Raw genomic sequence first — 72,089 nt, 5'->3', positions numbered from 1 at the left:
AAGTTCGGTGGAATTCAAAACAAGGACCCGAATATACTTGGGAACGAAAGGACGAATTCCAAAAGAAATACCCACACCTGTTCCCTAAAAAGAAAACCGATGACACATTAAATTTCAAGGATGAAATTTCTTAATGGGGGGAGAATGTGACATTCGTGACAAAACGAGGTATATTATATTAACTATGTAGCAAGTAAACGATAAATTGGTTAATTCGTAGTGCTTAAACGAGTAACCGACCGATACTAATTATGACCCGTATACATACTGAGGGGTCATATACGAGTTATAGATATATTATAGAGGCTAACATATTGATATTTAGGCCCCAGTACGTTTAAATCTATTTAAACGAAAAAGGTTTCGTTTATCGATACGCTATAAGCTTAAAAGCAATCGTTAATATCAAAACGAGCATTGTAGCATCCGTTAAGCCGAAAGAGATTTATAAAACACTTACATGACATGTTCTAAGCAATCCGTGAAAATATTTTGGAATTTTACAACGAGTCAGTAAGTTTTTCTTATTTTACAAAAAGAAGCTGAAAAACACTCGTTTTCGAGCTGGTTTTCGCACTCGAACTAGTTTTCTTGCATAAAACCAAACCCGAATTAAATTTTGGACCGAAGTTTACGTATGGCACGAATACCGAGGCACCATTAGGCCAAAATGGAGGCCCAATGGGCCTTATACATTGGCGGCCACAAAGGGGGCAGCCCACCCCCCTTCTAGTATTTTCTATATAACAAAAAATTTAGAGATATTTTGGACCAACTTTTACATAAAATACTTACCCTTTCTGTTCTTCTTCATCCTCCAGCCCAAACCCTAAGGTAAATATTGATTTTTACATTGATTTTAACCATGATTAACATAGTTTAACCATGAAAAATTAATCCTTGATTAGTTTTAAACATGTTTAACCATCCAAAAAGCATAAAAATCAAGTAAAATCATATTTTGATGTTAAACATGTTTAAAAACCAGGAACATATACTTTTTTTTATCAAAAACGCGGATTCGAACATGAATACAACGTTTTTACTGTTTGAAATTTCGGTTTGAACCCAAAACCGAAACCCTAATTATCAAGGCTGTTACTTGGATGATTTATGCTTGGTTTAATGTTATATGATATTTAGATACACTGAGTTTACAACCCGAGACCCGGAAAGTCGTTTAAGCTAGCAAAACTCATCGAAAACCGACAAGGTAAACCCGTAACACCCGTTTAAGGGCTGTTTAGTATTAGGTTGTGACTAGCTTTTTTTTAGCTTGTGAAAATTTTCAGGGACCTTAGGGAGCATATAAATGAGACCCTGTTCAAATTTGGTCATTTTTCGATAAACGGAGAATATTTGGTGAATTTAATTCCGTTTATGAGCGTTTATTTGGGAAAAATAGCTAAACATATTGAAAAATTATGAAATTTGGTTTTGGAGATTAATATGTAATGGTAAAATCACTAGTAAAGTTTTTTGGATCATTGGAAATGTCTAAGTATGGTTTGTGCAATTATGATTTAACCGAATTTTAATAGCCGAAAAACGCTCAAAAAGGCATTTTGTCAAAAGAGTTAGGTTCTGGAGATTTTTCAGGGGCTATTTAATAACATTGAGGCCATTTGTAAAAATTATCGGATTTTTCGGAGGTCGTTTGATATAAACGGGCCATTTATTACACGACTATAACCTATTAAATGAATTTTTATAAATAAATAATTAATCATAAAGTTTCTGAAAATATTTTTATAAAATTCTACATATTTTAATGTATTTTTACAAAAATTTACATAATTTACATATAAGTACATATTTAGTTATGATTAATCAATGATTTAAATTATTATTGTTTTAACGAAACCGGCAGTTTGATGTTTAACGGACTGACTGGTACGTCAAAATATCAAAAGTGGTCAAATATTGTATTTTTGGATGAAATTGATAAAAACGAACTTTTTACGAGAATTCCGGACAATTCGGGTGGATTGTACGCGTCTTGTATAATCAAACCCGTGTGAAAACGGAAACGAACCCTGCGATCAATCCAGATACCGAAACCTTAATATTCTGTTATAAATTAAATCATTTTATCAATCAATATGTTTACTTAAGTTTTTATGATCTTACCTATTCCCGAAAGGCGTAAACGATCAACTTGGCTAGGCACGGAAAACGGTGAAACTGAGCCAAATCTGAATTTAAGTATTTCACAGTATACAACGTTACAATCTAAAACTGTGGTCATGTTTTGGGCCTAACAGCTATAACCAAACTAGTTATACAGCCCGATTTGTTTAAACATTGTACTAGTATTAACAGTACGATACCGATTATAGGATACAAGCTATAATCGAGGCATAACACTTATTGACGTATTTTACCTGCTCGAACTACAATAAGGTGAGTTTCACGACCCCACTTTCTAAACTTTTTGATGAAATTTTGGGCTGGAAAGCATATTTACATATAAATATACACTTGAAAACGTGTGATGATGTGAATTATCTAAGTACTAACACTTGACAAATCCCCACAAACACAAGTGATTAACTTCGTGCCGGTGACGTGTGGATAGTACTATCGGTTTGACAAACCCAACTGACAGAGCCGGTGGGGTATGCCGGAACATGTTAACCCAGTTGCACATTGTCATTTAAACTTATTACATACTGCCATGTGGTGTTAGACATAGTACATACTTGGGGCAAAGTGGCTGTTAAATGCCAATGGGAGTGCATGGGCAAGGGTGGCCATGTGTTTTAGCTCGTTTAGGTTTCACTTGTGGCTTAGTATAATACATCATACACATACATGTATACATACACACTGTAAACTTTACGAACTCGTATACTGATTTCGTTGATAGTCGTGAAACTTGAAACTCACCAACTAGACGTAGTTGACCCGTTTTAACATGCTTTTCAGGTAAAGCAAAGGTGGAATGATTTGCTTACGTTCTTGGTGTTAGGAATGAAGTTGAATAGCTGTGAATAGACGCAGATATATAATATTGAATAAGAAGCTCGTAAACCGGTTATGTGATTCTCATCTAGTTTGTAAACATAGTACCAACCCATGTAATATGATGTAAATTAGTTTGTGAATTTCTTTATAAACAATGTTGTTGATACCAGTATTATCTGTTACATTCCCATTTTATGCTTCCGCAACTACCTAGTCGGGGTGTGACGAGATCCAACTGAAATCAAAGGACCAGACACAAGGATTACCCACAATTGGCATTACACATCTACTGCAGAATCCAGACACATACAGAAGAATCAAAAATCTGGGTGTTGCAAATAGATTTGACTCAAAAGTTCCATTTGAGATTTTACCATGGTTGTTGGACCATGACTTGGATGTGATGCCAGTGCCTGGTTGAGCTCAGAGGAGGATGGAGTGGAAGATGATGATGATGATGATGATGAGTTAGATGACGAAGATGATAATATTGATGATGGAGATGAAGGAGGGGCTGGAGGAGCCATGATTGTTGATGCACTTGATCAGGGGGAGCAACCTGAGGAACCAGGACAACCCATTATTCCAACATCACCACAATCACCATTACCCATTGACCAACCCATTATACCATCACCACCACAAACTCCACCACATCAAACCACTCAATCCCTACCCCAAACCTTAACAATTAGCCAACCTGAAACATCCACTCATATATCCCCAACACCACAAATACCACCAAACACTAGCCCAATTCATTCTAATCCATTTATTCCAATCCCACCTCATACACTATCAACAACCACCTGAATATGAACCATTCACTACATCACCACCTACAACACCACACATTCACACTGACTTATTCCAAAGAAATTTACACTTACTAAAAGAGAATGATGATTTGAGAAAGAGGAATGAGGAGGTCACCATGGATAATGTTATGTTGATAGACAAGTTGGCCAGAGCTGAAATAAGAATTCAAGCCCTGGAGCAGGAGGTCGAGAAGACCTCAGCTGCCCCAAAACAGGGGGAGATTGAAAAGATGCCAACTAATTCTGTGGTAAATGTTGAAAATGTAGATGGTTTGAAATTAATTTTGAATGCATATGATGATGGAGAGGAGGATAGTGAGGAGAGGAGAGTTGAGGATGATGAGTATGAAGGTGATAAATCAGATATAGGAGAACAGGATTATGATTATAATGATGAAATAATGAATGTTGAATGGAGTGAAGAGAATGTTGAGACAAAGGATGGAGTTGAAAAGACAAATGTTGAAGAGAATGTAGCTACCACTGATGTGGCTACTGATGTCTTGACTGATGTAGCTACTGATAATTTGACTGACATTCAAACTGATGTATTGAATGAAGAAGATGCTGCTACTGAGGAGTTGATACTCACTGAATCAGAAGCTGAACAAACAAAAACCACCAAGACTGTTGAGTATGATGAAGAAATGGAAAAACTGGATAGAGATATTAATGAAGTTGAGCTTGGAACTGAAAAAGAGATCCATAGAAGATTGAGTAAAGGAAAGGCTAAAGTAACTGAAAAAGAACCTGTTAAGGCATATCCATAGAAAGATGTCTTGTTTAAAGATGATGCTATAGCTGCTGCTGCTGCCTTGAAAGAACATGAAAACATAATGAGAGAAACAAGGGAAAGGGAGATACTGACCCAAACCTTGACTCCAGGGGAACTGGCAGAGCAGGAAGCCTTGATCAACCAAGCCAATTTTGCCAAAGTAATTAATGAAGAAGTGGCTGATCAAGATGTAATTGAGGCTTTGATTAAGTTGAAAAGAGTTGAGGAATTAGAAAACTCTTTGGCTATGGTGGTTAGCATGTTTCAACCACAAAGTCAACCTGAAAAAGAATCCCAACAGGAACCTGAAAAGAATCCTGAAAAAGAAAATGAAGAATCAATTGAAGAAATGTAAGCTAAAGCCTCAAGAATACATGAAAATGTGGAAAGATTTGAAAAGACATATTTCAGAAAGAGGAAGATATTGATCAAGGTGTGAGAGAGGATCAGAAAAAAAAGATAGGGAAATGGGATGAAAAGAATAAATGCCATGTAGAGACTCCTGATGATGATACTGATGCAAGTCCAATCAGGGAAATTCCATTGCAAACATTGCAACCAGGAGAAAGCTGCATGGTGTTCCTGATGTGCCTCTTAGAAGTGAATCAAATCCAGATCATCCACCTTCTGATGAACCCAAAATAGATGTTGTAAATGATTCAACTGAGCAGGAGGATGAGTCGGATGAATATGATGATGATGACAATGATGATCTAGGTAAAAAACTGAAACTGCTAATGCTGAATCCCCACATGTGACAATGACTGATGAGCAAAGGGATAACATTGAGCAGAGTTTGTTGAATGCAAAAATGAGAAATCCATTGATTATGAAGCTGAAGGCACTTGGTGTGAAATTTGAAAGTGTTGCTCATATGAATGATAATGAGTTGAATAAGAGACTTGAAGAAGAAAATGAAAAGATCAAAAGGGCCATGCAACAAAAGAACAGAGATGATTAGAAATATAGAGAATATCTTAGAAGACATGGTTATTCAGAAAAGGATCTCACACACTTCAAATTTGATAAACTCCAAGACCTTTATAACAGTGAAAGAGCAAAAGTGATAGAAAAGTGTGTCAAGGAGAATGAGAACAATGAAAAGATGGAAACTTTGAAAAATAAGTTTGGAGGTATGTGTGGATACTTGATGTTGAAAGGGGTGAAACCTAAGAAAGTTGAGAACTTATCAAGAGAATTAGTGTTAGACCAATACAATAAACTTAAAAGAAAAGAAAAGCTGAAGAGGTTACAAACTGAGAGTTCCTCAAAGCAGTCTGAACCAACTGATGAACCTCAAACAAATAAAAGATGAATTCAAACCTTGAGGGAGAAATTGAAAGAACAAGTCAGACCGGTTGAAACCCCTACCTCACAAGAAGTCAAACCTGAACCTGAAGATGAACCAATTGTTCCCTGGGAGAATGAAGAGATGATCAATATACTGAGGGGCATAATGATTAATCAAAGAGGAACGGATGAAGCCTCTTTCAATGCCTTAGAAAAGGAAGACTTGAAAGAACTTTTCTTTATTCAAAAGGCTGATTGGGAGAAAGCTCTAAGGGATGGTGATAACCCTATAAGCTTTGTTGATGGAAAATTTATACCTGCAGGACTTTCAAACAGTCCTAGGTTGGCAAAGATGATGAAAAATCATAATGAACAAGCAAGATACAATCTCATGGATCTTGCCAACCTTCCACCTGAGATAGTAGAGGCTATCTACATCAACACCTTCAACTTGAAGCCTGGAAAACTTAAGAAGTCCATTCAATTCAGGCCTCCAAATTCAAGAACACTCGCAAGGTGGTAGAGGTGAATCTAGTACATATGAAGCACAAAGAACAATAAGACCGCAATCAGATGTGGATCTTCTAAGAGAACTCTACTATGATTCTGTATCTAAATGCTTGAGAGTGATTATGGAAAGCAGAAAATTGAGAGACATAGTTGTGAGAGGTGACTTTTATGAGTACATTCAAGAACAACTGGAAAGAATGGCCACACTCAACCTGTATGATTATAGAAACAGAAACAAGATTGCAGGAAGACAAATGAGTGATCTATCAAAGTTTTTGAAGGATGAAACTGACAAGGGATTCCAGTTCTTAAAAGAAAAGAGGAGTTAGAGAATGATTCAACTTCACAGGTCAAGAAGGACAGAAAAGCTGAAGAGAATGGATAGTGATGAAAGGTACTACAAAATGAATGTCAGAGATAGGAATCCATTGTCAAACATGAACACATGCGTAAGTCTTGAAAGAATAATGACACGCCCCAACTACACAGTTCAAAGAAATGGCATTGTAACTGAAGTTGAATACAAAGAAGATGTTGGCCATTACTTGCTGAGAAACTCTGATGGAAAAATACTGGGGATAATCAAGAAGGATGAAGACTTGACTTACTTGCATGATGAAGATCTGATGGCTATAAGGGATTTGGTCATACCAGAAAGTCATACTCACTACCAAATCTTTGAAATCTTTAAGCTGAGGGCTGCATCAGTGATAGTTAACAGAAGACAAGCCGCCCATAATGCAAGAAAGAGACAAGATTCATAGAATTAGGCTTTGTTATGTAATGTCTTCGGACAGAAATTTGATTATGTAACTTGTTTATGTTATGAATATGTATTTTGATTTTGATTTGATGTGTATTTTGACTAAGTGTAAGTAACCATAGAATATTTTGGGTCAGCTGAGGTGTTCCAATATAGGGGGAGATTGTTGAGTCAAAGGGAGATTGTTGAGTCACAGATTTGTTCTAAGAGATATATGGAAGATTGGAATCTTCTCAACCTCCTCAAAATTCGCTAAGTATGGATCCAGCAACACCTTAGACCTCCGAGCAAGCTTTTACTTAGCCGGGTACGATATTTTGTCTATCGAGGAAGGTTATCTTCAAGAAGTCTTCTTTAGTGGATATCCGAGCAGGGTTTGCAAATTAATGTATTACTGGGCAAGGTTCACTAGTTTATGCAGATCCGGGCAAGGTTCACTTTATCAAGCAAATATGTTCTTCAGATCCAAGTAAAGTTCACTCTCGAGTAAGCTTTTGGCTAACCAAGCTCATGAAGCCAAGTTATTGGAAGACCGGGCAAGGTATTCATTAATAATTGTGGTCCAAGTAGGCTTGTTGTTTTAAAGGAATATTTCTAAGTAACATCGGGCAAGGTTCAACTCAAAGCAAGGAACAGTGTTGTCGAGCACACTTTGCTAATAAGTTATTTTCTACCAAAGAGTTGAATGGACCATTGAAGAACAAGGTTGCTCGTAAGGGTTTGTCGGGCAAAGTCTGGCAAAGTCAAGAAGATTGAAGTCTACCCGGTGAGTATTTTACTTGGTAAAATACTCTTCAAGTAAAGTCTACCCGGAAACTGATCCCGAGCACACTTCTATGTTACCAAGTACTGAAGGATGGCAGAGCACACCGCCTACTCGGAAAATGAATATTGTTCCAAAGCCTACCCGGAAGACTTGTTTTACACTTAGAATAATTTTGAATATGTAATTTGAATATGTTTTAGCATTTAGGGTTTCTAGAAGGAATGGCAGCTGTAAAGGAGGTGTCAGACCTATAAAAGAAATAATTTAGGGCACGCCTCCTAAGGCTGACAGACTCATTAATTTAGAGAGAATATTATTGAGTGTGACAGCTGTCTTAGAAATGTACGGACATAACTTTCCTTCAAGTTACCCTAAATCGATTACACTTTGTATGATGAACATTATATAAATGGAAATCTTTTGAGTGAATCTTGTGTGTGTTAGTTACCTTTGATTACTATTTAGCAACCACATCGTTTGTTATTGATTCCGCATTTAACAAACGGTAATCTTTCTAAATATAGAAACCCGTCATTAACTCCCTTGTCGGCACATCTATTTGTGTGAGTTATGGCATGATTTGAGTGAGATCCAGCTGAAATCGGGGACCTGACAGAAAATTTGATTTTTACTCTATTTCTGTTTTCACACAACCAAAATGTGTGGTCTTGAAGGACAAGAAGTGTCCACTAACAAAATACCTAGACTTTATGGGCAGGAAAACTTCACCAAATGGAAGGTACTATTTGAAGCAGTTGTATGCTACAATGATGTAGATATGTGGAGTTCTATCAAAAATGGGCCACAAGCCATTGATGGTGCAGCTGCTACTTGTGCTGTAAGAGATAGGTTGAGGAAAGTGGATGACAGGGCCTTAGCAATGATTAAGCTAGGACTGTCTTGGGAGATTCTTAACAAGGTTGCACATCATGCCACTGCAAAGGCAATGTATGATGCAATCCTTGAAATGTTTGAAGGGAGCACTGAGCGGAAAAATATAAAGAAACAACGTCTCAAGCAGCAGCTATAGAGGTTCAGATTCAAGGATGGTGAGATATTGAAGTCCATTCTTGAAAGATTTTTGGCAATTGTGAATGACCTTCGAACAACTAACTATGTCATGGCTGATTTTGACCTGAATACCAAACTGTTCAACTCAATGCCAAAGGAATGGTACACTACCTGCAAATTCATCCTCCAAAAGCCCAACTACAATGATTTGAAAGTGGATGATGTAGTGTGCTTCCTTCAGCCTGCTGAAATAGAAATGATTATAAATGAGATGATTAAAGAAGAAAAGCCTTGTTTCGAAGTTTCCAATGCATTGATTGCACCAGGAAAACTTGTCTACTAAGAACCAACAGCAAATTCCCATTATAGAGGAACCAACAGAACATGGTGTTGATACACCTAGATCATTTGTTGGAGGTAGCTCAAGTCATCATGGAAATCAGACAAGGTTCAATGTCCAACTTATTGAGGTAAATGACATTGCCTCAATGGCAGGTGGACATGTGCCATACTCTGGTGGGAACAATGGTCAAGCAAATGACACTCAAGCACTCTTCTCAATGTTCACCGAGTCATATAATGCATTTGTGGCTAAAAACTTAATCCATACAAGTGTCATCCAAGATGACTTGGAACAAATAGATGCTGATGACATTGAGGATATGGATTTAAAGTGGCAAGCTACAATGCTAGCACTGAGAAGCAAGAGGCTATTCAATAGGACTGGTAGATCATTGGTCTCTGGGCCAAATGAAAGGATTGGTTTTGACAAATCAAAGGCTATTTGTTACAACTGTCAACAACCTGGACATTTTGATAGAGAGTGTAACCAGCCAATAAACTTTCAAGCTAATCAGTTTCAAAATCAACAGCCATGAAACCAAATGCAATATCAACAGAACTATCAGCAGAATAAGAATAGAAACAACGTCAACAACAACAACAATCCCAACTCAGCAACTTTCAACAGCCTCAAATGAATAATGAACAAGTTGTTCTTCAAAATCAAAACTACCAAAGGAACCAATTCCCTCAGGATGCTCAAAACAACCTTAATAGACCCAATCAAACTCAACCAAGAAATCATGGGAATGTGGCTGTTGCTGCACAACAAGATGGTGATTTTGACTAGAGTAATCATGAAGATGATATCAAAGCTGCAAATATTGCATTCATGGCAAAGATTGAGAATGAGACTGGAACATCATCTTCTCATGTACACTCATCAACTATCACTGACTTAAATGAAACAATTACCGCTTTAAATATGAAAATAGGCAAGCTAGAGGGTGAGTGTTTCAGAAAAAAAAAAGCATCATCAATGGGTATGAAGCAAGTGATGTTATCAATGAAGAAAATATCAGAAGTCTAGAAGATGATTGTGTAAGCAGTTATAGAGCTCAATAGACGTACATCGCTAAAATTGATGGGTTGAAGAAATTGTTGATTGAGAAGAAGGTAAAGAACACAAAGCTAGAAATTGATAATGAATTCTTAAAGAATTAGGTCTCCACAGGAAACATATGTGGTATTTTGAACCAAGTTAGTGAGAAAGAAAAGTATAAGGCTGTTCCGCCATCTTTCAACAACAACTTTTTGCCTAAGGTTGACGAAGAAAAGAGGGATGGTTACCTTCAATAGTTTAGAGAAGTATTTCAAGACAAAGAAGAATTTGTTGATTTTTATAAGAAGGTTGAAGTAGATGAAGAAGGAGAATATGTTTGTGAAGGAAGATGTGAAAGAGGACAAGTCAATAGGTATACAAGTCTCTGAAGATGACTTTGACTCTGAAGATTTGAATGTTCATGACTTAAATGATTTGAGTGATCAAATCACTGATGAAGAAATCAGAGCTTCTGAAAGAGGTAGAAGGTATAAGAAACCAGATTCAATTGAAAAGCTACCACACCTACCGCCAGTGACTCCAAAGATGAATAAAATGAATGAAAGGATGAGAAGAGAAAATGTGTGCTTTGACATATGTGTAAGATCAAAAGTCAGTTACAATGCAGTTATACCACCAAGCAAAGCTGTTTTGCAAAAAATTAAAGAAAACAACAAGAAGAAAGTGATTGAAACAGTTGTTTGTGACAATTTCATTCCAGTTTACCCGGTTTTCTCAAGTAATGAAGTGTTTGATATTGGGGAAGTTGAGACCATGGAGGAATATGAAAAGAGACAGTCAAGGCACAAAGGAAGCCTAGATGAAGAGCCAATGAATATGAAGAAAGTTGTTTTTGTTAAGGGAAAGGTTGAAAGAAATGATATCAAGATAAATGAATTTATTCATTTATCAATTGACTTTGATGGTTTGAAGACTCAGAACACAATTGGGGTTGATCCACCAAGACCAAGTGAAAGGTTTAATAAAGGAGCTTACCATGAAAAATTCAAAGGAAAAGTATGGTTCAAGAGATGTGATGAGTATGGCCATCACACTGACACCTGTAATGATAAACTCAACTACAAACCCTTCCATGTTCCAAATGAGACAAAGTTTGGAAAAAAATTTGTTCTCTATAAACTAAAGTATGAAGAATACTTGGGAAAAGGGAAAGTGAGTGAAAATGAGAAGAAGAATGATTATGATCAGCAAGCTGAAAAGGTGACTAACAATGAAAGGCAATCTGATGTGGGATTTAAGAAACCAATTGAAAAGCAACATGACTGAAATTTGATCTCTAAATGCACCATTTGCTCTTAAATAATGATCTTTAATGAAATATACAGTTGATATTTGGTTTAAGTCAAAAAGAGTTGCATTTTTCCTTCAAAGGTTTGAATATGTCTTTTCGGGCAAGGTTTGATGTTTTCTAACCTTCCCGAGCACAAAACAGTTGAATATGTATTTTCGGGCAAGGTTTGATGTTTCATAACCTTTCCGAGCAAGATTAGTCACTTTGGTCTAAGTTTCTGATTTTCGAGCACGTTTTGAATGGTTTATGCTTTTCGGGTAGAGTTCTCTATTAAATTTAAAATTTAACTCTTCCGAGCATGCTCGATATCTGATTGTGTATGATTAAGTTTTCCAGCAAGCCTTAACAAGTAACTTTCGAGCACTCTTAACTGATCAATGAGCTAACTTGTTTCGAGCAAGCTTTGCATCTTATATACTTGGTAATTTCAATCTGACTTTCTGAGTATACTTTGTGACATGTATCCACTTCTAGCACACTTTGTATTCTTGAAAGTTTTTCAAGCATACTTTGCTTCAAAGTATAATTGAACTGATATTTTTGTGAACTGTACTTTTCGGGTAAGGTTAGTGATAAGATGAATTATTCGAGCAAGGTAAGTAAATTAGATGAATGTTATTTGGGTATCTTAGTTGATTCCTAGAAAGGTTGCCTGCTTGATGTTTAATACTTGATTATTTTGACTTGTGATTTGATTCTCAAGCAATCTTGTATTTCGAGTAAGCTTTCTTCACTTTAACTTCTAATTTGTACCAACATATAACCGAGTAAGATTTAAGCAAGTGGAATACACCGAGCATGCTTTGCAAATAACACTTGACATTTCCCAGCAAGGTTTGCTAAAATTTTATACTTGGATGTTTTTAAATGTGAAAAATGTTAAATGGATAAGGTTACATTTGACAGCTAATAATTCACTAACCGATAGAAATCATTTAAAACCCACTTTCATAAGGTATATAAGAGGGAGTGAGATATATTTTTCAACATTATTTTCCCTCTCTCTCTCTCCTTCCGCTGATAGCTCAAAGAAACCCAAATCGACTCATCGCATTCAATATTAATCCATACCCTAACTTACCAGCCCTCTAATTCCGACTCGGTAAGCAGTAATAATATGTTTTCTGATCACAATGAGATGATAATGGGCTTTGATTATGTATATTTGCTAACTCTGTGTTTTGTGTATAGGTTATAAACTTTTTGAAAAATAGGTTCTTAATGACATTTCTTTCTTTCTTCTTCAATTTTATAACTTGACATTGCATAAAGTAATAAACTTTAGGACTAATTTCACTTTGAATATGTTTGATTATGTTTTACAGACATGGCGGACGAAGATCAACCAAAATATCCATTTGAGCATAGGCACAATATGTGCGCTCTATTGGAAGTCACGCCTGACAATGACGAAGTAGCACCAATTATACGATGGTTGCAACGCTCGAATCTCCGATTTGCTTTAACGGAGAATCCGATTATTTATAGAAACCACTCGCTGGATTTTTAGAGATCAGCGAGGTTGCTTGATGATGTAAATGGAAGAAGGATTGAAGCAACAATTGCAAAACAAGAAATCCGGGTAGACAAAGCAGTGATTCGGACATGTTTTCTATTAAATGATGATGACCCTAACCCAATCCGTCTCACAACTGCACAATTATTAAAGGTGTTTGTCAAAACAATGGGCTATCAAGGAAATATTCATGATGGATAGTTTCAGAAGGGAATGTTTCCACTCATTTAGAAGTTTTTGATCCACCATATCATCCATGGATTTGCTACACGGAAGGGAACATGGACCCTGATGAGCAGGGATTTAGCCAATGCAACTATGGCTGTGCTTTTCAATCTACCATTCAACTTTTCAAGAATGATCTTTGATGTAATGGTTCAGAACATGAATAAGAATAAAAAGCAGAAGTTTTTGGTCTATCCAAGGTTCTTACAAATCATTTATAATCAAGAGTTGGAGGGATTACCAACTATTGGTACCACTCATGATCTGCAAGACCCTGACACTTTCAAAAGGATTGAAACACAAGAAAGTTCGAGCACATTCAATCCAATTGAGGTGTATGAACATTTACCTTGGTTATTTGTTGAGAATATTCGTATTCCTCGTTTACACGAGTTATTGTCAAAGGATGAAGTTGTTATTGGAGATGGTGATTCTGATGGTGATGGAGATGGAGATGATAATGATGATGCTGGCAATATGGAGGGAGGTGATGCAAACTTTGAGGTAATTGTACAACCTCAGGGGGGAGTATCAAATTATACCAGAACAACCTTCAACAACATTTGGCACTCCACAACAAACATTACCCAGGCCACCATCACCCATTGACCAAACTTACCAAACTCCACCACAATCACCACCCCAAACTTCTCAAACTCCACCTAATAAAACACTTATCCTAACCCTAACCCAAACTGAACCATTACACCAAACACCACGTCAAACCAGATCCCAATAACCACCTCAAACCATGACACAATACTCACCCCAAAACAAAACATCACTTCCTATATCAGAACCTTTCCACACATCACCATCCAATACCCCCCCCCCCCCTCAAATGCCTTCCTACTACAAAGAAATTTTGATCTTATTTGCCCGAACATTTATTTGAAGGGAGAGAAATCAGAGTTAAGAAAAGAAAATGATGTGCTGAAGGCACAGTTGGTTATTGCTCATAAACGAATTCAAACCCTGGAGCAGGAGGTTGAGAAGACCTCAGTTGCCCCAAAATAGGGGGATTGAGCCAACTGATGCCATTGTCAATACTGATGATGTTGTGACAAAGGTTGCAAGCAGTAAAACAAATGATGCTGATGGGTTGACTTGTTTGTTGAATGCTTATGATGATGATGAGGATAGCGAAGAAAGGAGCATTATTGATTATGAGTATGAGGCTGACAAGTCAGAGGGTGATGAGCAAAACTATGATGCTGAACATGAAATTCTGAATGTGGTAAACAGAGATGAGGGTGTTGGAATAGTAGGGATGGAGACTGAGGATGAAGATGAAATGATAAATGTTGATGAAAATGTGGCTGCTACTGATGTGGCCACTGATGTTTTGACTGATATCTTGACTGAAGAACTAACTGATGTAATTATTGATGATAATGCTGCTAGTGAGGAGCTTACACTTACTGAACCTAAAATTGAATAACCTGAAAACTCCAAGAGGGTAGAATATTATGCAGAATTGGAAGCATTGGAGAAGGAAATTGATGATTATCAGTCTGAAAATGAAGAAGATTTGAAAAGTAGAATGGATAAGGGAAAATCAAAGGTATATGAGGAAAAGCTTGTTAAGGCAAATCCTATTAAAGAAAGAGTGATAGATGAAGAGGAGGAAGCCTCTGCTGCTGCCAGGAAAGAATTTGAAAATGTTGTAAGAGAAACAAGAGAAAGGGAATTAATTGCCCAGATCTTGGATCCTGAAGAACTGGCAGAGCAGGAAGCCCTGATTGATCAAACCAATGTTGCTAAAGTAATTGATGAAGAGGAGGCTGATGATCAAGTTGTTATTGAAGCCTTGATAAATTTAAAGAAAGCTAAGGAGGTGGATAACTCTTTAGCCTTGGTAGTGAGTATGTTTGCCCAATCCACAAACCAATCTCATCAGGAATCTGGAAAGGAACCTGAAAAACAAACTTATGAAACAATGAGGAGATTATGGCTAAAGCTTCAAAGATTCATGAGAATGTTGGCATATTTGAAGAGACTTATTCAAGAAAACGGAAAGACACTGATCATGCTGAAGGGGATGAATTGAGAACTAAAAGGAAATTGGATGAAAAGAACAGATATTTTGTGGAAACACCTGAGGATGAGACAAGTACACTAAGGCCAGTTCCACTACAAAAATTGAGGCTTGAAGAATTTGTTCAAGGGGTACCAAATGTTCCAGTCCCTGAGAATCCAACTCCTGATGAACAAAAAATTGATGCAGTAAATGAAACAACAGAGGAGGAGGAGGATGAATCTGATGAATCTGGTGATGATAATAATTATGAGAATGAAAGGGCTCATATAAATACTGAAAGTGCTAATTTTGTGGCTCCTGAAGTGACAATGACTGAAGAACAAAGGAGAAACATTGAGCAAAGTCTGATGGATGCTAAGAAGAAGAGTCCTTTGGTTGTGAAGCTGATGGGTCTTGGAATAAGCTTTGAAACCTTATCTTCTTTGAATGATGATGAGTTGCAGAAGAGATTGGACAGAGAAAGAGACATCATTAAAAAGAAGTTGGAACAAAAGAACAGAGATGCCCAAAAGTATAGAGAATATTTGAGAAAGCATGGGTATTCTGAGAAAGACTTAACTCACTTCAAGTTTGAAAAGCTAAGGGAAGCCTATAATAACACTAGAGAACAAGTGAAAGAAAGATTTGTTAGAGAAGATGTAGAGGCTGAAATGCTTCAAGCTTTGAAAAAGAAGTTTGGATGAATGTGTGGGTACCTATTTGAAAAGGGGATGAATCCTGATATGGTTGAAAGTTTGGATAAGGCTTCAGTTGAATCAATATACAACAACATGAAAAGAAAAGAAAAATTATAGAGGGTGCAAAAGAGCCATCAAGTGCACAAGAAAGGGATGAACAAGATGAACCCCATACAAAGAAAAGAAGAATAAAAACACTGAGGGCAAAATTGAAAGACCAATTTGAAAAGAAGGCAGATGATACCCCAATCCCAGAGGAAGTCAAACCTGAACCAATAGATGAACCTATTGTTCCATGGGAAAATGAAGAAATGATAGAGATTTTGAGAGGGGTAATGGTAAATCAGAAGGGGATGGATGTGAACTCCTTTAATGCACTTGTGTGACATTCGTGACAAAACGAGGTATACTATATTCACTATGTAACAAGTAAACGATAAATCGGTTAATTCGTAGTGCTTAAACGAGTAACCGACCGAAACTAATTATGACCCGTATATATACTGAGGGGTCATATACGAGTTGTAGATATATTTTAGAGGTTAACATATTGATATTTAGGCCCCAGTACGTTTAAAACTCTTTAAACGAAAAAGGTTTCGTTTATTGTTACGCTATAAGATTAAACACAATCGTTAACATCAAAACGAACATCGTAGCATCCGTTAAACCGAAAAAGATTTATAAAACACTTATATGACATGTTCTAAGCAATCCGTGAAAATATTTTTGATTTTTACAACGAGTCAGTACGTTTTTCTTATTTTACATAAATATGCTGAAAAACACTCGTTTTCGCGCTGTTTTTCGCACTCGAACTAGTTTTCTTGCAAAAAAAACCGAATCCAAATTAAATTTTGGACCGATATTTAGGCATGGCACGGAAACTGAGGCATTAATGGGCCAAAAGGAGGCCCAGTGGGCCCCTTTATGGGCCGACCACAAAAAATGGGGTGGGACCCCTTGTAAAAGGCTTGTTATACAAGCTTGTTACTTGATATTTTCACACAAACTTCAACCTAGATAAGAAATCACAGCTGATTTCTTCATTATCCAGCCAAAATTCTAAAGGTAATCTTCAAATTTTCATCCATTTCATGCTTGATTAACAAAGTTTTAGCATGAAAAATTAAGTCTTGTTTAGTTTTAAACATGTTTAACCATTCAAAAATCATAAAAATCAAATAAAATTATGTTTTGATGTTAAACATGTTTACAAACCAGGAACATATACTTTTTTGGTCAAAAACGCGGATTAGAACATGAATACAACGTTTTTCCGGTTTGAAAGTTCGGTTTGAACTCAAAACAGAAACCCTAATTATCAAGGCTGTTACATGGATGATTTATGCTTGGTTTGATGTTATATGATATGTAGATACACTGAGTTTGCAACACGAGACCCGGAAAGTCGTTTAAGCTAGCAAAACTCATCGAAAACCGACAAGGTAAACCCGTAACACTCGTTTAGGGGCTGTTTAGTATTAGGTTGTGACGTTCTTGTTTTTAGCTTGTGAAATTTTTCAGGGACATTAGGGATAATTTAAATGAGTCCCTATTCAATTTTGGCAATTTTTCGATAAACGGATATTATTTGGCTAATTTATTACCGTTTATTGGCGTTTATTCGGGAAAAATAGGTAAACTTCATGAAAAATTATGAAATTTGATTTGGAACCCATAAATTCTATATTAAGATCACTGGTAAAGTTTGAGAACATTTGGAGATGTATAAGTATTATTTGTGCAATTGTGTTTTAACCGAGTTTTAATAGCCGAAAAACACGCAAAAATCGCATTTTGGCCAAAGAGTTAGATTCTGGAGATTTTTCAGGGGCTATGTAATGATATGGAGATCACTTGGAAAAATTATCGGATTTTTCGGATATCGTTTGGTATAAACGGGCTATATATTACTCAATTATAGCACATTAAATGAATTTTTATTAATAGATAATTAATCATAAAATTTCTGAAAATATTTTTATAAAATTCTCCATATTTTAATTTATTTTTATAAAAATTTCCATAATTTATATATGAGTACATAGTTAGTTATGATTAATAAAAGATTTAAACTATATTTGTTTTAACGAAACCGGCAGTTTCGTGTTTAACGGACTGACTGGTATGTCAAAATGTCAAAAGTGGCCAAATATCATAGTTTTAGATGAATTTGATAAAAACAAACTTTTTACGAGAATTCCGAACAATTCGGATGGATTGTACGCGTTTTGTATAATCAAATCTGTGTGAAAACGGAAACGAACCCTGCAATCAAACCAGATATCGAAACTTCAAAATTCTTTCATAAATTAAACCATTTTATCAATCAATATGTTTACTTAAGTTTATGTGATCATACCTAATCCGAAACGCATAAACGATAAACTTGGCTAGGCCTGGGAAACGGTGAAACTGAGCCAAATCTGGTTTTGAACATTTCATAGTGTACAACGTCACAATCTAAGACAATGGTCATGTTCTGGGCTTAACAGCTATACTCAGACTAGTTATACAGCCCGATTTAGTTTAAACACTGTACTGATATGAACGGTACTATACCGGTTATAGGATTCAAGCTATAATCGAGACATTCTAGTTACCGATACGTACCACCAGCTCGAACAACATTAAGGTGAGTTTCACGACCCCACTTTCTAAACTGTTTTATGAACTTTTGGGGTGGAAAGCATGTTTACATATATTTATATACTTGAAAACGTGTGGTGATGTGAATTATCTAAGTACTAACACTTGAAAGTCCCCACAAACACAAGTGATTAACTTCGTGCCTGTGACGTGTGGATAGTACTATCGGTTTGAGAAACCCAACTGAAGGCGCCGGTGGGGTATGCCGGATATACTTGTTTACGCAGTTGCACGTTGTCGTTTACACTTATCACATTCTGCTATGTGGTGTTAGACATAGTACATACTTGGGGAAAAGTAGCTGTTAAATGCCAACGGGAGTACATGGGCAAGGGTGGCCATGCAGCGAGCTGTCTTGGGCTCACTTGTGGCTTAGTATAATACATCATACACATACTTATATACATACGTATTGTGAACTTTACGAACTCGTATACTGATTTTGTTCGTACTCGTGAAACTTGAAACTCACCAACTAGATGTAGTTGACCCGTTTTAACATGCTTTTCAGGTAAGCCGAAGTTGGAATGATTTGCTTACGTGCTTGGTGTTAGAAGGAAAGTTGAATAGCTGTGAATAGATGCAAATACGTACTAATGAATAAGGAACCGAGAACTGGTTATGTGTTTTTCATCTAGTTTGTAAACGTAGTACCTACCAATGTAATATGATGTAAATTAGTTGTTGAATCTCTTTATAAACAATGTGATTGATACCAGTGTTATCTGTTACATTCCCGTATTACGCGTCCGCAACTACCTAGTCGGGGTGTGACAACTTGACAAGCATCAACTGAAAGAACTATTCTACTTACAAAAAGCTGAATGGGAAAAAGTTCTTTTGGAAGGTGACAATCCGAGAAGTTTTATTGGACGAAGGTTTGTGCCTGCAGGGTTGTTGAAAGATCCAAGAATGGCTAAAATGATTACAAGTTTTGCAAGAGATGCAGGTGAAACTTTGCTGATCTGATCTACTATCCTGGTGAACTGATAGAGTCAATGTATATGAAAGCTTTTGCTATAACCAGGCCTAGCAAACTAATGAAGTCAATACCAACTAGGCCCTTTGCATCAAGGCAACATACAACAACACACAGAGGTGAGTCAAGTAGAGTTGGATCACAAAGAACTACAAGACCACAATCAGATGTGGATCTTCCAAGAACTCTGTACTATGACTCAGTCTCTCAGTCTCTGAAGGTGATTATGGAAAGTAAACAACTAGAGACATCATCTTGAGAGATGATTTTTCTGAATTCACACAAGACCAATTGGAGAAGATGGCCACACTGAATCTATATGACTATCATGACACAAACAAGTTGGCTGGGAGGCACCAGAATGAACTTTCAAAGTTCTTGAAAGGAGAATCTAAAACGGGGTTCCCATTTTTTAAAAAAAAGAAAAATTGGAAGTTGACAAAACATGCGATGAAAAAAAGAGCAACAAAAATGAAAAATATAAGAAGTGCTGAATTGATTTATCAGTTGAAAGTCAAAGACAAAAACCCCTTGTCAAAATATGAATACATGTATAAGTATGAGAAGGAGAATGGTTAGACCCAATTATGAGGTTCAAAAGAATGGTCAAATTGTTGTGACTGAATATAAAGAAAATGAAGGCCATTAACTTTTAAGAAACTCTGATGGACTCATTATAGGGATAATCAAGTATGACAATGATCTGACATTCCTGCATGAAGAGGATTTGAGAGATATTGTGGGGATAACACTTCCAGAAAATCAGCCACATTATCAAAATTTGTCAATATTTCAGCAAAGGGCGGGAACTGTCAGGGTGTAAAGAAGGCAGGCAGCCTATGATGCAAGAAGATGATCTTTAGAATAGGCTTTGATTTGTAATGTCCATGGACAGCTTTTGATTATGTAATCATTTGGTTTTCTAATAAATATTTAACGTGATTTTGATTTGATGTGTACTTTTTGACTAAGTGTAAGTAACCTTAGAAATGTTTTGGGACAGCTGAGGTGTTCCAATCTAGGGGGAGATTGTTGAGTCAAGATTTGACCTAAAAATGATCACACGGAACATTGGAATCTTCTCAACCTCCTCAGAAATCGCTAAGTATGGAACCGGGCACACTTGAGACATCCGAGCAGGGTTTTACTTAGCCGGGCATTATATTAAGCCTATCGTTCAGGGTTACCTTCTTGAAGTCTTCTTTAGTGATAATCCGAGTAGGGTTCACTACATCTAGAAAAGTTGTTCTTTTAGTCGGGCGCAGTTTGCTACTTGCAAACCCTTGACTGAACCAAGCTCTTGAAGCTAAGTCATTGGAAGATCTACCAAGGTTTGCTTAATAAAGTGGAATTCGGGCAAGCTTGTTGAAAGTTATCAAGAATTATTCTTAGTACTTTCTCGGGCAAGGTTCAACTCAGAGCAAGCTACAGTGTACTGAGCACACTATGGTTTCTTAATAAGTTATCGAACAAATGAGTTGAAGGGATTCTTGAAGAACATTATGATAGAAGGATCTTTTCGGGCAAAGTCTGATATGGTCAAGAAGATTGAAGTCTACCCGGTGAGTAGTTTCTTTGGTAAAATACTCTAAGTAATGTCTACCCGGAGAACTGTACCCGGTCACACTTCAAGGTTACCAGGTCTATTAGTAAAGGAAGGCATAGCATAGAGTCTACTCGGAGAAGACAAATGCTACAAAGCCTACTCGGAAGGCTTGTTTTACACTTAGTATAGTTTTTAATATGTAATTTGATTATGTTCTAATCATTAGGTTTTCTAGAATGAATGACAGCTGTCAGGAGGTGGAAGGCCTATAAATAGAATATTTAGGGCACGCCTCCTGAGAGAGACGGAATACGGATTTGCTTTTACACTTTTCAGATAAGAACGAATATTCCTGATTGAGTGTGACGGCTGTCCTAGGTTATCATTGAATATACATTCCGACAAGAAACCCTAATCGATTATCATTTGTATAAATTACTTTATATAAATGGAAATCTTTTGAGTTATTGTTCGTGTCCGTTACCATTATTAACCTCTTAGCAACAAATCTTGTTTGTTTCTGATTCCGCCGTTTACAAACAAGAATCTTTCCTTATTTAGCAATCCGTCATTAACCTTCTTGTCAACACATTATGTGTGGGTTATTACATTGTTATTGAGTATTGAGTGATTATTCGGGACCAACAAACAATTTAAAAACTCGGGGCTCTAATGTGATGGTTCTACTAAACAATTATACAATTACACTTTTAACAATCAAACTAATAAAAAAAATAGATTATGAAACCGAAATCACCTGATATCAACGAGAACAACATGGAACAATCGGCTCGCGAACTCTAGGAAACACTCGTCTCAACCGAATATCAAAAACTTACAACCAACCTGCAAAATCTCGAGACGTGTAGAAGCAGGCTTCTCAAAAGTGTAAGACATAGTTCTTTCAAGAGTTATAAAAATGATTTTCGGTGAACTTTATTTAAACAATTACCGAGCAGAATTAATTCGTTTCATAATAAATTTTTTTAAACAAGTTAAAATCGTTAAAAGACCTAACTCACTTTCGTAGGAATCACGATTGCATTTAGCGTATGCAACAAGCCCTTTAAACCCCTAGGTAGCCCGGTGGACGAGTGAGATCTCGTGAGGGTTTATAGTGAACTACACCCACAAAGTTCCAAATACAACAAAACATACAAATAAATCAACCCAACAGCCACAACAAAAGATATATATACATATTCCCAATGACAACTGGGCCGATGTACCCTGTAAACTCCGACCTCTAGAAAAAGATGTGAGGAGCAGAATCTCAATGTTGGCCTCCCTGCCAGTAATGATAGACATGAGACACAATAGATCAAAGTTACTACATTTATCACGGCCCAAATGACGATCGACGATAGTGTAAGAAATGATATGATGTAAGTAACGATGGACAGGGTCCCTAATAGAAGACTCCACTATAGAGCTCAAGTGGGCGCCGTCCGCGATCTGCTCCCAAAACTGAGCTAACTGAGCCTCAGTCAACCCAAACTGTTGGTCCCTCTATGACTGCAGAGTATAACCATGAAAACTCTGTAAAAACTCGGGAGACTGAACCACCTCCTGAGTATAAAAGCCAGTGGTCACAACGAAATTTAGAACCGACATCTCATATACGTGTCGTCCAAGTGAGAACGACACGGCATGCGACTCGGCAAAATCGGTGGCCGTGAATCGGTAACTCGAGTAGAACTCTCGGGTAAGCTCGACGTATGGAATCAAATCACACTTGAGCACTCGGACCCACCGAGCTGATATTAGCTCCCGTAATCTGATCTCTGGCCCTAGGGTACCCAACAACCCCCAATCAAACGTTGATGTCTAAGAAGCTGCATAACTCGAATACGGGTCAGCCTGGTATACTCCTCAATAAAGATGCCGAATTTGAGCACCATATAATGTGTGTGTTGCCCATGTCCAACAATCTCCTCTTGCTCGATGTCCGGAGTAATCGGCAACTCTGAGCCATCGTAGTGAATAATGCGAGGAACCCTTCGCTGTATAGGGCGGTGCGGCGCGGGATCAACCCTAGAAGTAGCAGCAAGGCCACAGCGGCCCGCACCCTCAGACCGAGTCCTCTGCCTCTTTCGACCGGCGCTACCAGACAGATCTGCAAAATCAAACAGTCAAGTTAGATATGTCAACAATGACTGTGGTGACGACCGTATAGCACTTCGGTCGCGATCATCCCACTAATAAAATAATATTAAAATAATAAAATACAAATAAATAAAAACGAAAAATTCGGGGACACCCTGTACAATATTTATAAAAACAAATTGTCCTGCCCGAATAGAGATTGAGTACGGGCGGTCAATCAATTTTGCAATTCAAATACAAACTAAAACGCATCCCCAAAAATCTATTAACAAACTAAACTAAAGCCTCGACTTGAAATATCAACGAACAGACACTATTACAAAATGACACGAACAAAATCGACGAACCGACTGATTGTCTCAATTAATATGCAAACAAACAAGTCCCATGCCGGCAAACAATTAATTAAATGACAATTCGGGTTTAGAATATAAAATATTAATAAAATATTTTTAAATCAAGTTAAAAAAATAGTTTAATTTTGAAACATCACTATCATTAAAATAATAATAAAATAATGAATTTAAATTATGATCCTAAAAACCCAATTTATCACCACTTACGTTTAGCAAAACCCACAATCAAATTACAAATTAAATAACCAAATCACCAATCAAGCTCATTAACCCAAAAACTTCAAATTTCCCAACTAACACTATTAAATCGATTCATACCTACCGCATAACCCAATGAAGAATAAAATAATTACAACCGCCTTAAACCCGCACCCCGTAATTACGTATACCTGACATAATAAAATAACATTAAATACATACATACCTCAATGTCAGAATACAAACTTGAAACAAACGACAATGACTGGACGGCAGTTGTGGATGACGACATTTGACGGCGGTGAGTGACTTTGGACAGATTATGGTTGTGGACGACGGTAGTGGTTGGACAGTGGTCTGTGACAGTGGTGGTGATGGTAACTGGTGAAGGTGAGCAGAAGTGTATGGTGGCGAGCGGTGGTGGTACGACGATGGTTAATGGCGGTGACATGTGGTGGTGTCTGGTGATTGATGATGGTGGTGAGTGTGGTGGCGTAACGAAGAAGAAGAAGAAGAAGAAGAAGAAGAAGAAAAAGAGGAGGCCGGAAATGGTGGATGGTGAATAGAGACGAAGAAGAAGAAGAAGAAGAAGAAGAAGAAGAAGAAGAAGAAGAAGAAGAAGAAGAAGAGAAACATATTTTATTAAATAGTTTTCTTTTGGATCTTTTATGACCCATCGCGATACGCGATGGGTCAAACACAACTAGGTCGCGTATCTCCACCCAATAGGTTTTCAATTAGGGTTTGACCCCATCACGTTACGTGATGGGGTATGATGGGACGTCATCGCGTATCGTGATGACATCATTTATGTCTGGGATCCTTCCTCCATCGCGATGCGCGATGGGCTTTGTTAACATAAAGTTTTGCATGGAAATGGGTCCGGACATTTCCGACCCCACCACTTTTCGGCATCCCGACATCACCCTGAACACGTTTTCGAACTCAAAACATACCTTTCATACCCGGAAAGACGTGTAATTGACCAAATTCTTACCGAACTTCATGAACTTCCAACTCTTCAAACAAGCTTCCCCACACTTGATGTTTGCTGCACAAAACTTAAGACGACACTCAATAAAAGACTCAACTAAATGAAAACAAAGTGGACATACACTTACAAACCCCGGGTTGCCTCCCGTAAGCGCTGAATTTCATGTCTACAGCTCGACAGTGCCTTGAACTCTCAATTGTCTTCATAGACCGGTGAAGTCACAATGAAACTCACCGATTGCTTGTCCATCTCGTGAATATCCTTCATTTCCAATTATGGCTTCAATCTATGTAGCCATTCACCACTTGCCTCACATGGTCGTCAAAATCTTCAATCTCATATTGACCATGGTTTCCAACTCTAACAACCAAATATGGGCCCGTCCACTTACTTTTCAACTTACCCGGGAAGGGCTTCATCCTCGTGTTGTATAGCCAAATCGTTTGTCCAACTTCAAAATTCTTCAACCGGATATTTGCATCATGAACCTTCTTTATCTTAGCCTTGTAAGCGGAGGCACAATCATATTCCTCGTCCCTTAACTCCTCAATTTCACACAATGCCAACTTCCTTTCCTTACCTGCATCATCATAGTTCATGTTAACCTGTTTAGCAGCCCAATATGCTCGTTATGCATTCTCTACCGGTAAATGACAATCCTTTCCATACACAAGTCTATAAGGAGTGGTTCCAATTGGCCTTTTACAATTGGTTCGGTAGGCCTTTAGAGTATCGGTCAACTTGGTTGACCAATCCTTTCGGTCCGTCCGAACAGTTTTCTGTAAAATCTGTTTACTTTGTTTATTGGAAACCTCAACTTGTCCACTCGTTTATGGATGGTAAGGAATTTCAATTCTATGATCAAAATCGTATCGTTTAAGCAATTTTCCAAATTAATAGTTTTTGAAATGAGATCCCCCATCGCTTATGATGGTTCGGGGGACTCCAAATCTAGAAAATATGTTACTTTGCAAAAAATTGCAAACGATTGTGTGATCATTCCTCTTAGTGGCTATCGCCTCAACCCATTTAGACAGATAGTCGACGACCACTAGGATGTATAAATTCTCGTGTGAATTCAGGAATGGGCCCATGCAATCGATCCCCCAAACATCAAAAACATCAACTACTAGGATCGGGTTCAAGGGCATCTCATCCCTCTTAGAAATACTCCTAAGTTGTTGACACTTTAAACAGTGTGTCGCGAACTCGTGAGCATCATTAAAATCAATGATGGCCAAAAGAAGCCACTCGTAAGGAATTTTCTAGCAGTTTTATGGCCACTAAATTGACCCCCACATCCGGACAAATGTTCGTGTTCCAAAACAAATCTGACATCCTCCTCGGGTATGCATCGTCAGATCATCTGATCTGCACCAATTTTGAACAGGTCCGGGTCATCCCAAATGTACTGTTTGGCTTGGGACATCAAGTGTTTCTTCTTTCTTCTTAGCCAATGCTCAGGGATATCACCTGCAACTTTAAAATTAACAATATGAGCAAACCAAGGATTCTGTGAGACTGCCAAGATGTGCTCATCCAGGAAGGAATCGTTAATAGGCCCATCACGTTCTCCATTTTCCACCGTAATTTGGGACAAGTGATCTACAACAACATTTTCACTTCCTTTCTTGTCCCGAATCTCTAGATCAAATTCCTGTAGTAACAAAACCCATCTTATAAGCCTCGGTTTTGCATCATTTTTATCCATATGGTACCTAACTGTAGAGTGGTCAGAATAAATAATTACTTTACTTCCCCTAATATAAGACCTGAATTTATCTAGAGCACAAACTACTGCTAGTAACTCCTTCTCGGTTGTTGTGTAATTCAGTTAAGAATCCGATAGAGTTTTACTTACATAGTATACGGCAACGGGTTTCTTGTCAACCCGTTGACCCAAAACAGCCCCGACCGCATAATCACTTGCATCACACATTATTTCAAAAGTTAAATTCCAATCGGGTGATTACAAGATCGGGGCTTCAACTAATTTCAACTTCAAAAATGTCAAAGGCTTTAGCACATTCATCATTAAAGTCAAACGGGGCATCCTTAAGAAATAAATTACATAAGGGTTTGGTAATATCACTAAAAACCTTAATGAATCATCTATAAAACCCGGCATGCCCCAAATATGATATAATGCCCTTGAAATTCGTGGGATGAAGTAGAGTGGAAATAACTTGAACTTTCGATCGGTCCAGCTCAATCCCAGGACTTGACACAACAAGGCCCAAAACAATCCCCTCTTGGACCATAAATTGGCTCTTCTCCCAACTAAGAACCAAGTTCATTTCGAAACATCTTTTCAATACTCTTTCGAGTTGATTTAAACATGCATCGAAAGATGTGCCAAAAATTGAAAAATCATCCATGAAAATTTCTAAAGACTCCCCTACCATATCGGAAATAATACTCATCATGCTCCTTTGAAAGGTGACGGGGGCGTTACATAGCCCGAATGACAACCGCCTAAACGCGAATGTGCCATACGGGCATGGAAACGTAGTCTTCTCCTGATCTTCAGGATGAATAGCTATCTGGTTATACCCGAATACCCATCTAAAAATCAATAATATTTTTGACCAGATAGCTTTATAGAAATTTGATCGATAAACGGAAGCAGAAAGTGATATTTCGATGTTGCCACGTTTAGTTTTCGATAATCAATACAAATGCCCCATCCAGTTACCGGCCGGGTGGATACCTGAGTCGTCCTTGACGACTTGGATGCCCGCTTTTTTCGGTATCGTCTGTGTCGGGCTTACCCACATGTTGTCTGAGATGGCAAAAATAATCCCAGCTTCTAACCATTTCAGCACTTCTTTCTTCACCACTTCCTCATGTTCGGGTTCAACCTCCGCTGAGCATCGTGTACAGGGTTGACATTCGGATCTGTTAAGATTTTGTGATCACAATTGAATGACTGATTCCCTTCAAATGCGCTATCGTCCACCCGATTGCTACCTTGTTTGCAATCAGCACCACCATCAAAGCATTTTCCCTTTCATTGGATAAATTAGAAGCTATAATAACAGGTAAAGTCTCATTTTTACCATGGAAAGCATATTTAAAAGCTTTGGGAGATCCTTCATCTCGACTTTTGGTGCTTCCTGCAGTGACGGTTTCAGCCCGGTATCAAATATCTCAGGAAGTGCTTCCACCTGAACTCACCATGGTGGACGGTCTCCTCGCACAACTGAAATCTCCCGCTGTCTCTTCTCGTCTTCCAGCAACTGATCCGTCTCCACCAGTAACCCGTCAAACGAAAAATACGTCTCCGTTGTACCATCAGTGCTGACGATAGAGTCGTATTACGGGATGCACTCGTCAATGGCATCAGCCATGAAGCACTCGTCATCGACCAGAGAATTATTTCCATGTTAAAAAACATTAATCCTCATCACTGACGAGATTTTCATTAATTTCTTCCACCACCTCCTCAACCATTGGTGGTGGACTCCCAACTTTGTTATCTATTGGTGCATGTTTTGTAACAAATGATCTTTTGTGTTTGTTAGAATTAAGCAACGGTCAAAGGGGAGTTGGTGCATTTTGTCACCGTCTCTAACACAATAAACGAGTCTAGGAGGATTCCGCACTCCTAGACCTCATGCGGATCTCGTATCGATCACCATCGCACCGGGGAACAATTGTTTTGGTGATTCTCTGAATAACGTGTTAGCAATATATCATGTTTTATCGTAAAAAAAAAAAAAATTTGTAAGTCCCCGGTGCGATGGTGATCGATACGAGATCCGCACGAGGTCTAGGAGTGCGGAATCCTCCTAGACTCGTTTATTGTGTTAGAGATGAAGAACACGATTACACATAAACAAATACACGAATGGGATAAACGAATCTGCAGATCCTTTATATAATAACCAAACCACGTTACATACCAAACAAAACAAAAAACACGGCCGACCCGAGGTGATCTCTACCTCGGGTCTGCCCACACGCCACTCTCTATCTTTTCTCTCTAGACAATGACAGCTACACAAAACACTCTCACTTTTCTAGATACCAAACCCTAAACAAGACACACATATATATTGTTGAGTCAAGAAATTGACATAAGGGGAGATTGTTGAGTAATAGATTTAACCTAAATGAAGTACATGGAAGATTGGAATCTTCTCAACCTCCTCAGAATTTGCTAAGTATGGATCCAGGCACACCTTAGACATCCGAGCAAGCTTTTACTTAGCCGGGTATGATATTTGGTCTATCGGGCAAGGTTTACTTCAAGTAGTCTTCTTTAGTGGATATCCGAGCAGGGTTTGCAAATTAGTGCATTGCCGGGCAAGGTACACTAGTTTATGTATATCCGGGCATGGTTCACTGTATCAAGCAAGTCTGTTCTTCAGAACCAAGTATATTACTCTTCCGAGTAAGGTTTGGTTAACCAAGTCCAAGAGGCCAAGTGATTGGAAGACCAGGCAAGGTATTCATTAATAAATATGATCCAAGTAGGCTTGATGAAATTGGAATATCTCTAGGTAACAACGGGCAAGGTTCAACTCAAGCAAGGTATTATACTCCCGAGTACACTTTGCAAATAAGTTACTTTATAGCAAAGAGTTGAAATGGATCATTGAAGAACAAGGTTGCTCGTAAGGATTTGTCGGGCAAAGTTTGACAAAGCCAAGATGACTGAAGTATACCCGGTGAATATTTTACTTGGTAAAATACTCTTCAAGTAAAGTCTACCCGGAAACTGATCTCGGGCACACTTCTATGTTACCAGGTCATGAAGGATGGCAGAGTACACAGCGTACTCGAAATGAGAAGTTTGATGAAAAGCCTACCCGGAAGACTTGTTTTACACTTAGTTTATTTTGAATATGTAATTTTGAATATATACGTTGTATTTAGGGTTTCTAGAAGGAATGACAGCTGTCATAGGGTGGCAGGCCTATAAATAGAATGTTTTATGGCACGCCGCCCAAGACACACGGATAAGGATAGACAGACACATTTATTGAGAGAGAATATTGTGTGACGACTGTCCTATGATTCCTTAAATCCTAAATCGATTATCCACTTTGTATGATTTTATATTATATAGATGGAAATCTTTTGAGTGAATCCTGTGTGTTCTTTATACCTTAGATTATTAATTGCAACTATCATGTTTGTTATTGATTCCGCCTTTAACAAACATTAATCTTTCAAAATATAGCAACCCGTCATTAACTCTCTTGTCGGCACATTAATCTGTGTGAGTTATGACATGATTAAGTAAGATCCAGCTGAAATCGGGGACCTGACATTTATATATAAACCAACTTCGCGGGCTTGGGTTTGGGCCTGTAGGTGAAGTTGTCCTAACTTCGCCAATGGTGAAATAGTTCTAACTTCACCACTTCGTCTCCCCTGGTCAGAATTGCATAGCGACGGTCACAAAATGCACCAACAGACTCCCCTTTGACCGTTGCTCTCAATTTTCAATACTCTTTCGAGTTGATTTAAACATGCATCGAAAGATGTGCCAAAAATTGAAAAATCATCCAAGAAAATTTCTAAAGACTCCCCTACCATATCGGAAATAATACTCATCATGCACCTTTGAAAGGTGGCGGGGGCGTTACATAGCCCGAATGACAACCGCCTAAACACGAATGTGCCATACGGGCACGGAAACGTAGTCTTCTCCTGATCTTCAGGATGAATAGCTATCTGGTTATACCCGGAATACCCATCAAAAAATCAATAATATTTTTGACCAGATAGCTTTATAATAATTTGTTCGATAAACGGAAGCAGAAATTGATCTTTCGATGTTGCCACGTTTAGTTTTCGATAATCAATACAAATGTCCCATCCGGTTACCGGCCGGGTGGATACCTGAGTCGTCCTTGATGACTTGGATGCCCGCTTTTTTCGGTATCGTCTGTGTCGGGCTTACCTACGTGCTATCTGAGATGGCAAAAATAATCCCAGCTTCTAACCATTTCAGCACTTCTTTCTTCACCACTTCCCTCATGTTCGGGTTCAACCTCCGCTGATCATCGTGTACGGGGTTGACATTCGGATCTGTTAAGATTTTGTGATCCAATTGAAGGACTGATTCCCTTCAAATGCGCTATCTTCCACCCGATTGCTACCTTGTTTGCAATCAGCACCGCCATCAAAGCATTTTCCCGTTCATCGGATAAATTAGAAGCTATAATAACAGGTAAAGTCTCATTTTTACCATGGAAAGCATATTTAAAAGCTTTGGGAGATCCTTCATCCCGACTTTTGGTGCTTCCTGCAGTGAACGTTTCAGCCCGGTATCAATTTTCTCAGGAAGTGCTTCCACCTGAACTAACCATGGTGGACGGTCTCCTCGCACAACTGAAATCTCCCGCTTTCTCTCTTCCTCTTCCAGCAACTTATCTGTTTCCACCAGTAACCCGTCAAACAAAAAGACGTCTCCGCTGTACCATCCGTGCTGACGATAGAGTCGTATTGCGGGATGCACTCGTCAATGGCATCAGCCATGAGGCACTCGTCATCAACCGGAGAATTATTTCCATGTGTAAAAATATTAATCCTCAACTTACGGTTACCGAATGCCATGTCAGCAGTACCATTTTACAGTTAATGTTGGCATTTACGGTGGAAAAAAATGGCCGACTGAGGATAAACATGGGCTGTTTGGTCCTTTCACCCGAAACATAATTGAGGATCATAAAGTCAACTAGAAAGTAAAAATCTTCCACCTTGACAATAACTTTAATCGGTATCCCCCGAGGAAGTTTCGGTGTTTGGTCAGCTAACACAACCGTGGTCATACTAATCGTATAGACTTCCCGAGAGAATACTAATGCTAGCTGAAAGATCTAGAAGCGCCCATGTAAATTTAAAATCACCCACTTGAACGGGTATAATGGGCGTTCCCGGATCTTGTACCTTGGGTGGAAGGGCACCTGAAAGTATTGCACTTACATTATTAGTAAAATCAATCTGTATGGGAATCTTATAGCTCCTTTTCAATATGCACAACTCTTACATGTACTTCGCATAGACGGGATTTTGTTTTATATCATCTAAAAGGGTATATTAATTTTAACTTGTTTAAACGTTTCCCATATTTATTCTTGTTGCGGGCCCCTTGTTGATCCCACCTTCGCCTTAGATGGCGCCAACAAAGCATCGGGATAGGGGACGGAATTCACGTTCTCCTTGTCCTTAGGGTTGTTGGTGCCATCTCTCGGGACCGGTTTATTAATATTAGTTTCGCTTTTATTAGATTCGTTCAATTTAACCGGTTCTGGCTTGTCATCACTGACGAGATTTTCATTAATTTCTTCCACCACCCCCTCAACCATTGGTGGTGGACTCCCAACTTTGTTATCTGTTGGTGCATGTTTTGTAACAAATGATCTTTTGTGTTTCTTAGAATTGAGAGCAACGGTCAAAGGAGAGTTGGTGCATTTTGTGACCGTCTCTAACACAATAAACGAGTCTAGGAGGATTCCGCACTCCTAGACCTCTTGCAGATCACATATCGATCACCATCGCACCGGGGAACAATTGTTTTGTTGATTCTCTGAATCACGTGTTAGCAATATATCATGTTTTATCATAAAAAAAAGTTATAAGTTCCCGGTGCGATGGTGATCGATACGAGATCCGCACGAGGTCTAGGAGTGCGAAATCCTCCTAGACTCGTTTCTTGTGTTAGAGACGAAGAACACGATTACACATAAACTAATACACGAATGGGATAAACGAATCTGCGTATCCTTTATATAATAACCAAACCACGTTACGTACCAAACAAAACAAAAAACACGGCCGACCTGAGGTGATCTTTACCTCGGGTCTACCCACACGCCACTCTCTATCTGTTTCTCTCTAGACAATGACAGCTACACAAAACACTCTCACTTTTATGGATACCAAACCCTAAACATGACCCACATATATATATATATATAAACCAACTTCGCGGGCTTGGGCTTGGGCCTGTAAGAGAAGTTTTCCTAACTTCGCCAATGGTGAAGTTGTTCTAACTTCACCACTTCGTCTCCGCTGGTCAGAATTTCATAGCGACGGTCACAAAATGCACCAATAGACTCCCCTTTGACCGTTGTTCTCAATTCTAACAAACACAAAAGATCATTTGTTACAAAACAAACACCAACATTATCATATTTTTTTTCCTTTTCTTAAAATGCTTACCTGGTTAACGTGCTTTTTCGAACTCGAGCTATAGTGGTTCGGTTTGACCGTAGTGTCATGTTAGTGCACCGTTTTGTGTCTTGAGTCTTTTTAATTATCGTTAACGTATTTGTTTTATATTTAATGTAATAATTACGTTAATTATTGTCTAGTTGGTTATATGTAAGGTCTAGTTCGCTAGGGGATGTTAGCGAACTAAGACTTAAGCTTATTTCCTCCTAATTCGTTAGGAAATGTAAACGAATCTGGGGGTGCTTCGTCTGATTTATGTATGTAACGAAGTAGCGTCTGGTTCGCTAAGGGATGTTAGCGAACCAGACCTATCTTCTATCTATAGTGAACACTTTTCACGGTTAATTTAAGTTTTGAGTTAATTAACAAACCCCTGTCCAGATTTTCTCTCAATTCTTCATCCTAACATTATAACATTATAATGATAATATATAAACATATATAACACTGAATCTAAGGTAAGTATGAGCTAGATCTATAGTTAAGGTATTGATCGATTATTCACAGATCTTAGATCTGTTATTGTTATTAGATTGTTACTATCTGGGTTCCAACAAGTGGTATCAGAGTAGCTGGGGCTCGATTACACTTGATTCGATTGTTTATTAGTATTTACTTTTTTAGTTTTTGGTTTGGGTTAAAATTTGGATCAATTTAAGGTTAATTGACTGAATTATGGACGATATGGATTGAATTTGAGGTGTTTAAAGGTATTGGTAAGGGTTTGTGAGTTGGAATTGAGGTTTGGATTGGTTTTGAGTGGATTTGTTACCGGTTTTTGTTTAAGGCCGAAATAGGGTGTGTGTTTTGGTATAATTGGACGAGTAATCGAGGTTAATTGGTTACGAGTTTAGGTGTATTGGATTCGCGATCGGTTTACAAGTTGTTTGATATATTATTTGTGTGTTTTGGTTAAGAATTGTGGTAGTATTATGAATCTGAGTATTCTGAGTTTCTGGGTTTAGTGTTCTTCATTTCCAGAAATTCTGGAAATCTTCTTTGAAGATTTGAAGATTTGAAGATGAACATGATTCGTTATCATAGTCATGTTGATTCGCTATTCTGTTATCTTTGATTCGTTATCTAATTTGGTTGATTCTTTAGAAATTACAAGTGATTCGCTAGCTAGTTTACACCAATAATTGATTCGTATTATCTAATTTGTTGGTTGGGTTAACTGAATCGTGTGACACGCGTCCACTTAGGGATTTGTGTCATAACAACCTTTGCTACGTGGCATAAGGTGTTAGAGTTTGTTACAAATTGTTGTAACAACCTGATTGGTTATAGTTGATTTGCTAATCAACTGTAGCTGATTCGTTATCTATTTCGCTAAGTTTTCCTTAGCGATTCGTTACTGAAAACCTTCTAATTCGTCAAAATTTCTCTTATCAATTAGCTTGCTAATTCGTTAGTCAATTCGTTAATTTGACTCATTGTTAAATCTGATTCGTTGACTTTCTGATTTGTTAGATTGATTCGTTAAAATCAACTGTGATTCGTTGTCTGATCAATCTTAGCTTCGTTAAGATTTGATTCGTTAATCTACTTTTCACAGTTCGCTACAACTGTTTACAGTTCGTTACAATTCTCATTGGTTAATCTTATTCGCTGATCGATTCGTTACACCCTTGAAGTTTTTGAAACTTGTCAAAAATGGCCGGTATGTATGCATTAGCGTCTCAAAACATCTTGATGCAAAAAATGTTACAACTTGATACCGAGATAGGTTCACATTCGAAATGTCCATGATTGATGAAGTTTAGTGACTTTGCCAAGTGGGAACCTAGGTTTCGTGCTCATCTAGTTTCAGTTCATCCTGACTGTTCATATTGTTTAGATGAAGTTTATACCGTTCCCATGATTGGAGATGAGACTATCGGTTATACACCTAAAGCAATCTCTCAATATTCAGTTGAAGAAAAGAAAGCACTAGAGATTGAAACGAAAACCTATTCTACTCTAACCATGGCTTTACCTGAAAATATTTTTCATCAAGTGGGTAGTATAAAAATCTGTGCTTCATTATTTCAACATATCCGAATGAGAAGTATGGGAAACACGGCTGAAAGTAAGAAAGTGATGCTTAAGTTTCAATTCAGAAACTTTAATTTACTCAAAGGTGAGACAGTTGAAGAAATGACAACGAGATTCAATCACTTAATTGCTTAAATGGACAAGATGAGGTTAGAAGTTTCTGAGAGGGATAAAAATGACACTATTAAGAGTGTACTCCCAAGTTATTATTCAACATTTTTAATGTTTCTTAAGGAGAATATTTATTTCTTGAATGAAGATTTGACTGCTATTGAATTCTTACAAAAGATTGAAGCTAGAGAATATGATCTTAAGTGCCATAATCTTCTAAGGAAAGTCAAGATCCTTCTTTCTATGGTGGTACTATGCCTTAAAGTTCAACTATTTCTCCACTAACTGATTTCCTTACTCAAGCTGCAAGTGAGAATGCTACTACAATGTATAGTGATAGACGAGCCTGTTTCTACACAGCTGGAAATACTGGATCTTCTGGTATCTCTGGTTCATCTGGAGGATCGGGAACTTCATCATCTACAAGTCAATTCTCATCTCAAACTAATGTAAACATAAAGGAGGATGAACAAAACTTTGCATTTTGGTCTGCCTTTATGTCCTCTTACGAGAATTTGGTGAGTAGCAAGATTGCAACTAGTGATTTAACCGATGAAGATTATGATCAAATTGATCCCGATGATCTCGAGCTCATGGATTTAAAGTGGAACATGGCAATGATTGTTCGTAAGGTAAAAAGATTTATGCAACGAACCGGAAAATATCTTCCTGCCCTGAATAAGAAGTTGGGTTTTGACAAGTTGAAGGTAAAATGTTATAACTGTCAAGAATTCGAGCACTTTGCGAAAGAATGTGACACGCCAAAGAAGGAGTATACTGGTCCTCGTGGTCAAAATCAAAATTCCTCCACACCACGGGTCAATGATGCTGAAAAGAAATTGTCTACATCTGGGTCACATGTAGTGTTAGATGATGGAAGTGATTGGTCACAACGACTATTGTGCAATGATAATCAAGCTAATCTAGCTATGTTTGGGTTTCCTGAATACGTTCAAGATATAAGTGGAAGTGAAGTTTCTTCTGATGCTGAAACTGAGTCTGAATCTGATAATTCAAGTAAAAAGCTTCCAACTAGCTTTGCTTGTATGGTGAAGATCAGTGATTCGACCACATCTTCTTGCATGGCCAAACAAAGAGAGGTTAGTAATTCTAAATCTAAGTTATCATGTGTTGATTGTGAGTATAATAAGACCAAGATAGACTCATTAAAACTTCAAAATGATAATTTGCTAAAAGAGATCGTGTCTTTAAAAGATACTTATAGGAAATCCTTGACCTCTCAAATAAACTCGAGAGAGAAAATTGAGGCATTGCTATAAGCAATCATGATCTTAAAGCCGAGTTATCTGTGAAAATGACAATTAATTACCAAAAGTTTCAAGAAATTTTGAAACATCGTTCAAAGATAACCGAGCTTGAGAATGAGGTTCTTGAGTTAAAGAACAAATTGAGTAAATTTCGAAATTCAACTTTTCTGTTGAATGAAATTATCGAAGTTTCTGGAAAATAAAAGGACTCAAAGAAAGGTATAGGTTTTGTTGAAATTCCTCCACCATTTCACAATGATTATAAAATTAATCCTTTTGCTCCAACTAAGGAAGATGTTATTCCCAAGGAACCTACAATTTCAGAAAAATCAAAAACTGTTTCTAACAAAGGTCTTAAACCCCAATCTTCAACTCAGAAACCTTATGTTCAAAGCAACAAAGTTTTTGTTGAAAATGTTGACAATGTTATCATTGAGGATGTGTTTGGACCGGAAATTATACACAAGAACATTCCAAGTTCTAATCACATACTGTGTGAACCTCATAAATTTGAGGAGGCTGTGTATGGTTCGCACACAACTAAGATAAAACAAGATGTTGTTGTCAAACCAGTGAAGGCTAAGAAACCAAAAAAACCCCAAATTTCTGATGAGGATTTGTTGTGTTTTGTAAATTCTAATACATCTAATCCATCATCTGCTCGTGTATTTAAGTTAAAGGGGATGGACACAATGTTCACTGAGAAAGACATTCCAATAAGTATCATTAAAACCTGAACTGATTGAGAGTGTGTTTCACAATGAAACTTCCAAGGTTCGTGAACTTGAACGTCAATATGCTCAAGCGAAAACATCAGTTTCATCTGACCCATTGACTAATGCAAAGCAGTTTTTAAAACAAGCTAAGAAAATTAATTTTGTGAAGTCAACTGGGACGAATACACTGAAAAGTTTTTCCAACTGTTCTAATTTAGATTTTTACTTGAAAAAGAAATCTGAATTATCTGATGAGTTTGCTAAGAGCATGGCCAAAAATGTGAGTCATCATCAAACTTCTGCGTCATTCGTTCCAACTACCTCTCAACATCATCGTGTAGACAGGAAGGTGATGTTTCAAATGGGAAGATTACGTTTGAGAAAGTTAACTATTGTGATAAAGTGGATCATAATTTATTGAGTGTGTCGCAAATCTGTGATAAGCAATAATACACTACAGTATTTACAGATAAAGAGTGTCTGATCTTGAAACCGGGTTATGTGATTCCCGATGACATGGTTTTCATGCGATCACCACGATCAAATGATATTTATGTCTTGAATATGAATTCTAAAGTATCTACATCGATCGAAATGTTTTTTGTCTCGAAAGCAACCAAGAAATACTCAGTGCTTTGGCATCGAAGAATGGGTCACATACATGTTCGAAAGATGAATTATTTAATGGCAAACGATCTGGTAGAAGGGGTGTCGTTAAAGAACTTTAAGTTATCCGATCACTGTGTTGCTTGTAAGAAGGGTAAACAGAAGAAGAAACCACACCCATCTAAGTTATTAAATTCCATTGATACTCCGCTTGAACGACTTCATATGAATTTGTTCGGTCCAGTGAATCGTGCGAGTATTTCTAGAGACTGGTATTGCCTAGTAGTGACTGATGATTATTCGAGATACTCATGGGTCTTATGTATGAGTTCGAAAGATCAAACGCCTATTTTGGTACAAAACCTTATCACTAAATTCGAATCACTTTACAAACAAAAGGTGAGGAGAATTCACAGTGATAATGGAACTGAATTCAAAAACACTATATTGGATTTCTTTTGTCTCCAAAAAGGAATTCACCGTGAATATAGTGCACCTTATGTACCTCAACAAAATGGCGTTGCTGAAAGAAAGAATAGAACCTTGATTGAAGCTGCAAGAACTAAGCTTGCTGATTCTAAGCTTCCTGTTAAGTTTTGGAATGAGGTGGTGAATACGGCTTGTTATACATTCAATTGTGTTCTAACATTAAACGACTCAAGAAGACCATTTATGAATTATTGAATAATCGTAAGCCTAACTTAAAGTATTTGGAACCTTTTTGGTGTCCTTGTACTATGTTAAAAAGGGATGTGGGTAAATTTGATGAAAAGGCCATTGAAGGTTATTTCTTGGGGTATGCGTCTTCTAAGAAACGGGTTTTTAATTTTACGTATGGTTGTGTTGAAGAGTGGTACCATGTTGACTGTCAAAAGTACACCACTCCTCCACAAGGGAAAGGTCCCGACTGGATGTTTCACTACGGTGGCTTGTTCAATTCATTTACTCCATCAACCGATCATCCAGATGAAGATTTAGTCCGTGCTTATTTTGTAGAACATTTAGAAATTCCATGATTTGCAAGTTCAAATGATGTTGAAGCTCCATTGGTTGCTCCAACTGAAGAATCTGACAATGAGTCTCCTGTTCATCATGATAATTCTTCTACTTCGTCTGATGATAATGCAATTGTGGATCAAGTTATTGAACTTGACAGTGATGTTTCATCTCCTGAATTGGGTGAAAATTACACTAATTTATTTGAAAATGTTGTTGTTTCTGAAAATCCTACTCTCAGAATTCATAGTTACCATCCACAGGAAAACATTATTGGAGACCTTGATGTGGGAGTTCAGACACGACATCAAGTTGCTTCTTCAATTGAAAATAATGCTCTATGTGCTTATGCTGACTTACACTCATCTGAAATTGCAATTGTTGCTAAATTCACTTGTTTTTTATCCCAAGTTGAGCCTACAACTCCTCGTGTGGCTCTACAAGATCCATCTTGGGTAGAGGCCATGCAAGAAGAATTACAGCAATTTTCACGTTTAGGTGTTTGGGATCTTATTGACAAACCTGCTAGAGTCAAGAAAGAAATTCCGAAAAAGTGGGTATTTAAATGTAAGAAAGATGATCGTGGGGTAATTGTGAGAAACAATGCACGTTTAGTGGTGCAAGGTTTTCATCAGCAAGAGGGTATTGATTACACTGAGGTTTATGCTCCAGTTGCAAGATTAGAGTCGATTCGAATCTTCCTGGCATATGCTGCTTACAAGAATATCACGGTGTATCAAATGGAGATTAAGAGTGCTTTTCTCAATGGTGAACTTCATGAGGAAGTGTTTGTTTTACAGCCTCCTGGTTTTGAAGATCCTGAGTATCCTGACCGTGTTTACCGTTTTAACAAGGAATTATATGGTCTACATCAAGCCCCGAGAGCTTGGTATGGCACGCTCGCCGACCATCTGACGGATAATGGTCTCAAACGAGGGACTGTCGACTGTACTTTATTTCATAAAACTGTTGGTGATGATCTTCTCCGAGTTCAGATTTATGTTGATGACATTATCTTTGGGTCTACAAACGATACATTGTGTAAGGAGTTCGAGAAGTCTATGCAAACCAAGTTTGAGATGAGTTCGATGGGAGAGATGAATTTCTTTTTAGGGTTGTAGGTTCATCAGTCTGACAAAGGAATTTTCATTCATCAGACAAAATATGTGAACGATATCTTGAGCTGATTCAAGATTACTGCCAGAAAAATCCCTTCTACTCCTTTTCCTATGGGTCACAATTTATCACCGGATGAATTGGAGGATACCGGGGATCCGACCCTATATCGTGCTATGATTGGTTTTTTAATGTATTTAACTGCTTCTCGACCCGACATAATGTTTGTTGTTTGGTTATGTGCTAGGTACCAAGCTAGTCCCCGAGTGACTCACTTAGCTGCGGTAAAGAGAATTCTTCACTATTTGAGGGGAAATCTAGACATCGGGTTGTGGTACCCCAAGGATGATACTTTCGATCTTACGGCTTATTCTGATTCAGACTATGGAGGATGCAAGATCAATTTCAAGTCTACAACAGCAGGATGTCAATTCTTAGGAAGCCGGCTTGTTTCCTGGCAGTGTAAGAAGCAGACAACGGTCTCCACTTCAACCGCCGAAGCTGAGTATGTTGCGGCCTCAAGTTGCTGTTCCCAGGTTTTGTTGATACAACAACATCTTCGCGACTACGGTTTGAAGTTTCTTACTACTCCTATCTTGATTGATTATTCTGCTGCTATTAGTATCACCAAGAATCCCGTACAACATTCTAAAACGAAACATATCGAAATTCGATATCATTTTATACGGGATTGTTATGAAAAGAAATTAATTGATCTTGAGAAAGTGCACAATGATTTTCAAAAAGCCGATCTATTTACCAAAGCCTTTGATAAAACACGTTTTTAACTTTCTGCTTGATTTAAATGGATTGAAGACCCTTGCTGAGATCCTAAAATTAGGATAATTATCTTTTGTTTAGTTTGTTCCATTTTCAATTTTATTTTATTTTTAGGTTTTAGGGGGTGAATCTTAGAAAAATCAACAATATTGTACTTTTAGTTTGTATAGATAAAATCCAAAAACATTAGAAAATTTTGAAAAATCAAAAATATTGTGTTCTTTCTTGTTTTATTATTTGAAAACCCAAAACATTTAAAAAAAAAACTTTGAAAATTTCAAAAAGATTGTGATTTCTGTTTGTACAGATAAATTCTGAAAAAGTCAAAAAGAATGTGAATTTTCTTATTTTGTAAAGAAAAATCCGAAAAGACAAAAAGATTGTGTTTTTAAGTTTGTAAAGAGAAAACCAAAAAGATTTTTGCTTATGTTCGCTGAAAATTATGTCATTTGCTTCTATTTTGAAGGACATATACTTATATATGTTTGGTCCTGATAATTTCTTGTAAATCTTCGGGTTAACCATTTACCTGAAAAATGGATAGTACTTGGGGCGTTCGTTAAGCTTTCTACTTTATTTTTAGATGAAAATTTAATCATTTATTTAAGTTTGTGAAGCGTGCTTGCACGTTTTAGTCCTGTTCTCTACTTGTAGATGGATTGGATAGCCATTTATTTATAAACTTAAATTAACTGGGGCAATTAAAATCATTTTGCTATATGCTCCTCAAAATTTTGAGTTTTTGAAGCAAAAAGAGAAAATGCTAGTACATTGATTATTTGACCCCAAATCCAGAAAGAAATAAGCTTAAAAGACTGAGTGCTTAATCATTGGTGCATTGATAGGTCTTAAACAAGCTGTTAAGAGTAAAGTAAGTGATATAAACTTAAAGAAAAGCCAAATTGAAAGAGGTGTTAGTCTCTAGCAAAAGTCTCGGTGAAGATGGCAGAAATGTAATAACCGGTCATACTCAAGCCTTATACTTGTTGATCACTCAAAAATATAATAAAGAAAATAACAAGCGTTAGGATTCTGGACACTGTGAGTCTTTATGCGGCTTAATCATCTGGGTATTCATAAGCATGAATATTTTACTCGCTTTCTAGAGCAAACACAAAGTCATTAAACTTGATCACTGTTGTACTTCGTACAATCCAAATTACTGACTTGATCAAAATCCGCTGTAAGTCATACAATTGCTCCTCCATTGCGTGCGTCTCAATACCAATAAGAAACAGACCCCAGGGGATACAATGTATGTAAGCCAACAGATGGACTCGTGCATACTCACTCACAGTAAAGGAAACTTGATGCATTGCTGAAAATTTCTCAATTGATATTAAAAAATTTTGATCAACATTATAATGATATAAGTTAAGTTGGGGTAATTTGGCAAAAATCAAATTAAGCTTGAACCGAGATTAGGGGCTGATAGTTTCTGATATTATGTGCGCTAATTGAACCATAAATCATATCACATAAATGCTCGAAGGTTTGTTATAAGATTTAAGTGGACACCAATATCAATGACCGACTTAACGTCAGTTGTAATATCGCTGAAATATAAAACTGTGATGGAAGGGCATTTTGGTCAATATGATTCTCTGCTCAAACTCAAAAAAAAAAAAAAGATTTGAACTACTTTTGATAAATCATTGAAAAACACAAAAAGATTGTCCATTTTTAATATTCGGATACTTCTTTGTAAATACATTCTTTATTTTTTCACAAAATACCAAAAATATTTTATCTTTCTTTCTGGACATATTTTTTAATGATTTTAATTTATGTTTCGTAATAGTGAAACGTTCTTTAAAGTATTTGATTACCGGGATAAATAGGTTCCTTACAATGGTTTTAAGTTAAAATTTTTAACTATTTAATTAATTCATTATTTAATTATTTAAATTAAAATTAAATAAAGTGTTTAATTCGTTAAGAACTAATTCGTTAATTATGGATACCGAATAGGTGATTCTTTAGCGAACTGGATTCTAGTTCGCTAACCTAATTCGCTTCCGCACTCTGTAACGAATCATCTCTACTTCGTTATACATATTTAACGAATCAAGACAGGGAGTCATGTCTTGTTCGTTACTCTAAGGTAACGAGTAATAACGAATTTTCTAACTCGTTGTCTAAAATTCAAACGAATCGCTTGATTCGTACAGTGGGTACCTAGGGTAGCGTGTTGGACTATATAAGACAGAAAAGACGAATAGTTCTACACTCTTCATCTTCTTTCTTCACTCTAAAGTCACCCTTTTTCAAATTTTTCTCTGAAATTCGATCTCCAAATTTCGACATTTCAAGGATATCATTGTGTGTCTAAGGTATAGATGATCATAACGATGTGATTTTCGTCAAAAATGACTGTGTATTATTAAACTAATTATGGACTTTTATGGTTTAAGGGTTTTCCGAGTTCATAAACCCTGATCTACTTATGATTTACTATGATAAGATTGCTTATTTATGATTCAATGTCAGCGGAATGTGATTCCGAGATCTTGGGTAGACTTTAATCATTGATCGATTATAGTTTGCTAGGTTGATTGAATGATAATATGTTTGACGGTTTAGACTCTGTTTAAGGTATTGATTGTTCTTGTTTATGTATGGTGTTAAGCCCCAATCTTAACACCGTGAGCTTAGTATTGCAATTCCGAGTCACATAGACCTACTAGTTTGATTGTTTGTAACACCCCGTAACCGCAGCGGAAACGTACACGGGATGCAACAGACACATCTGATATCAACAGCATTGCTTATAAAGAAAATACCACTACATTAATTTATAACATATTACATTGTTGCGAGTTGCGTTACTGTCTAGGTGTTACACACATATATTACCAATAAGACATTAACATATATTCATTACAAAATACAGAGCAGCAAGCTTCCAACAGGTAGCACAGATAGTTAAGCACATATCAATCATTCCAACCTGGGCATACCTAGAAAGCATGTAAAGAAAACGGGTCAACTACGAATAGTTGGTGAGTTTCACTAATTTAAATAAACCATAGATCAGTATAAAAATCATATGTTAATGATGAAATTATGCTAAGCCCGTTAATGAAAACTCTATTAACCCAAAAACACATTAAATGACCCCTGGGGACACTGTTAACCCAGAACATATCCAATAACCCCTGGGGACACTGTTAACCCAGTACATATCAAATGACCCCTGGGGACACTGTTAACCCAGCACATATCAAATACCCTCTGGGGACACTGTTAACCCAGAACCATATCCAATAACCTCTGGGGACACTGTAAACCCAGAAACATATCCAATACCCTCTGGGAACACTGTTAACCCAGAAATATAACCCTCTGGGAACTAAGTTACCCCAGAACAATTCCACCCGATAAACAAATTATCTATTCTATGCATCATACCATATATATATATAAAAATATACAAGTGTTTCCATACGATCGGTATGTACTTAGATAATTTAACACAATCATGCTTTCCGCCCCGGGAAAATATTTAAAACAGTTCATTAAAAGGGGCTCGTGAAAACTCACCTTTTTGTGAGTCTGTGGGTAATACAATGAACATCTACGTGCCTGGATCTGTAATATAATATATAGTCGTTACTATATAATTCCCATAAACTAAATCCGTATTAATCGGTACATCTGGGGACATTGTTAACCCAGTACTGTACTCGATCCGGGGACAATGTTAACCCCGTGACACTCCTAAGGACTCAGATTGTGCCATTACTTAGAGTCGGACGGTCAAAATTATCATTTTTATGTTTTCCTTGATTTGCGTGCCTAGCACGGTCGTCCGTTTTTAGTTTCAAAAATGAGTTTATTCACACTTAACCCAAAAATGGTGTTTGACTGTTATTTTAGTTAAAGTGATGAAATTAGAGCTCGGTTTGACACCCCGTTTGGCCGCGGGGCCCGTTTCTGTCATTTAGGTGCCGGAAACAGTAAAATCGGGTAAAATTACCCAAATTATCCGAATTATTTTCGGATGATTTATTTTTACTTATTTTACTTAGTTTTATGAAAATGGTTCATTTTTAGGTTTTTATATATACCAGTCAGCTCGCTTATGCGAGATTTGCCGGTTTACACGTTTTAAGCTTTAAATATTTGTTTTTATGTTCATTTTAGCACAAATAATTACCCGTTTAGTCTCGGGTCATGAAATTTTGCACAAAACTTATTTTGACAGTAAGACATTTTATAAAAATTTTCCAGATTTATTTTCTTATATTTACATTTATTTATCTATTTTTAAACCTTGTTTAAAATGCTAAATATGTCAAAAATACCAAAAGACTTTATAAAAATCCCAAATTTTTCTGGGATGATCCTTGCCATCCTCATAACTCCCTGGAATTTTTCCAGAACTTAAAACTCATTTTTCAAGCCATTTTCACCCAAAACCGAGCTAGAAAGCCCTAGAACTCGTTTCACCGAAAAGCCTACTTAGACTTTTCCAACTGAGCTCAAATTTTGTGGGTGACTTTTATATGTTATATAAAGCTTATCTTAAATTTTCCAGAATTTTTCATCAAGTTTAGCTATTTTTCACTATTTTTGGCCAAAACCGAGCATTAAATTCACCAAATATTCATCTTTTATCCAAAAATTACCAAAAATTCACAGATCTCTTATTTTCATGTGTAGATCATCTCTGTGAAATTTCATTACCCGACTCTAAGCGTGCTACAATCTGTCCAAATTTCATAACCACACGAAAACCGAACTATCTTGTGTTTTCTAGCTTTAGATCGCAAGGATCTCGGTTTCTAGCCTTTGCTAGCCGCTAGATACAACACTTACAAGCACAATAACACTATACCAAGCAAACTATACCAACAATCAAACCATTTCTTTCATAGTGTCGGTTTTTATGTAAAAACAAAGGTTTTAACCGTAAAAATCCGTTCTCGACTCTTTTTATTCATTTCTTGGACCAAGATCCCTTGTATAACATGTATACATCTCTTGATCATGCAAGAGTCGGTTTCATCTCGGACTTTTACCCGTCTTTCACATGGAAAACTCATTTTACACGATTTCAACCGTAAAATTTCGTTCTAAACACTTTTAACTCATCACTTGGATCAAGATCCTTTGTATAACTTGTATACATCCCTTGATCACACGAGAATCGGTTCCATCTCGGGTTTTCACCCATTTTTCACATGAAACTTCCTTTTCTCAAGATTATAGAGTTAGAAACAAGAATCAAGCATAAAAAACATGTTTTATACCTTCAAATCTTAGGTTGGAGATCAAGAAATTGGATGGATGTTTGAAGGTTGAGAGAGTTTGAGAGAATTGGTGTGAAGAAAAAAGAAATGAAATGTATAATGTGGGTGTAGAGGGCCGGCCTAATGGTGGTGTTGGGGGGGGCCCACATCTCAAACCATGGCCACATATTTGGATTACGCAATCCGGATAATGTTGTGGATAGTCTGGTTCAGTTCGTTTCTCGTTTAAACTCGTAATTCGGCTTAAAACGAGCCTAAAATGGTCGTTTTTCGGGTTAAAATAAAATTTACATAAAACTGATTTAAAAACTTTTAAAAAACCTCAACCATAACATTAAAACATCATATTGTCGGTATTTGTGCATCTTTTTCGGTTTGATCGATCGTCTCTTGCTTGGTTGATGTTAAAGGTTTCGTTTATCGTACCGACGTACTAATAAATCGAAATCCTTTTTCTGTGCTATAATTTACTTATCCCGAAACATTAATACTTCGTAAATATCACTAAACATTATATACTTCGTCTATAATGTAATTCCCGATTCGTTCGGGTTTCAATAATCGTTCATTGGTTAATTGTAATTCCAATACGATTCACTATATAATCGAGTATGATTCGTACTATGAATCATATATACTCGTATATACGTACTATAACTCATATAATCAATATTTAAATGACACGTAAATAGTATATACCGGCTAGGGTATACCTGGATTTGCCGGAATCGTTACATTGTTCGACGATAAGCATGAGCTAATTGTAGCTGGGTTTGTGTTGTTGACCTTTGGTTTTCTTATTAATTTTGACTTTGACTATGCGAGTCAAAGATCAAGTCTAAATTATTGACCATTCGTTATCTTTAGCGAATTGGAACTGCTTCGTGTCCAATTCGTTAAAGAAATACACGAACTAGCTCAGCGAATAGGTTTCTTAACGAATCAAATATGGATTCGTGAAATTTGTAACGAACTGGACTTTAGTTCGTTAAACTTACATAGTTGATTCGTTGTGTCTCTTTCGTTAACTTATTTACCTGATAGAGAATCGCTTGATTCGTTACTGGATGGTAACGAATCAGAGTAATATCTACACGAATGACATTCATTTTTAATTATTTAATTAAATTTAAAATTAATATTTAAATGAAATAAAGTATATCAACCGTCTAAACGCGTAAATAAATTAATTACACAAATCATATGAAATTAAATACAACATTTATAAATAAATAGATATTTATATGTCCTAAATATATATTACATCTTCATGGAGACAAGATCTTCAAATGCCTTATAATCATTTATATTTATAGAGTTCAAATGGCTGATCAAGAAATCTAGATCCACCGGTTGCTGATCAAGGGCAACAAGAACAGCAGGAGGATGTTATTCTATTACCATATGACACGAAACACAACATCTGTGCGTATATTGATCAAGATATTGCTGACGTTGACGTATTCGGAGACATGTTAGCGTTCTTAAGACGTTCAGTGATACGTTATGCAAACACTGCTCGACCCAGAGTGTCTCTAAGTATTATTAGGCAGTTTTGGGATACTGCTGAGTTTGTTGAGGCGGAAAATCATATTCGAGCCACAATTAATCAAACTTGTATTACAATTGATGTGGGAGTGGTTCGCCGTGTGCTTCAATTTGATGACAATGATGACAACCCGCGTGAATTTGACAAGCATTTGATCAAGGGTTTGTTTACTCGTCTACGTTATGGTGGTAATATTGATAAGTCTATGTTGAACAAGAATGGTTTATGCCCACCATACAAGTATCTTCTTCATGTTTAATTCATTGTATGAGTGGTAGACGTGGTGGATTTGACGAATGTAGAAGTAGTATACAGTCAGCTTTCGTTGCTCATATTCTCAACAAGTCGTAAAACTACTCTGAGCTAGTCTATGATCATCTGAAAGAACAAGTTCAACAAACACTTCAAAAGAAGAAATTTTTGATGTATCCTCGGTATCTACAACTGATCATTCAAGACTTAATTCCCAATTTAGTCATTGATCAAACTCAGGTAAATGATGTGTTTCCTATGGAACACATGAAATCTAATACCATACATAGGATGATTGTATGGTATTAGATTCATCCTTTCGTTCCCAAGTAAATTCTGGGCCTCGTTGCGAATTCCATCTAACTTTGACCAACGAGATCTTATTGTGTCTAAGTTGCTTGATTTTACCGTCCACTCTTTCGATGGGCTCCTCTACGAAGTTGAGCCTATCACTTATTTGAACACCCTCTAAGGGTAACACCGATGTCTCATCCGCCAGACATCTTTTCAAATTTGACACATGAAACACGTTATGAACTGCACTTAGTTCCTCAGGCAGTTCTAGTCGGTAAGCTACCGGACCGATCTTTGAAGTAATAATGAATGGTCCAATATATCTAGGGGCCAACTTCCCCGCCTTTCCAAATCTGACCACTCCTTTCCAGGGTGATACTTTCAAATATACTTTTTCACCCTTCTCAAATGACAACGGTTTTCGACGGGTATCGGCATAACTCTTCTGCCGGTCCCGCGCGGCTTTTAGGATGTTCTTAATTTCAAGAATCTTGCTGGTCGTCTCCTGGACAAGATCCGATCTAATGACCTGCGGGTCTCCCACTTCAGACCAGCAAAGTGGTGATCGGCACTTCCGCCCATACAATGCTTCATAAGGTGCTGCCTTTATACTGCTATGGTAACTGTTATTATAGGAAAATTCAACGAGTGGGAGATGTTGATCCCAATTTCCCTTAAAGTCTAGTACGCAGGCACGAAGCAAATCCTCCAAAGTTTGAATGGTCCTCTCAGACTGACCATCGGTCTGAGGGTGGTAAGCTGTGCTTAGGTCAATACGTGTTCCCAATGCTTCTTGGACAGCTTGCCAAAGTTTGGAGGTGAAATGGCTATCCCTATCGGAGATGATCGAGATGGGGATGCCATGACGAGACACTATTTCATTTATATAAATTTGCGCAAGTCTCTCGGTGTTATAATTATTTCTAATTGGAATAAAATGTGCCGATTTGGTTAATCGATCCACGATTACCCAAATTGCATCATGACCTCGGGGCGTCTTGGGGAGATGCGTCACAAAATCCATTGTGATCTGTTCCCACTTCCACTCCGAAATTTCCGGTTGTTGTAACATTCCCGAAGGTTTCTGGTGCTCCGCCTTAACCCTCGCACACGTCGTACACTTGCCGACGTATGTGGCTATATCCTTTTTCATACCTGGCCACCAGTAAAATTCTTTCACATCCTGGTACATTTTATCAGATCCCGGATGTATGGAATATTTCGACTTATGCGCTTCGTCCATGATTAATTCACGAAGGTCATGGAGGGTCGGGATCCAAATCCGATTTTTGAAATAGAGAATTTCGTCCACACGCTGTTCGAAATTCTTCTCAATCCCGTAAAGTCCTTCTTTATCCAATTGGTCCTCTTTCAACGCCTCGCATTGAGCGACTCGAATCAAATCCGAAAGGTTTGACTGGACTATCATCCCCAACGCCCGCACTCGCAATGGTTTAACCCGATCCTTCCTACTCAAGGCATCGGCTACGACGTTAGCCTTGCCGGGGTGATATCGAATGTCACAGTCATAGTCACTCAGCAACTCGACCCATCTTCGTTGCCTCATATTCAGTTCTTTCTGATCGAATATGTGTTGCAAACTTTTATGATCAGTGAATATGGTGCACTTTGTACCGTAGAGATAGTGTCTCCAGATTTTAAGTGCAAAGATGACTGCTCCCAGTTCCAAGTCATGAGTAGTGTAGTTTTTCTCATGAACTTTTAACTGTCGAGACGCATAGGCTATGACCTTTTTATTTTGCATTAACACACATCCTAACCCTTTACAGGATGCGTCACAATATACAACAAATCCATCGTCTCCGTCGGGGAGACTTAGATTGGCGCTTGACACAACCTTTGCTTTAGCGTTTGAAACGCCGCTTCCTGCTCTTCACCCCATTCATATTTCTGATCCTTTTGAGTCAGGAGGGTTAAAGGTTGGGCGATGCTGGAAAAGTTCTCTATAAATCGACGATAGTATCCAGCTAAGCCTAAGAATTGGCGGATTTCCTTCGGAGATTTAGGCGCTTGCCAATCCTTAATTGCTTCAACTTTACTCGGATCAACGTGTATTCCTTGGTGGTTTATAACGTGACCGAGGAATTGCACCTCTTGTAACCAGAAGTTACACTTGGAGAATTTTGCATACAACTTCTCCTGATCCAAAAGCTCCAAAATTAACCTCAAATGTCGCTCATGTTCTTCTTTACTTTTTGAATATATCAAAATATCGTCAATAAATACAATGACGAATTTGTCGAGGTAGGGTTTACAGACTCGGTTCATGAGATCCATGAACACCGCTGGCGCATTTGTTAGCCCAAAAGGCATAACTAAAAATTCGTAGTGGCCGTAGCGAGTCCGAAACGCGGTTTTCGGGATATCCTCCTCTTGAATTCTAACTTGGTGGTATCCCGATCTAAGATCAATTTTTGAGAAATAGCTCGCACCTTGTAGTTGGTCGAACAAATCATCGATTCGGGGAAGAGGATACCTATTTTTGATGGTTAACTTGTTCAATTCCCTGTAGTCAATGCACATTCGAAGGCTTCCGTCCTTCTTTTTCACGAATAGTACGGGTGCACCCCACGGGGAATAGCTGGGACGAATAAATCCCTTATCCAACAATTCCTGCAACTGGTTGGATAATTCTTGCATCTCGGACGGTGCAAGTCTGTAAGGGGCCTTAGCAACAGGGCCGGCTTGAGGAAATAAGTCGATTCTGAATTCGACTTGTCGGGTTGGCGGTAATCCAGGAAGTTCTTCTGGGAAAACTTGTGGAAATTCGCGTACCACGGGAATATCGTCCACTCGTTTTTCCTCAGAATCAGTGGCCGTCAGGCTCGCTAGATACGCCACACATCCCTGACGCATATATTTTAGCGCCTTGAGGTGAGATATAAATGGTATCATATTGTCCGACTTATCACCCTGCACTAATACTTCTTCGTCATCCGACACCCGGATTTTGACGAGTTTCTTTTCACAATTTATTTCTACCCTGTTGCGTGCTAACCAATCCATTCCCACTATCACATCAAAACTACCCAGTTCTACTGGTAACAAGTCAATCAGGAAGGATTGTTCGTTTAGAATAAAAGGACAATTCCGAACAATTTGATTGACTATCATGGTCTTACTGTTAGCAACTTCTACGGTATAGGGTTCTATGGATTCACTAACCGGCATGTTTGCTAATGACAGGAATTTAACGGAGACGAAACTTCTAACAGCACCCGTATCAAATAATACAGAAGCGTAATGGTCAGAAACAAGGAATGTACCTGTCACTACGCTGGGGTCCTGACGTGCTTCGCTCGCCCCAATCACGAAAGCTCGGCTTCTCGCCGGGTTGGACGACGATGCCTGACCCGCGGGTTGCCGCCCATTTCTTCCTTGATTCAGCTTCGGACAGTTTTTCTTGAAGTGATCTGTGCTACCGCATTCGTAGCAAGCACGGCTGGTGGTCACCAATTGGTTTCCTTGGGGGTTTTGCTGTTGGGTTGGTTGGTTCCTAAATGATTGCGCACGGATAGGTTGCGGTTGACGGTTCAGGTTGTTCAAGTTTGTCCTACAACTGGGTGCGTAGTGCTCAATCCTGCCACACCGGTGGCACACCACCTCTTTGCACACGCCACCATGGTGGTAACCACATTTCCCACATTTAGGAAACGTTCCCCTCTGCGGTTCTTGCCTTCCGCCCGAACTAGTCATGGCGTAGTTCTGGGCAGTGGGTCTAGCACGTTTACCTTGCTGTTTCTCCCGGATCCTATTGTCATACGTACCTCGCTTTCCTCCAGCTGACTCTCCTGTCGCCTTTAGCGATCCACTCCTTAAGAAATCATACGTGACAATACCAGCCTGTGTCACTGCACCCTCATACGTCTGGTGTCCTCCCGCTTTAACTATACTCCTCACTACTGGAGTAAGTCCCCAAATATAACGTTCCACCCTCTTTGACTCTGGGGTGACCAACCACGGCACTAATCGTGACAGTTCATTAAACCGGTTGGTATATCCCAAGTGGTCCGCCCCCTGCATCTCTAGGTTCCACAACTCATGTTCCAGTTTCTGCAATTCATTCTTTGGGCAGAAATGTTTCAAAACAAGATCCTTAAGCTCTGCCCAGGTCATGCGGTTTGTCGCCGCCTGACCTCGAGTCTGTACTATGGTGTTCCACCATGTCAAAGCATGGTCTGTGAACGTACAGGTGGCGTACTTAACGACACAATCCTCGGGACAGTTGCTGATATTCACCACTGATTCTATTTTCTCTATCCATTTCACTAACCCATTCGGTCCTTCCGACCCGTTAAACTTTAAAGGCTTGCATAACATAAAGTCCTTGATTGAACAACCCCTGGATGGTCTAGTGCGGTTGGTCTCTACGGTAGGTATATGGCCATTACTGTCTGTAGCGACCACCGTAGGCGGTGCGTCATTACTCGGAATCATGTTATCAGTAGGTGGAGGATTAGCATTATTGTAACATCCCGAAATTTAACCCGCTGACCAAAATCTATTTTTCGTAAATAAATGATATTTTTTATTATTTTAAAAGATTCCAGATATTTTATTTAAAGTTATTTTATAAAAGTTTTTTTTAGAAAAATGTTTCGTTTTATAAATTTTATGAACTCGACCCGTCTTGACCCGTAGGAAAAAAAAAAAAAAAAAAAAAAAAAAAAAAAACAACCCGAGCCAAATCCCGAACCCAAGAAACCGAGTATATAAACGTAAGTTCAAGACAACTCCCCCATTTTCTCTTCTTCTCTCCCACTCCCACACCCAAACGCTCTCATTCTAGAGAGAGAAGCTAGAGAGAGAAAGTGTTCAAAACGCAAATCCGAGCCCGGAATCTTGTAGCAATTCGTTTTTGGTAAGTCCCTCTCGAAAATCATCCGTTTTCATAACCATTTTCGGCCTCAAATCGAGCAAAAACACCCATTTTCGTTTCTAGAGTTTTCGGGTCAAAAACCGTCTTGTTTTGGTGTCAAAATGCAGGTCTTTGTGTATAAAAACACTAGGAATCATTAGTTCTTTCAATCCCGAGCATTTCCATGTCAAAAACTTCGATTTTGGGTGAAAAATCATGAAAATCGCGAAATCCCGTAGGTTTCTCCGTCGCCCGGCTTGAAGGCGTCGACTCAGGACTCATTCGGTCGAACCAGTCGACCGAACCAGTCCATTCGACCGAATAGGGAAGCAACCGAATGGTCTCCACCTCATTCGACCGAATGAGCTTCGTATTCGACCGAACGAGTGTCTATTCGACCGAACAAGTGCCATGTTCGACCGAACGAGTTTTCCCAGCTGGTTCGACCGAGTGTGTGTCTAGTTCGATCGAGTGTGCCTCAGATTCGACCGAATGTGTGCCTATTCGACCGAATCAAGCCAGAACCAAGCTGTTTTCGTCTTTAAAGCCTAGTTTTTGCTCGAGGTCGCGTAAGCTCGTTTTCTTAGACTTATAACGCGTTGTTAACCTTATATATATGTCAAATTCTAGGCTAAGGAGATCTATTGTAGCACCATCCTAACCCGAGATCAAGGTGAGTTCATAACCCCTTTTTTTAACTGTATTGCTTTATCAAACCACGGGGTGGAAATATGCAAAAACACTTTACTTCAAAATCTTTACACACTGTTTTCTCTGCTTTTACACGCTTTCACTTATAACTTAATGTAATGTAAGCACTATCACAATTATTTTACTTACTCTATAAATTGTAACTTCACTATGAACTGCTGCCCTATGAACTGTTACTTTATGAACTGTTGCACTATACACGGTTGCTCTACACGTTATTGTACTATGAACTATATGCTCCCTACACTGTCGCTCTATGAACCACGGCCACTATCTCGACTGCTTTGGGTATCCTGCGGGTCCCATGTAAGGCTCATCTAACCAACACTGACTCGACGGCCTTGGATTCTGTGTGAATCCATGTAAGTCTCGTATTCCTCGCGTGGCCTCTTATGTGTATTATGTGTTATTACTTGCTCTTTTGGTCTATCTGTTATGTGCAATTATCTCGAGTATTATGAACTATTGCGTTGCCTCACACACATCGTAACTCTGGACTCTCCTCTCTACTCAATGACCCACGTGCACGCTTTTCGCGCACTATTATGAACTGTAATGATCCATGTACCCGCACTACGCTTTTACTTATGATCTGTCTTCTCACTTTGGATTTATAAACCAACAAGCACAACAAAATATGCTGTAGGAGTGGTGGGTTAGCCGCTGGTACACCCTATATATAAACCCCTACAACCTATTTTGGTGCGCTTGTTCTTTTTCTAACTATTTTTCCTAAAAACCGGGATCATACTCAAACATGGTAGAACAAGTTGTAGGAGTGGTGGGTTAGCCGCTGGTACACCCTATATATAAACCCCTACAACTTGGTCTAGCATGCTTGTGTATGAAATCCCTTTTTCTTTTTACCACAAACTTATGTTCTCACTCAACTATTTTTGTAGTTGACGTTTTCCTGCATATTTTCAGGTAATACTGATAGATGAAGAACAGGGATTTCTAGATGGCCTTAGGAGAAGACCGAAGGCGTAGTACTAGATTTAGTATCTGTTGGACAATTGTGGTGTTATTTGTATCTTTTGAACAATGTAACTTGAATATTTATGTATGCATTTCATTTAGACTCTTAACCTGTGTTATGGCTTATTCAATCTGCGACTTCGTCCACGCCCTTGGCTTTCCGCCTTTGGCCGGGGGTGTGACAGATTGGTATCAGAGCCCAAGGTTATAGAGAATTAGGTATGACCTAGACTATAACTTAAGGACCATACTCTGGATAGTTTCATGCATCACTTGCACATATCACACTTGCTTACTTGCCAACTATTTACTTGCTACTTGCTTACATGTTTATCTGTTTAATCGCTTGTCTCTCCACTCTGATCTATGTTCGAGCATGATGCCACACATCACTATATCGCCACTTGTATCACATCTACACATTGTTTGCTTATCTTGTGATCGCCTTACTCTATTGCTATATCCTCGATGTATCTCTTTTGCACTTGTCTCTCATTTTGTCTATTCCCAGAATGCCTCCCCGACGCGCTGATAACACTGACCCTGCCGAGCTGGCCAACATTATCGCACAGCAGATAGCTGCTGTCCTTCCTGGAATGGTGACCCAAATCGCCCAGACCATGCAAGAGGGAGTTCAACCCACTGCAAACCAAGACCCGAACCCAAACGCTAATGCAACCGATCGACATTACAAGGCCTTCCAAAGTGCCCGACCGACGAACTTCGAAGGATCTGAAGGCGCTGCTGGTCTTCTACAATGGTTCGAAAAGATGGAAGTTACATTCGATATCGTTGCTTGCCCGGAAAATCTGAGAGTCCGCTATGCTGCAAGTATGTTCCTCAAGCGCGCTCTAAACTGGTGGAACAACGAAGTCAGAACTCGTGGCCGTGAAGCTGCCAACGCTTTGCCCTGGACCGAATTCAGGGAAGTCGTCACCCGAGAGTTCGTACCCCGTAGCGAGCAACAGAAGCTCGAAGCAGAGTTTTGGGAACATAAGATAGAAGGGGCTGACTACCAAGGATACACCGAACGTTACCACGAGCTCGCCCTTTTGGTACCACATATGGTTACTCCCGCAGAACGTGCTGTTGAAGCTTACATCCGTGGCCTTCCCGATTGCATGCGCGCCATCCTCATCGCAGCTGATCCCCAGACGGTCCAATCCGCTGTTCACCTCACCGCTCTTGTGGCCCAGAGCCTAATCAAAGCCGGCCAACTATCTGACGAACCGAATCGCAAGAAGCAGAAGGTCCTTGCCGCCACCACTACTGTCACTCAAGCTGTTCCCCTGAACACAGTTGCTCCTGATGCCTCCAACAGACCCCGAGCAGGATACGCCGGTGCCCATCCCAAATGCCACACGTGCCAACGTCATCACCCCCAGGGAGTCCAATGCTACAGATGCACAAATTGTGGGCGACTCGGTCACCTAGCTAATACCTGCAGATCTGCACCTGCCGCCGCCAACAAAGCCGCCTCCAACGCAAGAGCCTGTTACGAGTGTGGAGCCACCGATCACCTCAGGAATCGCTGCCCCCGCATCACCGTCGAGATTCCTCCTGCAAGAGGACGCGTTTACAGGATCGGAGCCGCCGCATCCCAGCAAGATCAAGACGCCGCTCCAGGTATGTTCTCTTCCTTTCCTTTCGACACGATTCTAACCCTTTTCTCCTTGCTCTCTTCTTACGACTTTAACCCTTGTCGGAGCTGCTCGCCTTTGACCCCTACACGCCCGCACAACTATTTTAACTCGAATTCTTGACAACACCACTTATGATCAACACACTTTCCACTATTATCACTACTACACTTTGTACACTAAGCACTATTACACGAACCACGCACAAACGCAATACTCTCGTATCCCTCACACTATGACCAACGAGCAAACGTGCTTCACGACCGATCGAACTATTTACGCATTATACTGCTGCCGCTTATGTGATTGCCTGGTTATGTGATTATGTGTAGAGTTTTCCCTTAAGCACTTACGCGATGGAGTGACAGTTGCAAGGACGATGCAAGGTGAAATAACGATTATATTCCGGAATATAATTGTTAAGTCACAGGTGCGTACGTATGCAGATGTTCCATCATGGTACTGTGAGTCCTGAGCCCAATATTCGTGGAGTAAGGGCTACTCAAAGAATGTCGAAGGAGTGGTGGGTACGCCGCTGGTACACCCTATATATAAACCCCTTCGGCAGGGCGTGTGTAGTTCTGAAGCGGGTATTGGAGGTAGGGACTTGTGGTAGTAAAGTGTGTCGCAAGTCTTGAACCCAATGGCAGTTGAGAGAGTATTCAAGTAATGTTGTAGGAGTGGTGGGTACGCCGCTGGTACACCCTATATATAAACTCCTACAACTGGAATTGAATATGATCGAATACGAAAATTGGAAATTTAGGGCTTGTGAGGGGAGTAGGAGTGTCACTGTGAGTCCTAGTCCATGATCAGCGGAAAGGAACATTCGGGTAAAGTTGAAGGGGTGGTGGGTTAGCCGATGGTACACCCTATACATAAACCCCTTCAGCAGTACGTGGATGCGCCCGAAGCAAGTCTTGGGTGAATGCTCATAGTTTTGTGTTTGGATGAACTAAGTTGCTCTAATCACTAGGATCGCGAATGGACTATTTATGCTCATGAACTCACTATTTGAACCACTATGCGCAATTTATTTTCTCTCTTGGATTGATTACTCTATCTCGAACCAAGTTATCTCATGCTCAAATTTCATGATATTTAAAAGTTAATATAGGCCATTTGGACGTTATGCATGAAAGGAGAAATTCTCAAATTACGATGAGGGAGTGGTGGGTTAGCCGATGGTACACCCTATATATAAGCCCCCTCCTCGTTAATTTGCGAATCCCTGAAAGTGCACATCAAAAGAATGACCTGTATTGATTTGGTAGAATCTATTTCATAAGTTGGACCGTGTGCTTGAATTTCGGGACGAAATTCCCTAAAGTTGGGGAGACTGTAACATCCCGAAATTTAACCCGCTGACCAAAATCTATTTTTCGTAAATAAATGATATTTTTTATTATTTTAAAAGATTCCAGATATTTTATTTAAAGTTATTTTATAAAAGTTTTTTTTAGAAAAATGTTTCGTTTTATAAATTTTATGAACTCGACCCGTCTTGACCCGTAGGAAAAAAAAAAAAAAAAAAAAAAAAACCAACCCGAGCCAAAACCCGAACCCAAGAAACCGAGTATATAAACGTAAGTTCAAGACAACTCCCCCATTTTCTCTTCTTCTCTCCCACTCCCACACCCAAACGCTCTCATTCTAGAGAGAGAAGCTAGAGAGAGAAAGTGTTCAAAACGCAAATCCGAGCCCGGAATCTTGTAGCAATTCGTTTTTTGGTAAGTCCCTCTCGAAAATCATCCGTTTTCATAACCATTTTCGGCCTCAAATCGAGCAAAAACACCCATTTTCGTTTCTAGAGTTTTCGGGTCAAAAACCGTCTTGTTTTGGTGTCAAAATGCAGGTCTTTGTGTATAAAAACACTAGGAATCATTAGTTCTTTCAATCCCGAGCATTTCCATGTCAAAAACTTCGATTTTGGGTGAAAAATCATGAAAATCGCGAAATCCCGTAGGTTTCTCCGTCGCCCGGCTTGAAGGCGTCGACTCAGGACTCATTCGGTCGAACCAGTCGACCGAACCAGTCCATTCGACCGAATAGGGAAGCAACCGAATGGTCTCCACCTCATTCGACCGAATGAGCTTCGTATTCGACCGAACGAGTGTCTATTCGACCGAACAAGTGCCATGTTCGACCGAACGAGTTTTCCCAGCTGGTTCGACCGAGTGTGTGTCTAGTTCGATCGAGTGTGCCTCAGATTCGACCGAATGTGTGCCTATTCGACCGAATCAAGCCAGAACCAAGCTGTTTTCGTCTTTAAAGCCTAGTTTTTGCTCGAGGTCGCGTAAGCTCGTTTTCTTAGACTTATAACGCGTTGTTAACCTTATATATATGTCAAATTCTAGGCTAAGGAGATCTATTGTAGCACCATCCTAACCCGAGATCAAGGTGAGTTCATAACCCCTTTTTTTAACTGTATTGCTTTATCAAACCACGGGGTGGAAATATGCAAAAACACTTTACTTCAAAACCTTTACACACTGTTTTCTCTGCTTTTACACGCTTTCACTTATAACTTAATGTAATGTAAGCACTATCACAATTATTTTACTTACTCTATAAATTGTAACTTCACTATGAACTGCTGCCCTATGAACTGTTGCACTATACACGTTTGCTCTACACGTTATTGTACTATGAACTATATGCTCCCTACACTGTCGCTCTATGAACCACGGCCACTATCTCGACTGCTTTGGGTATCCTGCGGGACCCATGTAAGGCTCATCTAACCAACACTGACTCGACGGCCTTGGATTCTGTGTGAATCCATGTAAGTCTCGTATTCCTCGCGTGGCCTCTTATGTGTATTATGTGTTATTACTTGCTCTTTTGGTCTATCTGTTATGTGCAATTATCTCGAGTATTATGAACTATTGCGTTGCCTCACACACATCGTAACTCTGGACTCTCCTCTCTACTCAATGACCCACGTGCACGCTTTTCGCGCACTATTATGAACTGTAATGATCCATGTACCCGCACTACGCTTTTACTTATGATCTGTCTTCTCACTTTGGATTTATAAACCAACAAGCACAACAAAATATGCTGTAGGAGTGGTGGGTTAGCCGCTGGTACACCCTATATATAAACCCCTACAACCTATTTTGGTGCGCTTGTTCTTTTTCTAACTATTTTTCCTAAAAACCGGGATCATACTCAAACATGGTAGAACAAGTTGTAGGAGTGGTGGGTTAGCCGCTGGTACACCCTATATATAAACCCCTACAACTTGGTCTAGCATGCTTGTGTATGAAATCCCTTTTTCTTTTTACCACAAACTTATGTTCTCACTCAACTATTTTTGTAGTTGACGTTTTCCTGCATAATACTGAAGGCGTAGTACTAGATTTAGTATCTGTTGGACAATTGTGGTGTTATTTGTATCTTTTGAACAATGTAACTTGAATATTTATGTATGCATTTCATTTAGACTCTTAACCTGTGTTATGGCTTATTCAATCTGCGACTTCGTCCACGCCCTTGGCTTTCCGCCTTTGGCCGGGGGTGTGACAATTATGTTCCCCGCCATTATTTATGGGCGTTTGATTGCTCGGAGGGGTTTGATTGGTTGAGTTATTAATACTGGCGGCGATGCGCGATACTATATCCGGTATCGCCGCCTCCAACTGTTGAGCAATCAAACGGCTCACATCTACTTCCGATATTTTCGTGGATCGTTTCGGTGCCATTCTACACAATCATCAAAGAAATATATATAATCAATACCATCTCAAAACATAAAACACAATACATATTTCATTCATTAGTAAACATTGATTCATATTACACAAACAACAGTTTACATACTTTCAGTCAACATTACATAACTAGTTTTATTACAAGGGCCCTATGTCGGTATCATCTCGACATAACCCGTAAAGGGGTCAGTGCTTGAATGATACCCAAAAGTATCTATAGTGATATGCCCTACAAGAGACCCACCCTAGGGGTCAGTGGTTGTATCATAACTAACCAAGATTCACTCCGTGTTAGTATCACCACTAACTACTTACACAGAGTATCAAAAAGAAAATGGTCCCTGACTAACCCCATCCAAACATAACTACTAAACACGGTGGTATGCCCACCACATCATCACTGCCACCAACGCCACCACTACTGCCACCACCCCCCGGAGCCACGCCTCTAACCGCTGAACCATCATTAGGGAGTACGAGCTCTCCCTGGTCAACCGGTCGATTGCATACTGGCAATCCAGTATGCGGTCACCAAGGTACACTGGTCTCTGTACCCCCACGGTCAGGGCGGCTGAGTGCTCATTTACTTGCTCTGTGAGCACTCGTAGCCAGGCCACCGCCTCCCGCTCCTGTCTGGGAAGGCCCCAGACAGGTAGAGCCATCGGCTCGGGCTGGAATGAGGACTCTCCCCGACGAGTAGCAGGTCGGGGTGGGGGAGTGGACGGTGGGACACGCGGAATGCTGATCCGCGCCGTAAGGCGGGGACCAAATCCCGGAGGGACAGAGGTGGCCTGCGGTGCGAGGGGAGTAGGGGATCTGACGATCCGGGCCGGAGAGGACTGACTCGAGCTCCTGTGACTCGCCTCGCTAGGCTCGGAGTCGGATGACACGTGTAAGCTCCCGGAGTTTCCGGGGCTAACCTCCTCCGGATCCTCCTCTACAGATAAGCTATGCGGGCTTGACATTTTTTACCTGCACACAAGTTAACAAGCATATAGTTCTTTTCATAGTGTAATTCATAATCAGATTAATACATACTTATTTATACAACTATACCACATAATATATTATCATATATTTACACATATGTTGCCAATTTTACCTATTTAAGTCCCCCGTGACTTCCCCTGAATTCCCTCGTGCAGACAAGTCTGTTATTATGTTCCGGACCATAATAACCCACTTGTCCATCCAAGTTCATCCCGATCTCGTCACAATATATTATTAGTTGATATTCAGATCCTATAATACTTGAGCTACTGGTTATATTTTAGGTATCTTTTAAAGACATCCTAAATCTTTATAACCAATGGCTTTGATACCAAGTTCTGTAACACCCCGTAACCGCAGCGGAAACGTACACGGGATGCAACAGACACATCTGATATCAACAGCATTGCTTATAAAGAAAATACCACTACATTAATTTATAACATATTACATTGTTGCGAGTTGCGTTACTGTCTAGGTGTTACACACATATATTACCAATAAGACATTAACATATATTCATTAAAAAATAGAGAGCAGCAAGCTTCCAACAGGTAGCACAGATAGTTAAGCACATATCAATCATTCCAACCTGGGCATACCTAGAAAGCATGTAAAGAAAACGGGTCAACTACGAATAGTTGGTGAGTTTCACTAATTTAAATAAACCATAGATCAGTATAAAAATCATATGTTAATGATGAAATTATGCTAAGCCCGTTAATGAAAACTCTATTAACCCAAAAACACATTAAATGACCCCTGGGGACACTGTTAACCCAGAACATATCCAATAACCCCTGGGGACACTGTTAACCCAGTACATATCAAATGACCCCTGGGGACACTGTTAACCCAGCACATATCAAATACCCTCTGGGGACACTGTTAACCCAGAACCATATTCAATAACCTCTGGGGACACTGTTAACCCAGAAACATATCCAATACCCTCTGGGAACACTGTTAACCCAGAAATATATCCAATAACCCTCTGGGAACTAAGTTACCCCAGAACAATTCCACCCGATAAACAAATTATCTATTCTATGCATCATACCATATATATATATAAAAATATACAAGTGTTTCCATACGATCGGTATGTACTTAGATAATTTAACACAATCATGCTTTCCGCCCCGGGAAAATATTTAAAACAGTTCATTAAAAGGGGCTCGTGAAAACTCACCTTTTTGTGAGTCTGTGGGTAATACAATGAACAGCTACGTGCCTGGATCTGTAATATAATATCTAGTCGTTACTATATAATTCCCATAAACTAAATCCGTATTAATCGGTACATCTGGGGACATTGTTAACCTAGTACTGTACTCGATCCGGGGACAATGTTAACCCCGTGACACTCCTAAGGACTCAGATTGTGCCATTACTTAGAGTCGGACGGTCAAAATTATCATTTTTATGTTTTCCTTGATTTGCGTGCCTAGCACGGTCGTCCGTTTTTAGTTTCAAAAATGAGTTTATTCACACTTAACCCAAAAATGGTGTTTGACTGTTATTTTAGTTAAAGTGATGAAATTAGAGCTCGGTTTGACACCCCGTTTAGCCGCTGGGCCCGTTTCCGTCATTTAGGTGCCGGAAACAGTAAAATCGGGTAAAATTACCCAAATTATCCGAATTATTTTCGGATGATTTATTTTTACTTATTTTACTTAGTTTTATGAAAATGGTTCATTTTTAGGTTTTTATATATACCATTCAGCTCGCTTATGCGAGATTTGCCGGTTTACACGTTTTAAGCTTTAAATATTTGTTTTTATGTTCATTTTAGCACAAATAATTACCCGTTTAGTCTCGGGTCATGAAATTTTGCACAAAACTTATTTTGACAGTAAGACATTTTATAAAAATTTTCCAGATTTATTTTCTTATATTTACATTTATTTATCTATTTTTAAACCTTTTTTAAAATGCTAAATATGTCAAAAATACCAAAAGACTTTATAAAAATCCCAAATTTTTCTGGGATGATCCTTGCCATCCTCATAACTCCCTGGAATTTTTCCAGAACTTAAAACTCATTTTTCAAGCCATTTTCACCCAAAACCGAGCTAGAAAGCCCTAGAACTCGTTTCACCGAAAAGCCTACTTAGACTTTTCCAACTGAGCTCAAATTTTGTGGGTGACTTTTATATGTTATAAAAAGCTTATCTTAAATTTTCCAGAATTTTTCATCAAGTTTAGCTATTTTTCACTATTTTTGGCCAAAACCAAGCATTAAATTCACCAAATATTCATCTTTTATCCAAAAATTACCAAAAATTCACAGATCTCTTATTTTCATGTGTAGATCATCTCTGTGAAATATCGTGACCCGACTCTAAGCGTGCTACAATCTGTCCAAATTTCATAACCACACGAAAACCGAACTATCTTGTGTTTTCTAGCTTTAGATCGCAAGGATCTCGGTTTCTAGCCTTTGCTAGCCGCTAGATACAACACTTACAAGCACAATAATACTAAACCAAGCAAACTATACCAACAATCAAACCATTTCTTTCATAGTGTCGGTTTTTATGTAAAAACAAAGGTTTTAACCGTAAAAATCCGTTCTCGACTCTTTTTATTCATTTCTTGGACCAAGATCCCTTGTATAACATGTATACATCTCTTGATCATGCAAGAGTCGGTTTCATCTCGGACTTTTACCCGTCTTTCACATGGAAAACTCATTTTACACGATTTCAACCGTAAAATTCGTTCTAAACACTTTTAACTCATCACTTGGATCAAGATCCTTTGTATAACTTGTATACATCCCTTGATCACACGAGAATCGGTTCCATCTCGGGTTTTCACCCATTTTTCACATGAAACTTCCTTTTCTCAAGATTATAGAGTTAGAAACAAGAATCAAGCATAAAAACATGTTTTATACCTTCAAATCTTTGGTTGGAGATCAAGAAATTGGATGGATGTTTGAAGGTTGAGAGAGTTTGAGAGAATTGGTGTGAAGAAAAAAGAAATGAAATGTATAATGTGGGTGTAGAGGGCCGGCCTAATGGTGGTGTTGGGGGGGGGGCCCACATCTCAAACCATGGCCACATATTTGGATTACACAATCCGGATAATGTTGTGGATAGTCTGGTTCAGTTCGTTTCTCGTTTAAACTCGTAATTCGGCTTAAAACGAGCCTAAAATGGTCGTTTTTCGGGTTAAAATAAAATTTACATAAAACTGATTTAAAAACTTTTAAAAAAACTCAACCATAACATTAAAACATCATATTGTCGGTATTTGTGCATCTTTTTTGGTTTGATCGATCGTCTCTTGCTTGGTTGATGTTAAAGGTTTCGTTTATCGTACCGACGTACTAATAAATCGAAATCCTTTTTCTGTGCTATAATTTACTTATCCCGAAGCATTAATACTTCGTAAATATCACTAAACATTATATACTTCGTCTATAATGTAATTCCCGATTCGTTCGGGTTTCAATAATCGTTCATTGGTTAATTGTAATTCCAATACGATTCACTATATAATCGAGTATGATTCGTACTATGAATCATATATACTCGTATATACGTACTATAACTCATATAATCAATATTTAAATGACACGTAAATAGTATATACCGGCTAGGGTATACCTGGATTTGCCGGAATCGTTACATTGTTCGACGATAAGCATGAGCTAATTGTAGCTGGGTTTGTGTTGTTGACCTTTGGTTTTCTTATTAATTTTGACTTTGACTATGCGAGTCAAAGATCAAGTCTAAATTATTGACCATTCGTTATCTTTAGCGAATTGGAACTGCTTCGTGTCCAATTCGTTAAAGAAATACACGAACTAGCTCAGCGAATAGGTTTCTTAACGAATCAAATATGGATTCGTGAAATTTGTAACGAACTGGACTTTAGTTCGTTAAACTTACATAGTTGATTCGTTGTGTCTCTTTCGTTAACTTATTTACCTGATAGAGAATCGCTTGATTCGTTACTGGATGGTAACGAATCAGAGTAATATCTACACGAATGACATTCATTTTTAATTATTTAATTAAATTTAAAATTAATATTTAAATGAAATAAAGTATATCAACCGTCTAAACGCGTAAATAAATTAATTACACAAATCATATGAAATTAAATACAACATTTATAAATAAATAGATATTTATATGTCCTAAATATATATTACATCTTCATGGAGACAAGATCTTCAAATGCCTTATAATCATTTATATTTATAGAGTTCAAATGGCTGATCAAGAAATCTAGATCCACCGGTTGCTGATCAAGGGCAACAAGAACAGCAGGAGGATGTTATTCTATTACCATATGACACGAAACACAACATCTGTGCGTATATTGATCAAGATATTGCTGACGTTGACGTATTCGGAGACATGTTAGCGTTCTTAAGACGTTCAGTGATACGTTATGCAAACACTGCTCGACCCAGAGTGTCTCTAAGTATTATTAGGCAGTTTTGGGATACTGCTGAGTTTGTTGAGGCGGAAAATCATATTCGAGCCACAATTAATCAAACTTGTATTACAATTGATGTGGGAGTGGTTCGCCGTGTGCTTCAATTTGATGACAATGATGACAACCCGAGTGAATTTGACAAGCATTTGATCAAGGGTTTGTTTACTCGTCTACGTTATGGTGGTAATATTGATAAGTCTATGTTGAACAAGAATGGTTTATGCCCACCATACAAGTATCTTCTTCATGTTTAATTCATTGTATGAGTGGTAGACGTGGTGGATTTGACGAATGTAGAAGTAGTATACAGTCAGCTTTCGTTGCTCATATTCTCAACAAGTCGTAAAACTACTCTGAGCTAGTCTATGATCATCTGAAAGAACAAGTTCAACAAACACTTCAAAAGAAGAAATTTTTGATGTATCCTCGGTATCTACAACTGATCATTCAAGACTTAATTCCCAATTTAGTCATTGATCAAACTCAGGTAAATGATGTGTTTCCTATGGAACACATGAAATCTAATACCATACATAGGATGTTGGTTTATAGAAAGGAGACGCCAATAAACGAATGATTGGTCATATTATTAACCCTAATTATGTATGTCCTCCAAATGAACGCTGGATCCACGATGACTCGGATTCTGAGCGTAAAGGGGGAGAAGGTGGGAACGATGATGATGGGAATGATGATGGTAATGATGGTGATGGTGGAGCTAGTGATGCTGCCTTTCAAGAGCAACAAGAGGCAGGAAATGCTGCGTTAGCTACCACCATTGCAGCTCAATAGGAACGTAAGAGGAAAGGGAAAGTGGTGGCAACTGAAGAGCCATCGAAGAAAAGACGTGTTTCAGCAGGGGCTGGGGTGATTATTGGTGTACCACCACCTCGTCAATCGACGCCTCAATGCTCGGTAGTGCCACCTACTACTAGCACTCCGATGCTTACATTGACAACGACCTTGGTGTCCCATGAGAGGCTTGGTTTAATCCCTCAAATGGCGTTATCTGAGATACCAAGGCCTCCTGCTACATTATCTACTGTCCCTCCAATACCATCTATGAGGCCTCCTCCTCCTCGTCCTCCTACTCCACCTCCTCCAAGTGATGTCTCGTTTATAAGAATCACTCGGCCTCAGGGACCAATCCAACCTGTTCATCCATCACTATACAACTTGCCACCAAACCGTCAGACTGATATGTTGTTGAATATTTTCCACCTTTATGAAAATCAAATGGCAGCCGACCGTCAGAATCAAGAACGTCTTATGGAGAATCAACGACGGATGATGAGTTATATCTCATTTTGTCAGCAGGAGACTAAAGCGTTGCGAGCAATTGTTGAGTCTCAGGGGTGAAAATGAAAGAACAAGAAGAATTGATCTTACAGTTGACTTGCAAAGAAGATGCCCTAAAAAACTCAAAAAAGATGATCAAGATCCTGACGAGTCTGGTGCAGGAGGTGAGCCTAAACAATCGCATGGCTCATCTTCCGGCGCAGGTACTAGTGGTGGTGAAGACTCAGGCAAACAAGTTGTTGTGTATCAGGATCCAACTGCTGCTAAACCAATTGAGATGATTGCAGCCAACACTGTGACATTTTTAGATGGTTCGGGGGTGGTTAGAAGTGTGGTGAATAAGGATGAGATCCAGGTGGGTGAGTTTGTTGATAAGTCTCTGACACGAGAGCAGATTTCCAAACTGCTTGGGTTAAATAATGAACAATTAACCGTGTTAGAGATTGAGCCTGATGTCGAGGTGTTAAGTGAGGAAGGTATAGATGATGATCCGTCTATTCAGATGAATACGGATTTTATTTATGAAGATGAGGATGTTGAGATGGAAGATGTAACTACTGAGGAGTATCCGGACTTGTTTCAACACACTAATGTTGATCAAGGTGCTCCGATATTTGATGAACAGACGGTTAAAGCGGCAGAAGACGAATTGGAAAAAGTATGAAGTGTAAGCGGACAGTTCATCACTTGAAGTCATAACTGATGATGATATTGCAAGATGGTTCAAGCGCCAAAAGGTGGGTAAAATTATCAGTGCATATCGATATGTTGATCAAGAACGGAAAGACACTGCTGCTGCATGGGTTAAAGAAAACCAAATGACCTCCTTCAAGACTGTTTCCAAGGTACATGGTAATATTATCTCATGGCTTTATGATCCTGAGCTTAAAGTATGTATAATTAAGTGGGAGAAGGGGATCCAGTACTATGAAACTATGAAGGATGTACTTACTTTACCGTGTTGGGATGTTCGTACCCTCGCGAGACGTCCATTTATCAATCGTGGGGGTTACCGGACGCTGAGTGGTTTCATCAACACTTACTTTTCGAGGTCAATCATGGCTTCAAGTTCTTCAAGCCTCAGGTCCCGAGACACAAACGCATTGATGAGATTGATCCAAGGACTGGCTGGAGGAAACTTGTCCTTAAGGTAAAGCCGCCAAAGACGATGAAGCGGGTTCTTGTAAAGACGATGCCCCAACAGATGCATCTCGCATTCAACCGCAGGTACTATGACAATCGTACTGGCGAGGCCGTCATTGTACTTGGCAAAGGTCTGAAGACTAAACTTATCAAGATAATCGACCCGATGTGGTTGGTTAATTTATCAAAGACCAACAATGACGGGCTACACAGGAAACAGATTCTGATCGAGCGCAATGAAGACTACGACCTGGGTATTCAATTCCAACGCGTTGTGTGTGTGTGTCATGAACATGGAATTCATAGTTGCAGAGACTGGCAGTCCAAGCGCTTCAAGTAATTTAAAGACAAAGAGCTCAAGACGAGGGGGTGTCTGTTAGTGCACGGTTTTGCGTCTTGAGTCTTTGTAATTATCGTTAACGTATTTGTTTTATATTTAATGTAATAATATGGTTAATTATTGTCTAGTTAGTTATATGTAAGGTCTAGTTCGCTAGGGGATGTTAGAGAACTAAGACTTAAGCTTATTCCCTCCTGATTCGTTAGGAAATGTTAACAAATCAGGGGGTGCTTCGTCTGATTTATGTATGTAACGAAGTAGCATCTGGTTCGCTAGGGGATGTTAGCGAACCAGACCTATCTTCTATATATAGTGAACACTGTTCACGTTTAATTTATGTTTTGAGTTAATTAACGAACCCATGTCCAGATTCTCTCTCAATTCTTCATCCTAACATTATAACATTATACTGATAATACATAAACATATATAACACTGAATCTAAGGTAAGTATGAGCTAGATCTATAGTTAAGGTATTGATCGATTATTCACAGATCTGAGATCTGTTATTGTTATTAGATTGATACTATTTGGGTTCCAACATGTCACTCGGAAGTTGACCCGCATTCTTCTGCAACTTTGCCATGTCTATTGTGAGCTGACCAATCCTCTTTTACATTGTCTCTACCGATTTATCCCGCAACTCGAATTGTTGCTTCGTTTCTGCCTTATGATCTGTTGTAATCTTCATCAATGCATCCAACTTTGCGTGCACCGACTCATCCACATTTCCTGAGGACCCATTTTGCTGGTCCTGATTACCCAGTGAAATTCCACCCCGGTTACCGTCTCTGTTATACCCCCGATTCTGATTATATGAGCCCTGCTGATAACCTCCCTGACGGCAATTTCCCTGCGATCTGTTCTAGTTCGATCCATGAAAGTTCGGGTTTGACTGTGTAGACGCGTTCCCGTAACGAAGTTCGGGTGATTCCTCAAGCCCGGGGAGATAAGTGTTTGAATTAAACCCTTGGCCCTTGGAATCCCCGTAAGCATAGTTAACCTCCTCGGGCTCATCCTCCCCGTCATCATAAAAATCGGGGCAATTTTCTGACTTATGCCCCAGTTCACCACATTCCTCACAAATCGGGAATTTCACTCCAACTTTACCAACCTCCTTCTTTTTACCCTTTCTGTACCCGGCTAGTTCACGTTCCAATTCAGCAATTCTCTCGAATTCACTCGTAACTGGCTTTACTGATCTGGAAGAAGTCTGTTATCTTCATCTTTCTGCTACTGCCTCTGCCTTAGAGTCTTCACACATGAACTCCAGAAAATCCCAGTCATCTTCCACGGGTTGGTTCATCAGTTGACCGTTACACGAGGCTTTCAAATGCTTTCGGTTCTCATACGGCAAACCGTCAAAGAAACATTTTACCAATTCCCACAACTCGTCTGGTGGAGTAGGCATTTTATGATCATTTCTTGAATCTGGTGAATGCCTTGTGAAACAGTTCGCCCGATAACTGTGAAAAGTGGCAAATCTCCATTCGGGCCTCATTTGTCTTTGACTGTGACTGATACTCATTTAGGAACACCTACTGTATCTCGACCCAACTAGCAATATTGTGCATCGGTAGCGAGTTAAACCAGTGTTTTGTTTTGTCTTTTAGTAAAAACCAGAATAACCGCAACCGAACCTCATCCTGGTCAAACGCACCGTCACCAATCGACCCGCAAATAGCCGAAAAATCGGACAAAAGAGAATACGGATCCTCAGAAACCATCATGTGAAAATATGGCACAATGTTAATCTAAGATGGTTGAGACTTTAAAGTTCGTTGTCCCGGCACTCGCACCTGTGGAACAATCGGGGATGCTCCATCTGAAATAGCCAGTCTGAACCAACTGTTAACACCCTGAACCGACGCTACAAAATTCCTCCTTCACCCCCGGGATTTACCGAACCTCCTCTGTTATTCTGAACACCCCGAACTCGTTCATCCCTTTCTGGTCGGTTAACCCTGTTTCTGTCAATACCATTTCTTCTGTGACATTCGTGACAAAACGAGCTATACTTTATTCACTACGTAGCGAGTAAACGATAAATCAGTTAATTCTTAGCGATTAAACTAGTAACCGACTAATACTGACTTAGACCCATATATATATATATATATATATATATATATATATATATATATATATATATATACTGAGGGGTCATATATGAGTCATATATATATTATAGTTGCTAACATATTGATATTTAGGCCTCAGTACATTTAAAACCATTTAAACGAAAAAGGTTTCGTTTATTGATACACTATGAGATTAAACGCAATCGTTAACATCAAAACGAGCATTATAGAATCCGTTAAGCCGAAAAGATTTATAAAACACTTATATGACATGCTCTAAGCAATCCGTGAAAGTATTTTGGATTTTTACAACGAGTCAGTACGTTTTTCTTATTTTACAAAAATAGGCTGAAAAACACTCGTTTTCGCGCTATTGTTCGCACTCGAACTAGTTTTCTTGCGAAGAACCGGACCCGAATTAAATTTTGGACCGAGATTTATGCATGACACAGAAAACGAGGAATTAATGGGCCAAAGGGGGGCCCAAAAGGGCCCCCCTTGCTTGCGGCCGCCAATGTGGAAGTCCATATACCAAATATTATATAAAGTCTCTAGAAACATCTTGAACCATTTTTATCCTAAAACTTAACCAATTCAATTCCCACCAGATAACCTCATCATTCCCAGCCCAAAACAATAAGGTGAGTTTCACGACCCCACTTTCTAAACTGTTTTACGAACTTTTGGGGTGGAAAGCATGTACTTATATACTTGAAAACTTGTGATGATGTGAATTATCTAAGTACTAACACTTGAAAGTCCCCACAAACACAAGTGATTAACTCCGTGCCAGTGACGTGTGGATAGTACTATTGGTTTGACAAACCCAACCGACAGGGCCGGAGGGGTATGCCGGAACATGTTAACCCAGTTGCACATTGTCATATAAACTTATGACATTTTGCTATGTGGTGTTAGACATAGTACATACTTGGGGGAAAGTGGCTGTTAAATGCCAACGGGAGTATATGGAAAAGGGTGGCCATGCGTGCGAGCTGTCTTGATTTCACTTGTGGCTTAGTATAAAAACATCATACACATACATATATACATACATACTGTGAACTTTATGAACTCATATACTGATTTTGTTCGTACTCGTGAATCTTGAAACTCACCAACTAGACGTAGTTGACCCGTTTTAACATGCTTTTCAGGTAAACTGAAGTTGGAATGAATTGCTTACGTGCTTGGTGTAATAAATGAAGTTGAATAGCTGTGAATAGACGCAAATACATAGTATTGAATAAGAAGCTCGTGAACTGGTTATGTGATTTTCATCTAGTTTGTAAACATAGTACCAACCCATGTAATATGATGTAAAATAGTTTGTTGAATTTCTTTATAAACAATGTGGTTGATACCAGAATTATCTGTTACATTCCCGTATTACGCTTCCGCAATTACCTAGTCGGGGTGTGACAGAAGTTGGTATCAGAGCCATTGGTTATAAGAATTAGGATGTCCCTTAGGATACCCTAATATAACCTTAGGCTCGATTAGCTGTGGGAATAAAATAATATTAAATAATATAAACTGATGATTCTCAGGATGAATTCGAATGGACAAGTTGGTTATTATGGTCTGGAACGTAATAACGGACTTGTGTGTACGAGGGTATTCGAGAAGGAGTCGTTGAACAATCTAATAGGTAAAAACACCAACATATGTGTATAAAATATAATATTAAATAATTATATATCTATATAAAGGATTATCTATGCTAATGTGTGCGAATACGTGTAAGTACTAAACTGTAATTAATATTATACATTATTATAATTAATGTTATCTAGA

This window comes from Bidens hawaiensis, unplaced genomic scaffold (genome assembly GCF_021521415.1).
Source record: "Bidens hawaiensis isolate Kalapana, Puna unplaced genomic scaffold, B.hawaiensis_p1.1 tig00000142_1, whole genome shotgun sequence".
NCBI lineage: Eukaryota > Viridiplantae > Streptophyta > Magnoliopsida > Asterales > Asteraceae > Bidens > Bidens hawaiensis.
The sequence above is the reverse complement of the archived record's forward strand: the minus strand, read 5'-3'. Positions refer to the sequence as shown.